The sequence below is a fragment of the Symphalangus syndactylus genome, chromosome 2 (genome assembly GCF_028878055.3).
Source record: "Symphalangus syndactylus isolate Jambi chromosome 2, NHGRI_mSymSyn1-v2.1_pri, whole genome shotgun sequence".
Classification (NCBI taxonomy): domain Eukaryota; kingdom Metazoa; phylum Chordata; class Mammalia; order Primates; family Hylobatidae; genus Symphalangus; species Symphalangus syndactylus.
This window is the reverse complement of record NC_072424.2, coordinates 35,235,104-35,306,469: the sequence shown is the minus strand read 5'-3', so window position 1 is coordinate 35,306,469 and position 71,366 is coordinate 35,235,104. Positions and strand designations below refer to the sequence as shown.

The following is a 71,366-nucleotide window of genomic DNA, read 5'->3' as shown; positions in this document are numbered from 1 at the left end:
TCACAATAACAAATAATTAGCCAGCCCAAAACATCAACATTGCCAAAGTTGTAAAACTCTGTTATAGAGGAAAGCAACAGAAAATAAACTAGTATAAACTAATAAATTGCCGGGGCCAGACACCGTGGCTCACGCCTGTAATCCTAGCACTTTGGGAGGCTGAGGCGGGTGGATCACAAGGTTAGGAGTTCAAGACCAGCCTGGCCAACATGGTGAAACCCCGTCTCTACTAAAAATATCCAGGCGTGTTGGTGCGCACCTGTAATCCCAGCTACTCAGGAGGCTGAGGCAGGAGAATTGCTTGAACTCAGGAGGTGGAGGTTGCAGTGAGCTGAGATTGCACCACTGTACTCCAGCCTGGGTAACAGAGCAAGACTCCATCTCGGGGAAAAAAAAAAAAAAAGAAGAAGATAATTTCATATAATGGTAACAGCTGAGAGCAGGGTGGCTGCATTCAATTGAGTGCTTTTTTTCTAATTTGTTCTCCCATTGGGTGTATCTTTTTCTAATTTGCTCAAGGTTCCTGCATGGGCCAGCAGCTGCTCTGGCTTAAGGTAGAATAAAGTGCTGGGTTGGTTGAGGGTGGATACTTAAATTGGATGCAAATGAAGACCTGTCTGAGGAGAGGACTTTATTTTATATTTTATTTTATTTTATTTTATTTTATTTTATTTTATTTTTTGAGATGGAATTTCATTCTTGTTGCCCAGGCTGGAGTGTAATGGCATGATCTCGGCTCACTGCAACCTCCGCCTCCCAGAGTCAAACAATTCTCCTGCCTCAGCCTCCCTAGTAGCTGAGATTATAGGCATGCACCACCACACCTGGCTAATTTTTGTATTTTTAGTAGAGACGGGGTTTCTCCATGTTGGTCTGGCTGGTCTCAAACTCCCAACCCAAGGTGATCCTCCCGCCTCAGCCTCCCAAAGTGCTGGGATTACAGGTATGAGCCATCGTGCCTGGCAGGAGAGGACATTTGAACTGAATCTTTTTTTTTTTTTTTTGAGACGGAGTTTCGTTCTTGTTGCCCAAACTGGAGTGCGGTGGTGCAATCTCGGCTCACTGCAACCTCTGCCTCCTGGATTCAAGTGATTCTCCGGCCTCAGCCTCCCAAGTAGCTGGGATTACAGGCGCTTGCCACTGCACACAGCTAATTTTTGTATTTTTAGTAGAGACGGGGTTTCTCCATGTTGGTCTAGCTGGTCTCAAACTCCCGACTCCAGGTGATCCTCCCACCTCAGCCTCCCAAAGTGCTGGGATTACAGGCATGAGCCATCATGCCTGGCAGGAGAGGACATTTGAACTGAATCTTTTTTTTTTTTTTTTTTTTTTTGAAACGGAGTTTCGCTCTTGTTGCCCAAGCTGGAATGCAGTGGCACGATCTCGTCTCACTGCAACCTCCCCCTCCTGGGTTCAAGCGATTCTTCTGCCTCAGCCTCCCAAGTAGCTGGGATTACAGGTGCCTGCCACTGTGCCCAGCTAATTTTTGTATTTTTAGTGAGACAGGGTTTTGCCATGTTAGCCAGGCTGGTCTTGAACTCCTGATCTCAGGTGATCCGCCTGCCTCAGCCTCCCAAAGTGCTAGGATTACAGATGTGAGCCACCGTGCCTGGGTGAACTGAATCTTCTATGACAAGGAGTCGGCCATGTAAAGACCGGCATTTTAGATAGAGGAAATAACAAGCCTAAAGGGCCTGGGACAGCAATGAACTTGGTATAGTTAAGGAGTGAAAGAAAAGACCCGGCTGGGCATGGTGGCTCCTACATGTAATCTAAGCACTTTAGGAGGTAAAGGCAGGAGTGTCTCTTGAGGCCAGGAGTTCGAGACCAGCCTGGACAACATAATGAGACCTCATCTCTACAAAACAAAAATTTTTTTTACTTAGCCAGGCATGGTAGTATACACCTGTTAGTCCCAACTGCTTGGGAGGCTGAGACAGGAAGAGCGCTTGAGCCCAGGAATTTTGAGGCCGCAGTGAGCTGTGATCACACCACTGTACTCCAGCCTAGGCAACAGAGCAAGACCTTGTCTCAAAAAAAAAAAAAAAAAAAAAAAAAAAAAATTCCTTCTGGCTGCTCAAGGACTATAAATATATAAATATAAAGCGATTTCTCTTCCATGCCTTGGTTTTTTAAAAATTCCGTGGAGTATTTCTGCTTTCTCCTTACCTATAATGTAAAATGCTCTCAGTAAAGTGACTGATGAGCAGGCTTCTAGGAAATCATCAAAATGAATGGAGGCAGAGAGGTCTTGCTGGAAAGCTGTCTGTGCTTTCAGAATTTTCGGAATTTTCTGAATTTTCTGAATCTAAGCTGCTAACCTGAGGCTTTGGGTTTTGGAAAGCACATGCTACAACAGAGTTATTTAGCAGCAACACAACAAGCAAGGGAGGGGTGGTAAGTGTAAAAAAAAAAAAAAAATCATCTCCATGTTCAGTTGAGAACTCTATGTCATGTGGCTATCATGAAAAGGGCAGGTGTTCACCTGCCCTCTGGGTAAAAGTTCCCAGTCCTCACCATAAGTCCAAATCTCTGGGGACCTTTATGGAAAAAAATGCAAATGCTGGGACCCCACCCCAGAACCAGTGAATCTGGATCTGGGCTCAGGGACAGGCCTGGATATAAGCAAGTTATAAGTTCATTAGGTGATTTTAACATGTAGTCAGGGTTGGGAATCCTTGCCTTCTGGAAATCTTGAGGAATTTCAACTGGTTTGGCCTAACTATTTTGGATATGTTACTTTTCAGGATAGCATTGGGCAGCTGGAGAATGATCTGAGGAACACCAAGAGTGAGATGGCACGCCACCTTCGGGAATACCAGGACTTGCTCAATGTCAAAATGGCTCTTGACATTGAGATAGCAGCTTACAGGTACTGCAAAGGGCCTGCTTACCCAAGTAAATCCAGTCACCTAGGGGCAATGCTGCCCAAATAAGTGGGTCTAGTCTCTCTGTCTTCTGACTGGTGAGGGAGGGAAGAAGGGCATCACTGGCCCCTTTCAGGTGAGCTGACTGCTCTGTGCCTCTACTTAGATAGAATCCAGCTCCATCTTACTAGTCCCAGAGTATTCTGTGTACCTCTGAAAGGATTTAAGGGGATAATGTGAGTACACAGAGGTTAAAATAAAAACCCATGAGACTCGTAACTTTAAAAATAGGGTTTGGGGCCAGGTGCAGTAGCTCACTCCTATAATCCCAGCACTTTGGGAGGCCGAGGTGGGTGGATCACTTGAGATCAGGAGTTCAAGACCAGCCTGGGCAACATGGTGAAACCCCATCTCTACTAAAAATACAAAAATTGGCCAGGCATGGTGGCACACACCTGTAGTCCCAGCTACTCTGGAGGCTGAGGCAAGAGAATCGCTTGAACCTGGGAGGCGGAGGTTGCAGTGAGCTGCGATCATGCCACTGCACTCCAGCCTGGGAGACAGTGAGACTCTGTCTCAAAAAAAAAAAGAAAAGGACGATTAAAAACTATTAAAGAGTTATGAGAAACATGGTTTGGGGCCACTCTTTTATAGGACTGTTTTGGTCACATTGATAAAAATCTGTTATCTGAAATAGTGTCATTCACTGGTTTTTGCTATTGCTGGTTCTATTCCCTTTGTACCTGTATACACTGAAAAAGTACAAATCTCAAATCCAGGTTGAATAAGGCAGTTTCTACCACCTTTGTGGACATCTCACCTCCTTATCCCTATTGCAGCTAAGGTGTTATTTAGAAAAATTACTTCTCCCTAGAGCTTTGTTGCTAATTGCCAAAAATGGGTGTGATGTGGCCAAGTGGAGTTGTAGGTTTTCCTCCTGGAATACATTTGTGAACAGGATAGATTTTCCTTTGATAATGCTTTTGTTTTTGTTTTTTGTTTTTTGTTTTTTTTGAGACAGAGTCTTGCTCTGTCGCCCAGGCTGGAGTGCTGGAGTGCAGTGGCATGATCTTGGCTCACTGCGACCTCCGCCTCCCAGGTTCACGCCATTCTCCCGCCTCAGCCTCCTGAGTAGCTGGGACTACAGGCGCCTGCCACCATGCCCGGCTAATTTTGTTTTGTATTTTTTAGTAGAGACGGGGTTTCACCATGTTAGCCAGGATGGTCTTGATCTCCTGACCTTGTGATCCGCCCGCCTCGGCCTCCCAAAGTGCCGGGATTACAGGCGTGAGCCACCGTGCCCGGCCGACAATGCTTTAAACATAGCTGGTGCTGAAGGTGTGTGTGTGTGTGCATGCGTATGCACGTGGTCCAACCCTTTGAGCTTTGAAATTAAATATTTATTGGTTTCAATCTCATGAAGAAACTCCAGAGTCCTTTGGAATCTCTCTCAAATGAATCAGGACTGGAGGGTTGAGTTCTGGGGGGAAAAAGTTACTGACTTCCTAAGAGTTTTTCTCTGTTGAATTTACAGGAAACTGCTGGAAGGCGAGGAGACACGTTTTAGCACCAGTGGGTTAAGCATTTCGGGGCTGAATCCACTTCCCAATCCAAGTTATCTGCTCCCACCTAGAATCCTTAGTTCTACAACCTCCAAAGTCTCATCCACTGGGCTATCACTTAAGAAAGAGGAGGAGGAGGAGGAGGCATCTAAGGTAGCCTCTAAGAAAACCTCCCAGATAGGGGAAAGTTTTGAAGAAATATTAGAGGAGACAGTAATATCTACTAAGAAAACCGAGAAATCAAATATAGAAGAAACCACCATTTCAAGCCAAAAAATATAATTCCATTGCTTCGAAAAAGTTAATGCTTAAGAGGGAATGATATGCATTTGACTTGTTAAACAGCCTATTCCTGAACCATAACACCTGCCACCACTATAAAATGTCTTCAAGGCTTCAGTCTCATATTTAGTATTGAATACTTACATTCTCTAATAAGAAAACCACCCCTTAGATTGAAGTAAACTGCAGTCCTGGAGCAATCACAGATGAGTTATCTAAGAATACAGCTTTCTGACCTTCAGCTCACGCTTCACAGTGATTGATGATTCAGGTGCAGAGGAAGTACAAACTAAGGTGCTAAATCTGTGATCATCGTCATTTGCTGTGAACTGAAATTAAAACTATTCACGCTACCCAGCCATTACCCAGCTGAATAATCTTACTCTAGATACCTAAAATATAAGATCACTGCCGGAGATAAACTAATGGTCCATACCCAATTCCACTCTGATAGAATTATTTCACTAATAATAGGTGTTTAATGGACACTTTTCACCTCCCTCAATTCCATATATCCTTTTCTTCCATGTAGGAAAAAAATAGTCTAGTGTAGTATTCTTGCCTTTTAAACACATTTTGGTTCTTCTCAAAAGAACTTACCCCCATTTGCTCTCTGCTCAGTGGGTAAAATTAGATGAATGTTGACCATGTCTATGATTCGTGTAATTACTTATCCCTGCCCATTTCATATTCTTTCAATTCTGTAAGTTAAAAAAATGGCAGTGATGAATTTTAAGGGTTTCCCCCAACATATAAAATAATGAAAAGAATCCCTAGACTTTAGGCTTTCAGCTTACACAAATCTATTTAATTAGGAGAAAAAACTATTAAGGATGTAGCTTTTCACCTTTACTTTAGAAGCACAGTAAATACCCCAAACTGTGATGAAGCTGACCTTAGATTTAGTAGTATAAGCTAGAAGAAGTGAGTGTTTCTATGAGTGGAAAAAGCCAAGTGTCATTTACGTGTCAGTTCATTTGTGGTGATATAGAATTAGCTTTTTCATCCCCTTACCCTTAGAATCCACGTATTCCCCTTCCCACTAGTCTAGGTCCTAAAGAGGCCTTGCTTTCACTCTCCTATGCCTTTTACAAGTGCTAAGTGTAGGATATTTTGTCACCAGAACACAATGCTACCGCCCCAAAGTAAAACCACTTGTGGTCAATCAACACTACCAGCGTATATATAAGAAGAAATCTTTCTCTTTTCTAAAAGACTTCCCCAACACTTACCCCATGGCTGCACAGTTGGTGGGGTCCTGCCAGAGAGGAAGAGACACTCAGACCAGAGAAGGGGTGTGCATGCGCCTACTCACTTGCTAGAAGTAGATTCTGGACAGTCAGCTCTTCATCTGCCCAGCTGTGTAGCATCTGCATTGCCCAGTCTTTCATGTGTGCCAAGGCTGATGCAGGATTTGTTCTCTGTCCAGCAGTCACTTCTGCCAGAGCTGAAGAGTTGCCCCATCTCTGTTCCATGTCTCCTTTAAGAGCTCTGGTGATAAGGACATGATGCTTTTACTGAACTTTCTTATCCTAGCACATGCTTCAATAGTTCAAGGAACTTGAAAAATACTTTTCTCTTCTTCCTTACCTTTACCCCATCCCTGTCTTTACTCCTCACACTTACTGTAAGACATTAGTAACATAAGAAATTAAAAGTCACACAAATCCCACCAACATAATTTGTGTTCTGTGGTTCCTGCCCTTTCACTGAGAGAAACACTGTTTGGGTTCTGAGTCAGTCTGGTTCTGACTGATTTGTATCTTCTCTTTTTAGTGAGCCACCTTAATTGCCATGAACTTATTTATAGAAGAAAGATATTGGCCAAGTGTGGTGGCTCATGCCTGGAATCCCAACACTTTGGGAGGCCAAGTGGACGGGGGCGGGGGCAGATGGCCTGAGCCCAGGAGTTCGAGATCAGCCTGGGCTACGTAGGGAGACCTCATCTCTCAAAAAACTATAAAAATTAGCCAACTGTGGTGGCTGCTGTAGTCCCAGCTACCGGGGAGCTGAGGTGGGAGGATCACTTCAGCCCGGAAGGTGCACGCTGCAGTGAGTTGAGATCATGCCACTGCACTCCAGCCTGGGCGACAGAGTGAGACCCTGTCTCAAAAAAAAGAGTAACTTACAGAGTTGAAAAATGATTAATTCATAATAATAGATAACATGGAAAATGTTCAGAATCAAAGCAGAGAGGTCAAGGGAAGGAAAGCAAGTGACATCAACTGTTACGTAAACAAGACAAAATGAATCCAAGAGATGAGGGGAAAGCCTTCCTGCAGCATGTGCTAATGATATCCCATATGACTTTCAGATTCATTAGACAATTATATCCCTTGCATCCTGAGACTTATTAATAATAGCTAAACTTTATTCAGTACCTATTTACTATGGGTCAGACACTATATGAGGTAGTAAACATAGAATTATATAAACCTCACAACCACTCGTTAGGTATAGTATTTGTATGTCCATTTTACAAATGAAGAAGTAGAACCTCAGAATAATAAGGTTAAGACTGGTCTGATATCACATAGGAAGTGGCAGAGCTGAGCTTTGGACCCTTGTCTTCTGTCTGACTCTACAATGCTTGCTTTTCTTCCCTATTTTTTTTTTTTTTTTTTTATGAGATGGAGTCTTGCACTGTTCAGGCTGGAGTGCAGTGGCGTGATTTCAGCTCACTGCAACCTCCACCTCCTGGGTTCAAGCGATTCTCCTTCCTCAGCCTCCCGTTAGCTGGGACTACAGGTGTGTGCCACCACACCCAGCTAATTTTTGTATTTTCAGTGGAGACAGGGTTTCATCATGTTGGCCAGGCTGGTCGCGAACTCCTGACCTCAAATGATCCACCTGCCTCGGCCTCCTAAAGTACTGGGATTACAGGTGGGAGCCACCACACCTGGCCCTTATGTTTCCTTTCTACATAAATCCTCTTGCTGAAGGGAGTAGAAATCTTTCTTTTTATCTTGTTCCACCTCTTTCTCACCATGTTTTACTTAAGGTTTCTCTGTCCCAGAAACCTTCTGCAACACCAAATCCTCCAGGCAAACTGCTGCACTTGAAGACTTCCTCAGCCACTGCCTTCCTGCATTGCCAGGAGGTGGTGGTATCTCAAAACTGGACTTTGGGCCCAGCCAACCACAAATCACCTCTGCTTCTGCCAAAAATTGCATGGACTTCGGTACTCGTTTTCTATTAAAAAAAAAAAAAAAAAAGGGAGGTGGGGTGGGCTTTCTTATAATTTAGCAAAGGAATTCTGTAGCTTCCCATCAAGGGGCCAGGAAATGAGGGCATATTACAGAAAGGACAATTCTACAAGAAGTGGTCAATCCAGGACACTTAGAATTCATTCCACTGCCTTGGCTATTGAGGCAAAATCTGAACAACTGTCTGGAAGCTGCAGCCCAAAGTTTAGCTCCAGAGTTAATGTAAGTCACAAATAATTGTGGGGATAAACTTCTAGAACTTACTTGTGAACTCAAACAGAGGACCAGTGCCACCATTAATGGCTCTAAGGACAAACATGAAATAGCTTTTAAAATGTATTTAAGGCCGGATGCAGTGGTTCACATCTGTAATCCTGGCACTTTCGGAGGCCGAGGCAGGTGGATCACCTGAGGTCAAGAGTTCAGGGCCAGCCTGGCCAACATAGTGAAACTCCATCTCTACTAAAAATACAAAAACTAGCCAGATGTGGTGGCATGCATCTGTAATCCCAGCTACTCGGGAGGCTGAAAGAGGAGAATTGCTTGAACCCAGGGTGTGGAGCTTCCAGTGAGCTGAGATCGCACCACTTCACTCCAGCCTGGGCGAAAGAGCGAAACTCTGTCTCAAAAAAAAAAAAAAAAAATTTAAAAATCAAATGGGGCCAAGTGTGGTGGCTCACACCTGTAATCCCAGCACTTTGGGAGTCTGAGGCGGGTGAACCACGTGACTCCAGGAGTTCAAGACCAGCCTGGGCAACATGGCAAAACCCTATCTCTACAAAAAATACAAGAATTACCTGGGCGTGGTGGTGCACACCTGTAGTTCCAGCTACTTGGGAGGTTGAGGTGGGAGGATTGCTTGAGCCCAGGAGGTCGAGGCTGCAGTGAGCCATGACAGTGCCACTGCACTCCAGCCTGGGTGACAGAGTGAGACCATGTCTCAAAAAACAAAAAACAAAATACAAATCTGCAACAAAAAGCAGACTGAAAGTTGCCAAGGCTTGGCTGGGTGCAGTGGCTCATGCCTGTAATCCGAGAATTTTGGGATTCTGAAGCGGGTGGATCACCTGAGGTCAGGAGTTCAAGAGCAGCCTGGCCAACATGGTGGAACCCCATCTCTACTAAAGATACAAAATTAGCCAGGTGTGGTGGCAGGCGGCTGTAATCCCAGCTACTCAAGAGGCTGAGGTGGGAAAATCACTTGAACCTGGGAGGCGGAGGTTGCAGTGAGCTGAGATGGTGCCGTTGCAGTCCAGCCTGGGCAACTAGAGCAAAACACAGTCTCAAAAAAAAAAAAAAAAGTTGGCAGGGCTGGAGAGAGGGGGCAATGGGGCATGACTATTCACTGGATGTGGGATTCTATTTTGGTGTGATGAAGATGTTTTGGAACTAGATAGAGGTGGTGGCGGCACAACATTGTGAATGTACTAAGTGCCACTGAATCATTCACTTTAAAATGATTGATTTTATGTTATATAAATTTCACCTCAATTTAAAAAACCTGCTGGTAGGAAATTTGGCTGGTCATGGTGGCTCACGCCTGTAATCCCAGCACTTTGGGAGGCCGAGGTAGGCAGATCATGAGGTCGAGATAGAGACCATCCTGGCCAACATGGTGAAACCCTGTCTCTGCTAAAAATACAAAAATTAGCTGGGTGTGGTGGCACACACCTTCAGTCACAGCTACTTGGGAGGCTGAGACAGGAGAATCGCTTGAACCCAGGAGGCGGAGGTTGCAGTGAGCCAAGATCGGGCCACTGCACTCCAGCCTGGTGACAGAGCAAGACTCCATCTCAAAAAAACAAAACAAAACAAAAAACAAACCCACTGGTAGGAAATTTATGGAACTACCAGAAAAATATAATCATGAATGTCTCATACACTTTCCGCTCCAGCTGAGACCACTGTGTATAGCCACCGTGGGTCAATCCCAGTTAGAAGGAATCCCATTAGGAAAACATAAACCAGATCTAATAAGAGTATTGATTTCGGCCAGGCATGGTGGCTCATGCCTGTAATCCCAGCGCTTTTGGAGGCCAAAGTGGGTGGATCACCTGAGGTCAGGAGTTCAAGATCAGCCTGGCCAACATCGTGAAACCCCATGTCTACTAAAAATATCAAAATATTAGCCAGGCATGGTGGCGGGCACCTGTAATCCCACCTACTTGGGAGGCTGAGGCAGGAGAATCACTTGAACCCAGAAGGCGGAAGTTGCAGTGAGCCAAGATCGTGCCATTGCACTCCAGCCTGGGTAACAAGAGCAAAACTCCATCTCAAAAAATAAAAAATAAAAAAAAGCATATTGATTTCAAAACAGAGCCCAAAGAAAAAGCCAGAAATCTCTCTGGATGTAAATGGGTTTAAACACACACACACACACACACACACACACACACACACACACACACACACACAGAGAGAGAGAGAGCTGGAAATGTTGCTTACTTATAAGTACCATCACTAAATTTCAACTAATATTATTTTTATTATTATATCATCAGATGTCTCTAAGTTCCTGAAAAACACCTAAATTGTAGGAATACTTTTATTTTTTTGGCCGGGCGCGGTGGCTTACGCCTGTAATCCCAACACTTTGGGTGTCTGAGGCAGGCGGATCACAAGGTGAGGAGGTCGAGACCATCCTGTCTAACACGGTGAAAAACCATCTCTACTAAAAATACAAAAAATAAGCCGAGTGTGGTAGCAGGCGCCTGTAGTCCCAGCTACTCGGGAGGCTGAGGCAGGAGAATGGCATGAACCCAGGAGGCGGAGCTTGTAGTGAGCAGAAATAGAGCCACTGCACTCCAGCCTGGGCAACAGAGGGAGACTCCATCTCAAAAAAAAAAAAAAAGAATACTTTTATTTTTCTTACAACAAAATAAGTTTATGTACCTGCAAGATTTTTTGGTGTGTGTTTTTGTGTTTGTTTTTGTTGTTGTTGTTGTTGAGACAGAGTCTTGCTCTGTTGCCCAGGCTAGAGTGCAATGGCATGATCTTGGCTCACTGCAACCTCTGCCTCTTGGTTTGAAGTGATTCTCATGCCTCAGCCTCCTGAGCAGCTGGGATTACAAGTATGTGCCACCACACCCAGCTAATTTTTGTATTTTTAGTAAAGACGAGGTTTTGCCATGTTGGCCAGGCTGATCTCAAACTCCTGGTCTCAAGTGATCCGCCTGGCTTGGCCTCCCAAAATGCTGGGATTACAGGTGTGAGCCACCACACCCGGCCTGTACCTGAAAATTAGCACAGTAATTTAAAATGGAAATAACAGAGAGTGGGCTTCATGGGCGTTTAAAGCAGAACTCATATGTGACATTTTATTTTTCTTTATAGAACACACAATACTGGCTTTGCAACATTTTCAAGCTTAAGGTACGGATTACATTGAAGTCATCATGCATTTTGCGATTTTCAAATATCTCACGTGCCATTTTCAAAAGGGTGGGTGCTCCTGGCCGGGCGCGGTGGCTCACGCTTGTAATCCCAGCACTTTGGGAGGCCGAGGCGGGCGGATCACGAAGTCAGGAGATCGAGACCACGGTGAAACCCCGTCTCTACTAAAAATACAAAAAAATTAGCCGGGCGTGGTGGCGGGCGCCTGTAGTCCCAGCTACTCAGAGAGGCTGAAGCAGGAGAATGGCGTGAACCCGGGAGGCGGAGCTTGCAGTGAGCCGAGATTGCGCCACTGCACTCCAGCCTGGGCGACAGAGCGAGACTCCGTCTCAAAAAAAAAAAAAAAAAAAAAAAAAAAGGGTGGGTGCTCCTGAATCTAGCCAAATAAAGGACTGTTTTTATTACATTACCATGCCCTGCTGCATACTCTTAAAGGACGAAGAGAGTGATTTCTACATAGATCAAAGGGCTTCTCTCCTTCTTTATTGATCTCCCATAAGATGGTTTGATTTCCCCCATGTTTTATGCTGATATTTCACAGGTTTACTAGCTGGCGGCAGAGACCAGCTAAGATTTATAAACCCCTTTTTACATTCCCTTTAAAACACACACACACACACACACACACACACACATACACACAGCAGAATTATGATAAAATGGAGTGAGTCACACTGCAGATATTTCAGGACTTATTTTTTTGCAGTGTCTCAGGGATTCTGAATGAAACAAAACAGAGGAAGCTCAAGCTACAAAGAAAGCTGAAGACTGATGTTAGAGGAGTCTCTAGGCTTGCTTCCTCACTGATTAATCACTGTGGATCACCCCATGGCTATTATCTCCCATAATGAGGCAAATGGTCTCTGTTCTGAGTCTGAGACATTTCATTCTAGTTCTATCACACACTCCTAAGGGTTATAGAATGCTCAGTAGAGTGTAACCAAGATCATTTGTATAAGGACTAGAGTTTTGGAATATTAATGAGTGGCAGCTTTTAGTCAATTGCTGATTATTGCACACGGCAAAAATAGCATATTTTCTTAGAAGTGCTTATTAAAACAAATTTAACTCACAGGTTCATTTGCTATGCTACATGTATGAATAAGTGAGAGGTGTAATTTCAATCTTCCATGGTTTCCTGGGATAAGAATTCATACACGACATTTAAAATTCCTGATATTCTTTAGGGCTAAACAATACTTTATCTTAAACTAAGACTTTAGCTCAACAACAGGAACTCTTTCTGATAGCTGAAACTGTCTGTCCATGGAATAATCTAGTCATAAAGCAGAAGCAGAAGAGCTAAGATTGGAATTAGGGTGAAGGCAGAATGCAGGTCCAACTTCTGCTCCTGAGATGTTAATCGCCAAGCTGTATCCCCATCCTTTTCCTGGTTATTGATAGAAGCAGGTAAGGTGATAAATATGTAAGAAAGAAGAAAGGAAAAAATAGATGGCTCAACAGCAATCTTGTAATATTAATGGACCCTCTTATTCATCAGAAAGGAACTAACTCAGCAAAGTAATCTGAGAAGTGACTATGTAAGGACCATATTTGAACTTGATAACAGATTGTGCCAGGTACTGTTCCCAGTGCTTTATATATTCACTTGATTCTCATGACAACCCCTTGAGTTAGGTACCATTGTTCCCTTTTACAGAGAAGGAAAACTAAAGTTTACAAAAGTTAAATAATATGTCCAAGATCACAGAGTTTGCAAGCAGCAAAGCTGGGATTTTATGTTTTTTTGTTTTTGTTGTTTGTTTTTTTGTTTTTGTTTGTTTTTTGTTTTTTTTGAGACAGAGTCAGACTGGAGTGCAGTGGCACGATCATGGCTCACCGCAACCTCTGCTTCCTGGGTTCAAGCTATTCTCCTGCTTCAGCCTCCCAAGTAGCTGAGACTACAGGTGCTTGCCACCATGCCCGGCTAATTTTTATATTTTTAGTAGAGATGGGGTTTCGCTATGTTGGTCAGGCTGGTCTCAAACTCCTGACCTCAGGTGATCTGCCTGCTTTGGCCTCCCAAAGTGCTGGGATTACAGGCGTGAGCCACCACACCTGGCCTAAAGCAGGGATTTTAAGCTCTGTAGTCTGGCTCCATGATTTATGTCCTTAACGACTATGCAATACTGCCTTTATGCCTTATTTTATTTTATATTATTTTATTTATTTATTTTTTAAGAGACAGGGTCTCATTCTGCTGCCCAGGCTGGAGTGCAGTGTTGTAATTATAGCTCACTGCAGTCTTGAACTCCTGGGGTCAAGTGATCCTCCCGAGTAGCTGGGATTACAGGCACAAAGAACCATGCCCAGCTCCCTGCCTTTATTTCTATTTGGGGAAAAAAAAATGTTCCTGGCAGCCTTGGTCTTCATCTTCCAATTTAAAATATTATTCAACTAGCTTTTCTCTCAGGGAAAATGTTTCCTGAGAAACCTTAGAAGAAAAAAATTGTTTCTCATTTCAATGAAAATGGTGTCATAATAAGAAGCCCTATAAAACCACAGACACCATCAGCACCAAATCAAAATGCAGTATCGATCAAGCCATAATACCCATTCTGTGTAAGTAACTACTTGGCAGGCTTTGGGGAGATCAATATGTCATTTCATTTGTGAGAGGACTATTAATCTCTACAGGTAATAAAATTTAGATTTCACTAGTCCAGTTTTGAAGAGAAGCCAATAATCAAACTCATATACACAACAACATAATGAAAAAGGATAAAAAATGAGGACTTCCTCTTAAGACATGGTCTAGTAAAGAAAACAAAGATGAACATTCAGAATCAGCATGTGCTTGAATCTTCTCTATTATCAGAGGTTTCCAGGATAACAAAATACAGCATAGTGGTTGCAATCATTAGAGGTTTTTTTTTTTGAGACAGAGTCTCACTCTGTCACCCAGGCTGGAGTGCAGTGGTGCAATCTCAGCTCACTGAAACCTCCGCCTCCCGGGTTCAAGCAATTCTCCTGCCTCAGCCTCCTAAGTAGCTGGGATACAGGCACACGCCACCATGCCTGGCTAACTTTTGTATTTTTAGTAGAGATGAGGTTTTGTCATATTGGCCAGGCTGGTCTCAAACTCCTGACCTTGTGATCTGCCCACCTCAGCCACCCAAAGTGCTGGGATTACAGGCATGAGCCACTGCACCCAGCTGAGAGTTTTAAAGAAAAGAAAAACAGAATAAAAATTTTAACAGTGAGTTACATATACATCTGATGAGTAAATATCCCCTGGTGAAATTATAAGAACACTTATCTAAGAGTGGATAATAGGGTAAACACTTTGGACAAGCTGAATTGGACAAATACATGGGTCAAAGGTGTTACTTTCAGGAATCCTAAACCAAGTCTCTGTAGGAGAGAGGAAAGAGTATGTCCAGGTCAGTATTAGCTTGGAGTCCAAAGGAAGAACTGTTGGAAACTAGGTAAGAATGCATCTGACTCAAGCAGGAGAGAAAGGCAGTGCAGAGGAAGGAGAGTGACACCCAAGGTCAGCGGAAATGGCTGAGATCTATATTACAGAGAAAACGGGATGGCATTAAAGGAGGAACGAGAAAATTGCTAAGCACTCATTCTGCCAAAGTAAAACTACCAAGAATGGCCAGGCACAGTGGCTCATGCCTGTAATCCCAGCATTTTGGGAGGCCAAGGAGGGCAGATCACCTGAGGTCATGAGTTTCAGAGCAGCCTGGCCAACACAGTGAAACCCCGTTTCTACTAAGAATACAAAAATTAGCCCGGTGTGGTGGTGAGCGCCTGTAGTCCCAGCTACTAGGGAGGCTGAGGCAGGAGAATTGCTTGAACCCGGGAGGCAGAGGCTGCAGCCAGCTGAGATTGTGCCACTGCACTTTAGCCTGGGTGACAGAATGAGACTCTGTCTCAAAAAATAAAAATAATAAATAAATAAATAAATAAAACTACCATGAACTATTTCTCTGGGCATCTTTGCTTAATATTACCTTAGATAGGGATTAGGCAAAAACAAAAGGACCTGCAAATTGTCCCAATCAAACAAATCTTTCTTTAGCCATTGAAGTTAGGCTCTAGAATCTGTACTTCATATGCTCTATTGTACACTTTTGTGCAGATTTGGGTATCTAGTTTTGTTTCTGTTTCTGTTCCTAGTAAAAACTCCTTTTGAAAAAACTTTCAACCAGGCGCAGTGGCTTATGCCTGTAATCTCAGCACTTTAGGAGGCTGAGGCAGGAGAATCACTTCAACCCAGGAGGCAGAAGTTGCAGTGAGCTGAGATCGAGCCCCTGCACTCCAGCTTGGGAGACAGAGTGAGATTCTGTGTAAAAAAAAAAAATTAATAAAATAAAAACCCTTCATCTCAGCTAAACTAAATGCATGCTGCTGGTGGTGACAATAAGACTAAAACATGTATCCGGGCCTTGTGCTCCTTCAGCAGAGATAAAGTGAGAACAGGTAAGTGGGGGAATCAGAGTGAATCAAGACTGGGCATTTGAGCCTGACATGGTGGCTCATGACTGTAACCCCAGCACTTTGGGAGGCTGAGGTGGACAGAAACCCCAACTCCACTAAAAATACAAAAATTAGCCAGGCATGGTGGCATACACCTGTAGTCCCAGTTACTCAGGAGGCTGAGGTGGGAGGATTTCTTGAGGTGAGAAGACGGATCCTGCAGTGAGCTGAGATCATGCCACGGCACTCTAGACTAGGAAACAGAGGGAGACCTTATCTCAAAAAAAAAAAAAAAAAAAAAAAAAAAGGCTGGGTGCGGTGGCTCATGCCTTTAATCTCAGCACTTTGGGAGGCCGAGGCAGGCGGATCATGAGGGTCACGAGTTAGAGACCAACAACAACAACAAAAGACTAGGCATTTTTTTGCAAATCAAAACCACAATGAGATACCATCTCACACCAGTTAGAATGGCGATCATTAAAAAGACAGGAAAAAACAGGTGCTGGAGAGGATGTGGAGAAATAGGAACACTTTTACACTGTTGGTGGGACTGTAAACTAGTTCAACCATTGTGGAAGTCAGTGTGGCGATTCCTCAGGGATCTACAACTAGAAATACCATTTGACCCAGCCATCCCATTACTGGGTACATACCCAAAGGATTATAAATCATGCTGCTATAAAGACACATGCACACATATGTTTATTGCGGCACTATTCACAATAGCAAAGACTTGGAACCAACCCAAATGTCCAACAACGATAGACTGGATTAAGGAAATGTGGCACATATATACCATGGAATACTATGCAGCCATAAAAAATGATGAGTTCATGTCCTTTGTAGGGACATGGATGAAACTGGAAACCATCATTCTCAGCAAACTATCACAAGGACAAAAAACCAAACACCGCATGTTCTCACTCATAGGTGGGAATTGAACAATGAGAACACATGGACACAGGAAGGGGAACATCACACACCGGGGACTTTTGTGGGGTGGAGGGAAGGGGGAGGGAGAGCATTAGGAGATATACCTAATGCTAAATGACGAGTTAATGGGTGCAGCACACCAACATGGCACATGTATACATATGTAACAAACCTGTACATTGTGCACATGTACCCTAAAACTTAAAGCATAATAATAATAAAATTTAAAAAAAAAAAGACTGGGCATTTTTTTTATTTTTTTAAAGAGACAGAGTCTCACTTTGTCACCCAGGGTGGAGTGTGCAGTGCAGTGGCATGATTGTAGCTCATTGCAGCCTTGACCTCCTGGGCTCAAGCAATCTCCTTGCTTCAGCCTCCCAAGTAGCTGGGATCAGAGGAGCACACAACCATGACTAGCTAATTTTTTTTTTTTTTTTTTGAAACGGAGTCTCGCTCTGTCGCCCAGGCTGGAGTGCAGTGGCGTGATCTCTGCTCACTGCAAGCTCCACCTCCCTGGTTCACACCATTCTTCTGCCTCAGCCTCCTGAGTAGCTGGGACTATAGGCGCCCGCCACTACGCCCGGCTAATTTTTTGTATTTTTAGTAGAGATGGGGTTTCACCGTGTTAGCCAGGATGGTCTCCATCTCCTGACCTCGTGATCCACCCACGCTGGCCTCCCAAAGTGCTGGGATTACAGGCGTGAGCCACCGTGCCCGGCACGACTAGCTAATTTTTAATTTTTTTTTTTTTTTTTTTTGAGACAGGATCTGCCTCTGTAACCCGGGATATGTGCAGTGATGCAATCTCAGCTGACTGCAACCTCCGCCTCCTGGGCTCAAGTGATAGTCCCACCTCAGCCTCTTGAGTAGCTGGGACTACAGGCTCACCCCACCATACCTGGCTAATTTTTGTATTTTTTGTAGAGTCGGGGTTTCACCATGTTGCCCAGGCTGGTCTCAAACTCCTGGGCTCAGGCGATCCTCCCACATTTGCCTCCCGAAGTGCTGGAATCACAGGTGTGAGCCATGGTGCCCAGCATCTGGCTAATTTTTGCTTGTGCTTTTTCCCTCATTTAAGTTTTTGAATTTTTTAATAGAGATGGAGATTCACCATGTCGGCCAGGCTGGTCTTAAACTCTTGCTGATGCAGGACAATCGGTTGAATCTGGGAGGTGGAGGTTGTAGTGAGCCAAGATCGCACCACAGCACTCCAGCATGGGCGACAGAGCAAGACTCTGTCTCAAAAACAACAACAAAAAAAACTTTTAATTCCCTTGATGTGAAATTGTATTTCTGTTAATGTAGCCAATGAACACATTGGTTTTGGGAGTAGCTACAGATTTGTAGAGCAATCAATTGGCATTCTTAGTTACTTAATTTATAGGCCAAGTAGATCTAACCAGGCATCTACTTAGTTCTCTGCAATTCTTGGAGGTCAAGTCTAGGAAGGTGGAACAAAGAAAAGGTAGGCTGGGAGTGGTGGCTCACGCTTGTAATCCCAGTTCTTTTGGGAGGCTGAGGTGGTCGGATCACTTGAGGTCAGGAGTTTGAGATCAGCCTGGCCAACATGGTAAAATCCCGTCTCTAATAAAAATACAAAAATTAGCTGGGCATGGTAGTGCATGCCTGTAATCCCAGCTACTCGGGAGGCTGAGGCAGGAGAATCACTTGAACCCAGGAGGCGGAGGTTGCAGTGAGCCGAGATTGCGCCACTGCACTCCAACCTGGACGACAGTGAGACTCCATCTCACACACAAAAAAGGGGGGGGCCAGTAACAACAAGGTGAAACCCCGTCTCTACTAAAAATACAAAAATTAGCTAGGTGTGGTGGCGCATGCCTGTAGTCCCAGGTACTCGGGAGGCTGGGGCAGGAGAATCACTTGAACCCACGAGGTAGAGGTTGCAGTGAGCCGAGATCTTGCCAATGCACTCCAGCCTGGTGACAGAGCAAGACTGTTTTAAAAAAAAAAAAAAAAGAAAGAAAAGATAGAATTTTTTTACTCACAGTACTTACCAATAACTGCTTTTTATTAGATTCTTAGAGGTGTTGTAACCCATAGGCTGTGAGTTCCTTGAAGAAAGATCACTCCTCTTTGAATCTTCTTGTCCACATGTCTAACAAGTGACACTCTTAACTTCCTCATTACAGAAGTGTTTATCAAATAATTACATTTGATATTCTACTTTTAAGGAGATAAGTATTTTGCCATGTTACAGTAATGAATGGGATGGTTATTGAGGAAAATAGGGGGAAAGTGAACGCTTACCCCAAGTCTACAGTTGAGTCTCTGTGGGGATAATCTCTTCCCTGAAATGGTAAAATTTGTAATGTGGCCGGGCACGTTGGCTCACACCTGTAATCCCAGCACTTTGGGAGGCCAAGGTGGGCAGATCACTTGAGGCCAGGAGTTTGAGACCAGCCTGGCCAACATGGCAAAACCTGTCTCTACTAAAAAATACAAAAATTAGCAGGGCATGGTGGCGGATGGCCTGTAATCCTCGCACTTTGGGAGGCTGAGGTGGGTGGATCACGAGGTCCATGAGGTCAGGAGTTCGAGACCAGCCTGACCAACATGGTGAAACCCCATCTCTACTAAAAATACAAAAATTCGCTGGGCATGGTGGCGGGTGGCCTGTAATCCCAGCTTTTCAGGAGGCTGAGGCAGGAGAATCGCTTAAACCTGGGAGGTGGAGGTTGCAGTGAGCCGAGATTGTACCACTGCACTCCAGCCTGGGCAACAGAGCAAGACTCTGTCTCAAAAAAAAAAAAAAAAAAAATTAGCCGTGTGTGGTGGCACAGGCCTGTAATCCCAGCTACTCGGGAGGCTGAGGCACAAGAATCGCTTGAATTTGGGAGGCAGAAGTAGCAGTGGGGTGAGATCACGCCACTGCACTCCAGCCTGGGTGACAGCCTTAAGACTCTGTCTCAAAAAAAAAAAAAAATCTGTAATGTTGAAAACAACCAAATCTGGGTTCTAAAGACAATAATCTTTAAACATTAACATCTCTTCAACTCTCGGTCAACTCACTTGTTACAAGTGGCACATTCTAAGTAGCTACTAAAGATCAGGCTTTTTTTGAGACAGTGTCTTGCTCTGTCGCCTAGGCTGGAGTGCAGCGGCAGGATCATAGCTCACTGTAGCCTTGACCACCCAGCCTATTGATCCTCCTGAGTAGTTGGGACTACAGCCATTCACCACCATGCCCAGGTAATTTTTTTTTTTTTGGAGAGATGGGATCTTGCTATGTTGCCTAGGCTGGTCTCGAATTCCTGAGCTCAAGTGATCTGCCCACCTTGGCCTCCCAAAGTGCTGGGATTACAGGCACGAGCCACCACGCCTGGCTTATTTTTTATTTTTTTTTGAGATGGAGTCTCACTCACTCTGTCACCCAGGCTGGAGAGCAGTGGCACAATCTCGGCTCACTGCAACCTCCATCTCCTGGACTCAAGTGATTCTCCTGCCTCAGCCTCCCAAGCAGCTGGGAATACAGGCACACACCACCATGCCCAGCTAATTTTTGTATTTTTAGTAGAGACGTTGGCCAGGCTGGTTTCGAACTCCTGACCTCAAATGATCTGCCCGTCTGGCCTCCCAAAGTGCTGGGATTACAGGCATGAGCCACAGTGCCTGACCTGGTTTTTTTTGTTTGTTTTTTGAGACGGAGTCTCGCTGAGTCCCCCAGGTTGGAGTGCAGTGGCGCGATCTCAACTCACTGCAAGCTCCGCCTCCTGGGTTCACGCCATTCTCCTGCCTCAGCCTCCCGAGTAGCTGGGACTACAGGTGCCCGCCAACACGCCTGGCTAATTTTTTGTATTTTTAGTAGAAGTGGGGTTTCACCGTGTTAGCCAAGATGGTCTCGATCTCCTCACCTCGTGATCTGCCCGTCTCGGCCTTCCAAAGTGCTGGGATTACAGGCGTGAGCCACCGCGCCTGGCTTTTTTTTTTTTTTTTGAGATGGAGTCTCGCTCTGTCTCCCAGGCTGGAGTGCAATGGTGCAATCTCGGCTCACTGCCTCCCAGATTCAAGCAATTCTCCTTCCTCAGCCTTCTGAGTAGCTGGGATTACAGGTACCTGCCACCATGCCCAGCTAATTTTTATATTTTTAGTAGAGACAGGGCTTAACCATATTGGCCAGGCTGGTCTCGAACATCTGACCTGAGGTGATTCACCTGCCTTGGTCTTCCAAAGTGCTGGGATTACAGGCGTGAACCACTGCACCTGGCCCTGGCCTGGTTATTTTTTAAAAACCCACAGTAAACACTAACATTTCCAAATAGGTTAAAATACATTTTTATTAAATGTTAGAATAAATTTATACACAATTCACAAATTCTTTACAAAGAATTGCCAATCTTTGTCCAATTTTGTAGTGGTCTCTAAACAGATTCAGAAATTCTGCTGTGAAACAGGGTTTATAAAATATTTCTTTTAGAAAGCATCACAATGCTAATTTTAGGCAAAATAATGTTTTAAAACTGAAGTCTTTGCATGGAGGTGAGCTCAAACTCCCTTATTCTTTATTCCAGTGACGAAATAATGAGAAAAATAAACATTAAACTGACTTACTAAGAAAACAATGAATAAGTAATTCTGTAAACTTCTCAAATTCTCCTAAAATTTTTATTACTTTCAGAAGCAATACTATTGCAAGGTATCAACAACCACACTATGTACCCAAATACAATGAATGTCAGAAATAAAAATACTGTCACAAAGAAGCACCCCTTATTGGAAGATGTATTGAAGATGTCTTATTACACTGAAAGTTTATAGCACAGACCATAAACTTAGAGTCTTTTCACACATAATAACAATTCATCCATTTTGAAATGAGTAGCTTCTCCTTTGTAGTGTTGCTAGTATAAAAAAAGATACAAGTTCAAAATATGCTGGCAACATACAAAAGTGGCCAATAGTTTTGGTCTTTGAGAGTATACCCTGCAGTTTAACAAAGACTGCTTTGAATCTTCCATTCAAAAGCACACTTCTCTTCCAAAAAGATGACTGCCCAACTGATGCCATCCCAGAGAGCAGATATCCCAACCACCAACTTGAAATGGCTGAACAAAGAAAACTAACCAATTACTTCAAAGATGGGAAGCAAAATCAATGTCAAGGTATTTAAAATCATAAGAAATTTTAAAATTCAATTTTTGAAAAATTTCCCCTGAGCTTTGGCTGCTTATTATATACAGTCTCTAGTAACAGATGCATTCCATCGTTCCAAGTTGTACTTATAAACGCTATAATTCTTGGTGCTAAAAATAGGTAAGTTATGTTTTCAATAGCAAAGTGGTAGCAATTACATTTCATGGAAATCTTTGGTGAGATGCAGTCCTGCAGAAGCCTCCTTTGTTTCCCTCCTCATAATGTGCCTAGAATCTTCAAGTTATCTTCAGAGGAGAAACCACAAGACCATAATGAAGGACAAGCAGACCATCCTCAAAAGGGGAGAAAAAAAGACATTTTGCAGTTCTTTCAAACCAGTAATGCAAATGATCAAGTCAAAGCTGGCTTATTTTTTTTTTTTTTTTATAATCTAACACTAAGGTGAAATTCTTTAATTTAAAGAAAATAAGTGGACCATATAGTTTCTTATTCACCAAACACTCCTTGTGAATGTGCTTTTTTTCTGAGACGGAGTCTCACTCTGTTGCCCAGGCTGGATGGAGTGCAGTGGTGAAATCTTGGCTCACTGCAACCTCTGCCTCCCAGATTCAAGCAATTCTCCTGCCTCAGCCTCCCGAGTAGCTGGGATTACAGGCACCCGCCATCACGCCCAGCTGATTTTTGTATGTATGTATTATATGTATGTATGTATATATTTATTTATTTTTCAAGTCGGAATCTTGCTCTGTTGCCCAGGCTGGAGTGCAGTGGTGCGATCTCCGCTCACTGCAACCTATGCCTCCCAGGTTCAAGCAATTCTCCTGCCTCAGCCTACCAAGTAGCTGCAATTACAGGCGCGTGCCACCAGGCCCGGCTAATTTTTGTATTTTTAGTAGAGATAGGGTTTCGCCATGTTGGCCAGGCTGGTCTCAAACTCCTAATCTCAGATGATCCTCCTGCCTCAGCCTCCCAAAGTGCTGGGATTACAGGCGTGAGCCAGAACACCCGGCCCGACACCTAGCCCCACTTTTTTTTTTTTTTTTTTGAAGACAGGGTCTTGCTGTGTTGCTCAGGCTGGAGTTCAATGGCCAAATCTGGACTCACTGCAGCCTTGACCACCTGGGCTCAAGCGATCCTCCCACCTCAGCCTCATGAATAGCTGGGACAATAGACACACACCACCACCAGGCTCATTTTCATATTTTTTGTAGGAGACAGAGTTTCACCATATTGCATAGGCTGGGCTCAAACAATCTGCCCGTCTCAGACTCCCAAAGTGCTGGGATTACAAGCATGAGCCATCTAGACCAGCCTGTCAATGTGTCTTTTTAATGACTCTCAGGAGCCAATTCTGAAACTATCACGTAGCCATAAACACAAACTGGAGTGCAGTGGCACGATCGTAGCTCACTGCAGCCTCAATCTCCCAGGCTCAAGTGATCCTCGAACCTCAGCTTCGCAACTAGCTGGGACCACATGCATGTGCCACCATGCCTGGCTACTTAAAAAAAAATTTTTTTTCCCAGTATAAACGAGGTCTTGCTATGTCACCCAGGCTGGTCTCAAACTCTTGAGCATCAAGCAATCCCCCCATCTTGGCTTCCCAAAGTGTGGGATTACAGGTGTGAGGCACGCATCCAGCCCAGACTTTTTTTTTTTTTGACACGGAGTCTGGCTCTGTCACCAGGCTGGAGTGCAATGGCACAATCTCGGCTGACTGCAACCTCCGCCTCCCAGGTTCAAGCAATTCTCCTGCCTCAGCCTCTTGACCAGCTGGGACGACAGAGGCCCGCCATCACACCTGGCTAATTTTTGTAATTTTAGTAGAGACAGGGTTTCACCATGTTGGCCAGGCTGGTCTTGAACTCCTGACCTCAGGTAATCTGCCCACCTCAGCCTTCCAAAGTGCTGGGATTACAGGTGTGACCCGCTACGCCTGGCCCTAGACTTCTTAATAGATTACTTAAGCATTAGATTCTCCTAAAAAAGACTCAACTACTACAACGCATCACAGATCTGTTCATTTCCACATAAATGCAGCTCACCACTATAATAATTGCTAAAGCTTTGAAACACTTACTTATTTAATGAAAGCCTAAAATATATATGTTTTACTTCTTCCTTAAAGAATGCCCTCAGCTGGATGCAGTGGCTCATGCCTGTAATCCCAACCCTTTGAGAGTCCGAGGTGGGCGGATCACTTGAGACCGGGAGTTTGAGACCAGCCTGGGCAACATAGTGAAACTCCCCTCTTTTTTTATAAAAAAAAAAAAGGAAAAAGAATTTTTTAAAAGAGTAAAGAATGCCCTCGGGGCAGTTGGGCAACTTAACCCCCATACTATATGATTCCAGATGCTATGTGTCCAAGTCTTTTCATTTACTTTTTGTGGGGTTCTATCTCCTTTCTTGATACCAGGTCTTAATTCTTTGGCTCTCACCAAGGCTGCATCCAGCAAGCAATCCACTTTTTTTTTTTGAGACGGAGTTTCGCTCTCTTGCCCAGGTTGGAGTGCAATGGTGCGATCTTGGCTCACTGCAATCTCCGCCGTCCGGGTTCAAGTGATTATCCTGCCTCAGCCTCCTGAGTAGCTGGGTGGGATTACAGGCAGGTGTCAACACCCCCTGCTAATTTTTGTATTTTGAGTAGAGATGGGGTTTCTCCATGTTTGTCAGGCTGGTCTCGAACTCGCGACCTCAGGTGATCCGCCCGCCTTGGCCTCCCAAAGTGCTGGAATTACAGGCGTGAGCCACAACGCCTGGCCGCAATCCACCTTTTTAAGGGACTATTTCTAATTTCCTGCAGACTGGATAACTAGCTAAAAGGAAAGGTCATTGGGAAACGTGCCACAGACCTGAACTGAGCAACACAGAGAAGGGGTTGCAGCTCATATATCCTGTATTTCCTGTGCTACTCTGGCTATTAATCTCTTTTGCTTCTTTGCTAAGCTTTTCCATGGCTCCGCTTCCTCACTTCTCAACTCACTGCAATCTAGTTTGTGTTCCTGGCAATTACAGTAAAAACTCACCAGAGTTCTAGAAAAAGGTTCACAAATTCAAGTGCCCACAAGGGCCAGGCCAGTAACATAAATGAATACATAAGTTAGGTATGTGAAGTCAATAAGGAATGTTAAAGACCAGTGGTAAACCAGAGAGAGCAGATGTCTATCTAAAGAAATTTAAACTCAAGGCCAGGTGCAGGAGCTCATGCCTATAATCCTAGCACTTTGAGAGGCCAAGGCAGGTGGATCACCTGAGCCCAGGAGTTCAAGACCACACTGGGCAACATAGTGAGACCATGTCTCTACAAAAAATACAAAAATTATCTAGGTGTGGTGGCACATGTCTATTATTTCCAGCTACTCAAGAGGCTGAGGTGGGAGGATCACTTGAGCCTGGGAGGCAGAGGTTGCAGTGAGCCAAGATCATGCCACTGCACTCCAGCCTGGGTGACAGAGCCAGACCTTGTTTCAAAAAAAAAAAAAAAGAAAAAAAAATTAAACTCAAGGCCAGGTGTGGTGGCTCATGGCTCATGCCTGTAATCCCAGCACTTTGGGAGGCTGAGGCTGGAGTATCACTTGAGCTCAGGAGTTCAAGACCAGCCTGGGCAACAAAGTGAGACCCCCATTTCTACAAAAAATAAAAAAATTAGCCAGTGGCACACCTCTGGTAACCAGCTACACGGGAGGCTGAGGCAGGAGGATTGCTTGAGCCCAGGAGGTTGAGGCTACAGTGAACCATGTTCCTGCCACTGCACTCCAACTTAGGCAACACAGCAAGACCACACAGCAAGACCCTGTCTCAAAAAAAAGAAAGAAAGATTGTTTATTTCATTCATTTATTCATTCATTTATTATTTTGAGACAGGGTCTTGCTCTGTCGCGCAGGCTGGCATGAATGATCAGAGCTCACCACAGCCCTGAACTCCCAGGCTTAAGTCATCTTCCCACCTTAGCCTCCCAAGTAGCTGGGACTACAGGTGCATGCCACCATGCCCTGCCAGTTTTTGTATTTTTTGTAGAGACAGGGTTTCAGCATGTTGCCCAGGCTGGTCTCAAACTCCTGGGCTCAAGTGACCCTCCTGCCCACCTCAGCCTCCCAGAATACTGGGATTACAGGTGTGAGACACCATGCCTAACCTGAGTACATTTTATGATGTTTGCACAATCATTAAATTGCCTAACAATGCATTTCTCAGAACATATCCCTATTGTTAAGTGACACATAACTGCACATATATTTGCAGACTTAATGACTGTGGTTTATTGTGGAAATCTTTATTGAATTTTTAAAAATAAAATTAATTAAAAATGTTCTTTTTGGCCGAGCATGCTGGCTCACGCCTGGAATCCCAGCAGTTTGGGAGGCTGAGGCAAGCAGATCACTTGAGGTCAGAAGTTCAAGACTGGCCTGGATGTCTAGGCAGAAGCCTGCTGCAGTGGCAAAGCCCTCAGAGAACCTCTACTAGGGCAGTGCGGAGGGGAAACGTGGGGTTGGAGCCCCCACATAGGGTCTCCACTGGGGAACTGCCCAATGGTGCTGTGAGAAGAGGGCCACTGTCCTCTAGATCCCAGAATGGTAGATCCACTGACAGCTTTCACTCTGTGTTTGAAAATGCCATAGGCACTCAACACCAGCTCGTGGGAGAAGCCATGGGGGCCAAACCCTGCAAAGTCACAGAGGTGGAGCTGCTCAAGGCCTTGGGAACCCACCCTTGCACCAGTGTACCATGGATGTAGGGCAGGGAGACAAAGGAGATTTTAGAGCTTTTTTTTTTTCTGAGACAGAGTCTTGCTGTTGCCCAGGCTGGAGTGCAGTGGTGTGATCTCTGCTCACTGCAACCTCTGCCTCCCGGGTTCAAGCAATTCTCCTACCTCAGCCTCCCAAATAGCTGGGATTACAGTAGTGCACCACCATGCCTGGCTAATTTTGAGCTTTAAGATTTAATAAGGGCCAGGCATGGTGGATCACGCCTGTAATCCCAGCACTTTGGAAAGCTGAGGCAGACAGATTGCCTGAGCTCAGGAGTTTGAGACCAGCCTGGGCAACATGGTAAAACCCCATCTCTACAAAAAAATACAAAAAGTAGCCAGGTTTGGTGGTGTGCACCTTTAGTCCCAGCAAGTTGGGAGGCTGAGGTGGGAGAATCACTTGAGCCCGGGAGGCAGAGGTTGCAGTGAGCCTATCACGCTACTGCACTCCAACCTGAGTGACAGAGAGAAAGACTCCATCTCAAAAAAAATAAATAAAAATAAAAAAATTAATGGCTGCTGTTCTGTGTTTCAGACTTACATGGGGGCATATAGCCTCATTCTTTTGGCCAATTTCTCCCTTTTGGAATGAGAGTTATTCGCCCAATGTTTATACCCCCCATTGTATTTTGGAAGTAACTAACTTGTTTTTGATTTGACAGGCTCATAGGCAGAAGGGACTAGCCTTGTCTCAGATGAGACTTTGGAATTTTGAGTTAATGCTGAAAGTGTGTTAAGATTTTGGGGGACTATTGGGAAATCATGATTGTCTTTTGAAATGTGAGGACATGAGATTTGGTGGGGGCGGGGCATGATTTGGGTGGAATGATACAGTTTGGATCTGTGTCCCCACCAAATCTCATGTTGAATTGTAATCCCCAATGTTGGAGGTGGGGCCTGGTGGGAGGTGATTGGATCACAGGGTTGGATTTCTCATGAATGGTTTAGCACAATTTCCCCCTGGTACTGTCCTCACAAAAGTGAATAAGGTCTCATGTTATATGGTTGTTTAAAAGTGTGTAGCACTTCCCTCCTTATTCTCTCTCTTGTTCCTGGTTCCTATCATGTTTTTGCCTTCAGCCATGATTGGAAGCTAAGCTGCTATGATTCTTAGACAGCCTGCAGAACTGTGAGACAATTAAACCTGTTTTATTTATAAATCACCCAGTCTCAGGTATTTCTTTATAACAATGTGAGAATGGACTAATACAGTATGTGAATTACATCTTAACAAAACTGTTATTTTAAAAAACAGTTCAGGCATGGTGGCTCACATATGCTATAATCCCAGCAATTTGGGAGGCTGAGATGGCTGATTGCTTGATCTCAGGAGTTCAAAACCAGCCTGGGCAACATGACAAAACCCCATCTCTACAAAAAATTTATAACATAGCCAGATGTGGTGGTGCACGTCTGTAACGTCTGTTGTCCCAGCTACTTGGGAGGCTGAGGTGGGAAGAGATCAATTGAGCCCCCTAGGTTGAGGCTACACTAAGCCATGATTGTGCCACTGCATTCCATGCATTCCAGGCTGGGCAACAGAGTGAGACCTTGTCTTTTTTTTTTTTTTTTTTTTTTTTTTTGAGACAGAGTTTTGCTGTTGTTGCCTAGGCTGGAGTGCAATGGTGTGATTTCAGCTCATTGAAACCTCTGCCTCCCAGGTTCAAGCAATTCCCTGCCTCAGCCTCCCGAGTAGCTGGGATTACAGGCGCCCACCACCATGCCCGGCTAATTTTTTGTATTTTTAGTAGAGATGGGGTTTCACCATGTTAGCCAGGCTGGTCTTGAACTCCTGACCTCAGGTGATCCCCCCACCTTGGCCTCCCAAAGTGCTGGGATTACAGGCGTGAGCCACCAAACCTGGCCTGAACTTGTCTGAAAAAAAAAAAAAAGAAAGAAAAGAAAAAACTAATCTCTAGTGACAAAATCAGAACAATGGTTGCCTTAGTGCTAGGGAGAAGAATTAACTGGGAAGGAGCATGAGAGAACTCTCTGGGGGTGACAGAAAAGTTCTGTATGTGAAGGAGGGGTTTGAGTTAAACAGACAGGTATTTATTGAAACTCATGCATTTCATTATACGTCAATTAAAATATATCATATGTACATTATGCACATATAACTATGCATGTGTGTATATTTTCTGCTTCTTCCAAGGAATTGTATAATTTGCATTAAGAAAATAATTCTTGGAAACAGATTGTGAGGACAAGAAAAAAAAATAATTCTTATAATATTCACATCTTCTTTTGAGCAGTTGTTCCACTGAGACAAATGAACACAGGCAATTATACCAAAAAAAAAAAAAAGAATTATATTTCTTTTCTTTCTCTTTTTTTGAAAAAGGGTCTTACTCTGTCACCCAGGCTGGAGTGCAGTGGTGTGATCATGGATCACTGCAACCTCAACCTCTCGGGTCAATCAATCTTCTCCCCCCTCAGCCTTCTAAGTAGTTGGGACTATAGGCATGTGCCACCACACCTGGTTAATTTTTGTATTTTGTAGAGATGGGGTTTCATCACGTTGTCTAAGCTGGTCTTGAACTGTTGGACTCAAACAATCCTCCTGCCTCAGCCTCCCAGGTAACGGACCACAGGTGTGCACAACCATGTCTGCTAATTTTTCTATCTTTGTAAAGACGGGACTCGCTATATTGCCCAGGCGAGTCTTGGAACTCCTGGGGTCAAATGATCCTCCCATCTCGGCCCCACAAAGTGTTGGGATTATAGGAGCAAGCCACTATGCCTGGCCAAGAATTACTTTTCTTTTCTTTTTGAAACGGAGTCTTGCTCTGCCGTCCAGGCTGGAGTGCAGTAGTGCGATCTTGGCTCACCGCAAACTCTGCCTCCCGGGTTCAAGCGATTCTCCTGCCTCAGCCTCTTGAGTAGCTGGGATTACAGGCACCTGCCACCACGCCCAGCTAATTTTTCTATTTTTATTAGAGATGGGGTTTCAGGATGTTGGCCAGGCTGGTCTCGAACTCCTGACCTCAAATGATCTGCCCGCCTCTGCCTCCCAAAGTGCTAGGATTACAGGTGTGAGCCACTGTGCCTGGCCTCTTTTTTTTTTTTTTGAGACATGGTCCTGCTCCATTGCCCAGGCTGGAGTACAGAGCCACTCATGGGTCACTGCAGCTGCGACCTCCCAGGCTTGAAGTGATTCTCCCACCCCGCCTCCCAAAGTGCTGGGATTACAGGCATGAGCCACCACCGCGCCTAGCCGCATTTCTTGTCTTTATAATAGAGATATTTACCATATGTTTTCTATACTTAGATACACAAAATGTTTGTCCTTGTGTTATAATCACCCACAACATTTAATACAACAAACCAATCACATAACCTAGAAACAGTGCATCACAACACACAGCCCAAAGAGGGAGCAGAAACCTGGATTTACCCAACAGGCCATGACTGTCAGCCAGGTGTGGTGGCTCATGCCTGTAATCCCAGCACCTTGGGAGGTTGAGGTGGGCAGATCGCTTGAGGCCAGGAGTTTGAGATTAGCCTCGCCAACATGGTGAAACCTCATCTGTATTAAAAATACAAAAATTAGCTGGTGTGGTGGGACACCTATAGTCCCAGCTACTTGGGAGGCTGAGGTACTAGAATCACTTGACCCCAGGAGGAGGAGGTGCAGTGAGCCGAGATCACGCCACTGCACTCCAGACTGGTGACAGAGCAAGACTCTGTCTCCAAAAAAAAAAAAAAAAAAAAGTCACGGTTGGGCACGGTGGCTCACACCTGTAATCCCAGCACTTTGGGAGGCTGACACGGGCGGATCAGGAGGTCAGGAGATCAAGACCATCCTGGCTAACACAGTGAAACCCCGTCTCTATTAAAAATACAAAAAATTAGCCAAGCGTGGTGGCGGGCGCCTATAGTCCCAGCTACCCGGGAGGCTGAGGCAAGAGAATCCCTTGAACCCAGGAGGCAGAGGTTGTAGTGAGCTGAGATCACACCACTGCACTCCAGCCTGTTGACAGAGCAAGACTCTGTCTCAAAAAAAAAAAAAAAAGTCACAACTAATTTACACAACAAGTAAGGGCTCCAGGACCAATGATCACCAGCTATCCAAGTACCAAAAAACTATGCTTCTGAAATCTCTTGATGCTGATTCTGGCGCCAAGAGCAAACGATGCCCTATGTGTGCCACTCACAGCAGAAGCCCTTTTTTTCCCAAGAATTATATTTCTAGCAAACAAAAATTTGTTTGAGAGTCCATCGAATCTTCATTAGTACTTCATAAGCTTCTCAGAGTCATATAGCTCTTAAAACAATTTTCACAGCCGGGTGCGGTGGCTCACACCTGTAATCCCAGCACTTTGGGAGGCCGACGCAGGTGGATCACTTGAGGTCGGAAGTTTGAGACCAGCCTGACCAACACAGAGAAACCCCGTCTCTACTAAAAACACAAAATTAGTTGGGCATGGTGGCGCATGCCTGTAAACTCAGCTACTCGGGAGGCTAAGGCAGGAGAATTATTTGAATCCGGGAGGCAGGTGTTGCGGTGAGCCAAGATCACACCATTGCACTCCAGGCTGGGTGACAAGAGTGAAACTCTGTCTCAAAACAAACAAACAAACAAAAAAACCAAAAACAATTCTCCACTATAGGTTCAGAAATACATTAGAATATGTGGTCCTATTTTCTCTTCATTAAACTTGTAGATCCTGTCTTGGTTTTTATTATTTTGACTAGGAGACTTCACATTATATTCCCACTCACATTATAGGTTAATTAAAACATCAAAATAGTAACCTTGAGTTCTTATCTACTGAACAAGAAAAGCTATGCGAATCTCTAAAGCAGGGGTGTCCAGTCTTTTGGCTTCCCTGGGCCACATTGGAAGAATTGTCTTTGGCCAACATAAAATATGCTAACACAGGCTGGGCGGAGTGGCTCACCCCTGTAATCCCAGCCCGTCGGGAGGCCAAGGTGGGCGGATCACTTGAGGTCATGAGTTTGAGACAAGTCTGGCTAACATGGTAAAATCCTGTTTCAACTAAAAATACAAAAATCAGCCGGGTGTGGTGGTGCATGCCTATAATCCCAGCTAATAGGGAGGCTGAGGCAGGAGAACTGCTTGAACCTGGGAGGCAGAGGCTGCAGTGAGCTGAGATAGTGCCATTGCACTCCAGCCTGGGCAACAGATCAAGACCTTGTCTCAAAAAAATGAATAAATAAAAATACAATATACCAGTAAGAACAGTAGCTGATAGAAAAAAAAGATCTCATCATGTTTTAAGAAAGTTTATGAATTTGTGTTGGGCCCCATTCGCAGCTATCCTGGGCCACATGTGGCCTGAGGGCCACGGGTTGGACAAACTTGGCTCTAAAGCCTGATAAGTACTTGCAAGTTTTTCTTGAAATGTCCTTCTGGATGTATTGGCCTAGAAGCCTTCAAAATTGTATTATAGCACTGGACAGGGGGAAAAAAACAAGGCTTTTAGAATCAAACGGCCTAGAGTCTGAGCCCTGTCTCACCCAGTGACTGTAGGAAGTTATATGTCCTTACTGTATCTCAGTTTCCTTTATCTTTAAAATGGGAAATAAAAAACTGCCTGCTTTCTTAGAATAATTATGAAGAATAAATAAGCTAATCTACATAAATTACATAGAACACTACCTGACACACAGCAAGAATTTGATAAATATTAAATATAATTATTATTTATAGTGTAGGTAATTTTAAGAGTATTGTAGAATTATTTATGGAAACTTACTGATAACATGGAACTTCGTTCTTTCACTAAGTAACTTATCTGTTAGACATGGGTATGTCTAGAACCTACCTGCATTGCTGCATCACCTATTGCACGTCGGATTTCCCTTAGAGTTTGATACTGCTCCAACAGGTGATCACCACAGATGATATCTACCTATGGACATGAAGAGTGTATTAGATTGATTTCTTGCTTCAAAATATCATCTGAAGAAATGAGGAAAAAAAATCAACATAAATTGTTTCCAAACTAGATTTTGTAATTTTATTTTAGACTGATTAAACACTCTTGATAAGAGAGTTTTAGAAACTTTTTACAAAAGTAAATAAGGTAACATGGGAAGAGCATTAGAGGATACAGCAGGACAACAGCACAGTATAATTGATATTCAAAATGATCTCCCTGAATCTCAAAGAAATTAAGTCATGTTAGATGTATTCAACATCAGGTAGCAGAGGAAAGTATATCTTTTTAAATATCTGTGATAAAAATCATTAAGGCCGGGTGCAGTGGCTCACGCCTGTAATCCCAGCACTTTGGGAGGCAGAGGCGGGCAGATCACCTGAGGTCAGGAGTTCCAGACCAGCCTGGCCAACATGGTGAAACCCTGTCTCTACTAAAAATGCAAAAATTAACCAGGCATGGTGGTAATCATGGTGCCTGTAATCCCAGCTACTTAGGAGGCTGAGGCAGGAGAATCACTTGACCCCAGGAGGTGGAGGTTGCAATGAGCCAAGATCACGCCATTGCATTCCAGCCTGGGCCACAGAGCGAGGAGACTCTGTCTTAAAAAAAAAAAAAAATCATTAAAAGGTATTAATGCTTAAAAAGGCAATCATCCATTACTTGAAAAAATTCTCTTATGAGGAATATCTCATTTTCCAACAATGCCATATAAATCATAGTACAACACTGACTTAAAGTTCACACTAAGGAAACTGTTTTGTAGACGGAACAATTTCAACAAGGTCTTTTCAGCCCTTTGGTAATTGCAAAGCTCCAAGATATATCTTTTTTTTTTTTTTTTCCCAAGATAGGGTGTCACTCTGTCACTCAGGCTGGAGTGCAGTGGCCCAGTCATAGCTCATTGCAGCCTCAAACTCCTAGGCTGAGGCAATCCTCCCACCTTAGCAACCCAAGTAGCTGGGACTAGAGGTGTGCACCACCACATCTGGCAAATTGTGTGTTTTTTTGTTTGATTTTTGTTTTTGAGATGGAGTCTCGCTCTGTCGCCCAGGCTGGAGTGCAGTGGCACAATCTCGGCTCACTGCAAGCTTCGCCTCCTGGGTTCACGCCATTCCCCTGCCTCAGCCTCTTGAGAAGCTGGAACTACAGGCGCCTGCCACCATGCCCGGCTAATTTTTTGTATTTTTAGTAGAGACAGAGTTTCAGCATGTTAGCCAGGATGGTCTAGATCTCCTGACCTCATGATCCGCCCGCCTTGGCCTCCCAAAGTGCTGGGATTACAGGTGTGAGCCACCATGCTCAGCCAATTGTGTGGTTTTCTTTTTTCAATTTTTGTACAGACAGGGTCTCGGTATATTGCCCAGGCTGGTCTCAAACTCCTAGTCTTAAGTGATCCTCCTGCCTTGGCCTCCCAAAACACAGGTGTGAGCCAGTGTGCTCCGGCCAATATATTGACTTTTATATAGAATTCTCTAGAGAGAATATTGTTGTATATATACATTTTACTAAGACTCTACTATACTTACTTGCTAAGATAGAAATGCAAATCTTTAATCTTTCACTGAGTACTACTCCCTTCCTATTACCTTAAAATGGGGTTAGATCCTCAACAGCATATATATATATATATATATATATATATATTAGTGAGAGATATATATATCTCACTTAACTGGCTCCATCTCCTAACATTACTATTTAGATTATGGTATGAAATTTCTCCTTGTCTTCCATACCAGAATGTCAATTCTGCTTCCTCTTTCTCCTTTTCCTTTCTTCTTACATGCAATCAATTACAAAGTCCTATTGCTTCTTTCTTCCTATCTCTTGAATTCATATCGTATCTTTCAACTACTGCCTGTAGGCTTAAACCACTAAAACCATCTCCTAGCCACACTTCTTATCTTCAAATACTGTTTACTCCAATAAATTCTATACACTGTCAACATGTTAAACTCTAAAAACAACAGTAATAGCAGCTGCATTTAAATGAGCAGCTACTATGTACAATAAGTTACATATGTATTTGATATGTGTTATCTAATCCTCATATTCCTATGAACTAGGTAACTACAATTCCGATTTTACAGATAGGGAAACTAAGAAGTGAAGACATTAAACTTTCCTGAGGTCACAAAGCTAGTAAATAGCAAAGTCCAGATATAAACCCAGGTCTGTCCAAGATCTAACTTTCTCCAAAGCCTAAATGCCATCTCAGGGGTCGGCAAACCGTTTCTGCAAAGGGCCAAATAATAAATGCTTTAGGCTTTGTGGGCCATAGCATCTCTGTTATAGCTCTTCAATTCAGCTGTTATAGCACAAAAGCAGCCACGGTGTGGCTGTGCTTTCAATTCATTTTGCAAATACCACTCTGTCAATTTAAAAGCTAATGTCTAAAATGCAAAAGTTGTTACTAATCTGAGATTATATAGAATTATGAGATAGAACCCGGGCTGGCATACTCAAGGGCCAAATCTAGCCTGTCACCTGTTTTTAGAGTGGTGTTTCCAAAATGACTTGAAAGTAATGATACCAGATCTTGCACACAGAACTTAGATCCATAAAAAATTAAAGAATTTGGTACCATTGTTTTATTAATTTTTTTTTTTTTTTTAGACAAGAGTCTCACTCTGTCGCCCAGGCTCGGAGTGCAGTGGCACAATCTCAGCACACTGTAATTCCTGCCTCTCAGGTTGAAGCAATTCTCGTGCCTCAGCCTCCCGAGTAGCTGGGATTACAAGGGCGCGCCACCACGCTCGGCTAATTTTTGTATTTTTAGTAGAGATGGGATTTCCCCATGTTGGCCAGCCTGGTCTCAAACTCCTAACCTTAGGTGATCCTCCTACCTCAGGCTCCAGAGTAGCTGGGATTACAGGTATGAGCCTTTATATAATTTTACTTCAAAATGCTAAAAGCCTTAAATTCTATGATGTAAGCAAAAAAGAAACCCACATTTTTAGGTAACAAAATCAACTTAGAAGAAATATACTGTACAAGATGGTGACTATACTTAATAATATATTGTAGGCTGGGTGCGGTGGCTCACGCCTGTAATCCCAGTACTTTGGGAGGCCAAGGCGGGCGGATCACGAGGTCAGGAGATGGAGACCATCCTGGCTAAACGGTGAAACCCTGTCTCCACTAAAAATACAAAAAATTAGCCAGGCACGGTAGTGGGTGCCTGTAGTCCCAGCTACTCAGGAAGCTGAGGCAGGAGAATGGCATGAACCCAGGAGGCAGAGCTTGCAGTGAGCCGAGATCGCGCCACTGCACTCCAGCCTGGGTGACAGAGACTCCGTCTCAAAAACAAACAAACAAACAATAATAATAATAATAATAATAATATATTGTAACTGCTGAATAGAAATTTCAAGTGTTTTCACCACAAAAAATGTGAGGTAATGGTATGTTAATTAGCTCAATTTTGCCATCCCACAATGTATACATATTTCAGAACATCATGTTGTATACAATAAATAGATATGATTTCTTTATTTCATTTCTTTTTTTTTTTTTTTGAGTCAGAGTCTCACTCTGTCACCCAGGCTGGAGTGCAGTGGCGTGGTCTCAGCGCATTGCAACCTCTGCTTCCTGGGTTCAAGGGATCCTCCCACCTCAGCCTCCCAAGTAGCTGGGACTATAGGCATGCGCCACCACGCCCGGCTAATGTTTGTATTTTTACTAGGGACAGGATTTCACCATGTTGGCCAGGCTAGTCTTGAACTCCTGACCTCAGGTGATCCACCCACCTTGGCCTCTGAAAGTGCTGGGATTACAGGGTGAGCCACCTTGCCTGGCCTTCACTTCACTTATTATTTTTTTTTTTTTGAGACAGTGTATTGCTGTCGCTCAGGCTCAGTACAGTGGCACAATCATGGATCACTGTAGCCTCGATCTCCCAGCCTCAAATGATCCTCCCAACCCAGACTCCCTAGGAGCTAGGACTACTAGGATTACAGGTGTGCGCCACCACACCCGGCTAATTTTGGTATTTTTTGTAGAGCTGGGGTTTCGCTATGTTGCCCAGGCTGGTCTCGAACTCCTGGGATCAAGCTATCCACCCACTTTGGCCTCCCAAAGTGCTGGGATTACAGGCGCAAGCCACCACGCCCAACCTAAAATATTTTGTTTCTGTCAATTAAAAAAACAGGCTGGGCACAGTGGCTCATGCCTGTAATCCCAGTACTTTTGGAGGCTGAGGCAGGAGGATCACTTGAGGCCAGGAGTTTGAGACCAGCCTGGGCAAAATGATGAAACCCCATCTCTACTAAAAAATACAAACAGTTTAGCCGGGCATGGTGGTGTGCACCTCTAATCCCAACCACCTGGGAGGCTGAGGCAGGAGAATTGCTGGAACCCAGGAGGTAGAGACCTCAGTGAGTCAAGACTGTGCCACTGCACTCCAGCACGGGTGACAGAGCAAGACTCTGTATCACACACACAAAAAAAGTCCAGCCTGGGCAACACAGTATGTTATCCTTGCCACCAAAAAAAAAAAAAACCCACAAAACACAAAACATACACGCACACACAGACACATAAATAGCCATAGAATAATCTACATTCTAGAGAGGGTCCTCCTGGGTATCACTTCTTATTCTATAATAAGGGCAAGTCTTCTGACTTCTGCTTTTAGAAATAATAGGCTGTTACGGGATCACTCATAATTCTTAATCCAGGAGTCACTAACCAGCTTTGTCTCTAACAAAAACCTAAGAATAACCTCAAGTGTGCTGTGGCTACAAGGTAAAAATAAGTCATTTCTAGTTTTCAGCTGCCATGAGATATAACCAGGATATGTCAAGCTCAGTTAGAGAAGTCATTTCATTGGATTTAGTATATATTTACTACCAGAAAATATTGGTACTAAAAACACTAGCAAACTTTCAGTCCCTTTTTTTTTTGAGTTGGAGTTTCGCTGTTGTTGCCCAGGCTGGAGGGCAGTGGTGCCATCTCGGCTCACCACAACCTCCGCCTCCCAGGTTCAAGCGATTCTCCTGCCTCAGCCTCTCGAGTAGCTGGGATTACAGGCATGCGCCATCACGCCCGGCCAATTTTATATTTTTACTAGAGATGGGATTTACCATGTTGGTCAGACTGGTCTTGAACTCCTGACATCAGGTGATCCACCTGCCTTGGCCTCCCAAAGTGTTGGGATTACAGGCGTGAGCCACCGTGTCCGGCCCCTTTTCTTTTTTTTTTTTTTTTGATATAGAGTCTCCTCTTGTCGCCCAGGTTGGAGTGCAGTGGCATGATCTTGACTCACTGCGACCTCCACCTCCCAGATAAAAGAGATTCTCTTGCCTCAGCCTCCTGAGTAGCCGGGACCACAGGTGTGTGCCACCATACCTGGCTAATTTTTGGTAGAGACGGGGTTTCGCCACGTTGGCCAGGCTGGTCTTGAACTTCTGACCTCAGGTGATCCACCTGCCCTGACCTCCCAAAGTGCTGGGATTACAGGCATGAGCCACTGCACATGGCCAGTCACTGTTTTAACATATCTATTAATTTAACTAACAATACAGTATTTTATTATTTTATTTTACTTTTTTTTGAGACAGGTTATCACTCTGTCACCCAGGCTGGAGTGCAACGGCATGATGTAGGCTGACTGCAACCTCTGTCTCCCAGGTTCATGCAATTCTCCAGCTTCAGCCTCCTGAGTAGCTGGGATTACAGGAGTGTGCCACCATGTCAAGCTATTTTTCATTTTTTAGTAGAGACAGGGTTTCACCATGTTGGCCAGGCTGGTCTCAAACTCCTGACCTCAAATGATCCACCTGCCTTGGCCTCCCAAAGTACTGGGATTATATAGGTGAGTCACTGTGCCCAGCCACAATACACAGTATTTCAGATAAAAATTATTCTATAAAACTTTACACATGATGGAGAATAACAAAAATGCTTTTTAAATTTGACTAATGAAAAAGCAAAGCTATATAAATGTTCATTTTTACTAACTGGACCACATAACTAGAACTATGAGTATATTTTACTTTTATGTTCAATGATACATGAAGTTTGAGGTTTCCATCATGCAACAACAAGAAAATATTATGGCCGGGCGTGGTGGCTCACGCCTGTAATCCCAGCACTTTGGGAGGCCAAGGCGGGCAGATCACAAGGTCAGGAGATGGAGACTAGCCTGAACAACAACATGGTGAAACCCCGTCTCTACTAAAAATACAAAAATTAGCCAGGTGTGGTGGCACAGGCCTGTAATCCCAGCTACTCAGGAAAGTGAGGCAGGAGAATCACTTGAACCCAGGAGGCGAGGTTGCAGTGAGCTGGGACCACCCCACTGCACTCCAGCCTGGGCAACGGTGTGAGACTCCGCCTCAAAAAAAAAAAAAAAAAAAGGAAAGAAAAGAAAAGAAAACATTACATAGCTAGAACAGGAGATCTCTTTTAATCCATAAAAAAAACTAATAGGGTCAGCTGGGCATGGTGGCTCACACCTGTAATCCCAGCACTTTGGGAGGCCGAGGCGGGCGGATCACGAGGTCAGGAGATCGAGACCACGGTGAAACCCCGTCTCTACTAAAAATACAAAAAATTAGCCGGGCGTGGTGGCGGGCGCCTGTAGTCCCAGCTACTCGGAGAGGCTGAGGCAGGAGAATGGTGTGAACTCGGGAGGCGGAGCTTGCAGTGAGCGGAGATCGCGCCACTGCACTCCAGCCTGGGTGACAGAGCGAGACTCCGTCTCAAAAAAAAAAAAAAAAAAAAAAACTAATAGGGTCAGCTGGGCATGGTGGCTCACACCTGTAATCCCAGCACATTGGGAGGCCGAAGTAGGTGGATCACCTGAGGTCAGGAGTTTGAGACCAGCCAGACCAACATGGAGAAACCCCGTCTCTACTAAAAATACAAAATTAGCCAGGCATGGTGGCACCTGCCTGTAATCCCAGCTACTCACTACTCAGGAAGGCTGAGGCAGGAGAATCGCTTGAACCCGGGGGGCAGAGGTTGCAGTGAGCTGAGATCACGCCACTACACTCCAGCCTGGGCGACACAGTGGGACTCAGTCTCAAAAAAAAAAAAAAACTAATTAATAAGGTCCCTATTAGATAAATGTATTTCACTTCTCTAGGTGTCCTGAGCTTTGCTTGTTTTTTTGTTTGTTTTGTTTTGAGACAGAGTCTCGCTCTGTCGTCCAGGCTGGAGTGCAGTAGCGCAATCTCAGCTCACTGCAACCTCTGCCTGCCAGGTTCAAGCAATTCTCCTGCCTCAGCCTCCTGAGTAGCTGGGATTACAGGTGCATGCCAACAGGTCCGGCTAATTTTTGTATTTTTTAGTAGAGATAGGGTTTCACCATGTTGGTCAGGCTGGAACTCCTGACCTCGTGATCCACCCACCTCAGCCTCCCAAAGTGCTGGGATTACAGGTGTAAGCCACTGCGCCCGGCTGAGCTGCTTGTTATACTTGAACAACTAATAAATGCAAGGATGTCCTATACAGAAAAGTGGATGATAAGCAATATTTTTCTCTACTACCAAACTGGAAAGAGCTGGAACTGAGGCCTCTTTAATATTTCTCCTATCTTCAGCTTTTCTCTAACACTAATAGATTGCCATCGGTGGCAGTAGGAAATGGATACTAGCCTCGCACGGTGGCTAACTCCTATAATCCTAGTGCTTTGGGAAGCTGAGGCAAGAGGATTACTTGAGGCCAGGAGTTTGAGACCAGCCTGGACAACATAGCAAGACCGCATCTCTTAAAAAAAATTAGCTGGGCATGGTGGCATGTGCCTCTAGTCCTAACTACTCAGGAGGCTGAGACAGGAGGGAGGACCACCCAAGCCCAGGAAAACCTCAACGTTGTCGTGAGCCACGATCATGTCAATGTACTTCAGCCTGGGCAACAGAAACAGACCCTGTCTCAAAAAAAGAAAAAAAAAAGAAATGGAAAGTAATCAAATGTGATTAAAGCTGGAGGTGTGAATCACTATGCATCAATATTAAATTAGCATTAACAATGTCTGGGCACGGTGGCTCACACCTGTAATCCCAGCACTTTGGGAGGCTGAGGCGGGAGGATCACGAGGTCAGGAGATTGAGACCATGGTGAAACTCCGTCTCTACTAAAAATACAAAAAAAAAAAAATTAGCCAGGTGCAGTGGCAGGCGCGTGGCATGAACCTGGGAGGCGGAGCTTGCAGTGAGCTGAGATCGTGCCACTGCACTCCAGCCTGGGTGAAAGAGCGAGACTCCTTCTCAAAAAAAAAAAAAAAAAAAAAAAAAAAGGTCGGGCGCGGTGGCTCACGCCTGTAATCCCAGCACTTTGGGAGGCCGAGGCAGGCGGATCACGAGGTCAGGAGATCGAGACCATCCTGGTTAACACGGTGAAACCCCGTCTCTACTAAAAATACAAAAAAAAAATTAGCCGGGCGCAGTGGCGGGCGCCTGTAGTCCCAGCTACTTGGGGGGCTGAGGCAGGAGAATGGCGTGAACCCAGGAGGCGGAGCTTGCAGTGAGCCGAGATTGCGCCACTGCACTCCGGGCTGGGCGAAAGAGTGAGACCCCGTCTCAAAAAAAAAAATAAAATAAATAAAAAAAAAAATGTCTACAACATCATAAAACAGAAATAATTGCATGAAATCCTACAGAGTTCTTTCTTCAGTGTGCTAAAGGTAAGCTCATAACTTTACCTATTCTTTTACATATATGTACTGTACCTGACAAGCTGGATCAAGACCCATTTTTCTTCTGAGGAATTTTTCTACATGTCCAATAGTTGCTTCTCCTGAAACTCGAACAAACTTCTTTTCCAATGGCTACAAAAATAGACAGATAAAACTATTTTTAGGTTAAATATACCTGTACATGCATGAGGTATGTGTATATATATGTAATGTGTAAACATTAAAGAAAGTTTTATAGCAAAGATGATTCAATACACTCTTGAAAAAACTTACTATGAAACAAGTTAATACACGTATCAGAGAAGAAAAATGGAAATTCTGCTTAGCTTTCCCTTTCTGAAAAGTATGTCAAAAATTTTTCTAAATAGGCTTGCTGGTTTATTTTATGTTTCATTGAAAAAACAAAACTCAGAGTAAAATTTATTCATTCATTTCAAGTACTGAACTTACACTTTAAAGACACAGAGAAAACACCCATCAAATGTCTAAAGCAACTGTGAGGCCGCGCATGATGGCTCACACCTGCAATCCCAGCACTTTGGGAGGCAGAGGCAGGCAGATCGTTTGAGGTCAGGAGTTCGAGACCAGCCTGACCAACATGGAGAAACCCCATCTCTACTAAAAATACAAATTAGCTGGGCATGGTGGTGCATGCCTATAATCCCAGCTACTCAGGAGGCTGAGGCAGGAGAATCGCTTGAACCCGGGAGGCAGAGGTTGCGGAGAGCCAAGATCGTGCCATTGTACTGCAGTCTGGGCAACAAGAGCAAAACTCCGTCTAAAAAAACAAACAAACAGACAAAAAACCCAAAAAACTGCAAGGAAGAAAAAACAAGATGGAAGACGAATGGCGAGACTAAAAAACATTAACGGGTGTAAATGACAAATACATTAACCAATTACAATGTATGGACCTTACTGAACCCTGATTGAAAAACTATCAACAATTTTCAGGGGACAATCTAGGAAATTTAAATAGTACATGAATATCTGATCAAGGGATTATCATTAATTTAAAAAACTGTAGTATCATTACTATGTTGCCATAAAAGGACACTTAACATGAATTTATAATTATTGGAGTGGTGTGTACATGGGAGTTTATTATACTATTCTGCCTACTTTTGTATAAGTTTAAAAATTTTCATAATAAAGAGATTTTTTTTTCTTTTTCTTTTTTTTTTTTTTTTTTTTTTTTTTTTTTTTTTGAGACGGAGTCTGGCTCTGTCACCCAGGCTGGAGTGCAGTGGCACAATCTCGGCTCACTGCAAGCTCCACCTCCCGGGTTCACGCCATTCTCCTGCCTCAGCCTCCCGAGTAGCTGGGACTACAGGCGCCCGCCAACACGCCCTGCTAATTTTTTTTTGTATTTTTAGTAGAGACGGGGTTTCACCGTGTTAGCCAGGATGGTCTCGATCTCCTGACCTCGTGATCCGCCCACCTCGGCCTCCCAAAGTGCTGGGATTACAGGCTTGAGCCACCGCGCCCGGCTTCTTTTTCTTTTTTGAGACGGAGTCTCTCACTCTGTCACCCAGGCTGGAGTGCAATGGTGCAATCTCAGCTCACTGCAAGCTCCGCCTCCCAGGTTCACGCTATTCTCCTGCCTCAGTCTCCCAAGTAGCTGGGACTACAGGCGTGTACCACTACGCCCAGCTAATTTTTTTTTTTTTTTTTTCAGTAGAGACAGGGTTTCACTGTTAGCCAGCATGGTCTCAATCTCCTGACCTCGTGATCCACCCGCCTCAGCCTCCCAAAGTGCTGGGATTACAGGTATGAGCCACTGCGCCCGGCCAGGGATTTCTTTTTTAAGTGAAAAATAAAAAGATCACTATCTAGACACATGTGGCTGGAATGTGGGACCCAACAGTTTGAGGCGTAGGAGGTGATAAGTAGATGACAGAGTTTGAAAGTAAAAACTAATGCTTACCCAGCTCCCATCTCTCTGAGACAACTAATGATGCTACGACCTCACGCAAATGAAAAGCTGAAGTAATCAGAACTAAACAGTCCCTTACAGGAAAAGCACAAAGTGTTTTTTTAGGACTTACAGACTGGGAGCCTAGAATGGCTACCTATGGAACCGAGGCACACATTTGTTCCATCTTACAGCACTCAGCTTTCCTATCTGTACAGTAGTTTGTTCTTAAGAACTTTCCCAACTAAAACTCATAGAGTCTATATTAGATAGGTATTTTATTTTTCTAGGTGTCTTGGGCTTGCTTGTTATACTTGAGCAACTGATAAATGGTCTGCCCGTTATTACCACAGTACAGCATATAGAATAGGTGTTGAGTGTAGGCACTCCAGGCAGACTACCTGGGCTCAAACCCTGGTTCTGCCATTTTCTAATAGTGAGTCTTTGGGCAAGTTCCTGAACTTGTCTGTGTCTCTATTTGGAAAACAGATAAAAATAGCACCTGCTTCATACAATTATCATGAAAATAAGTTAATGTATGTAAATAACTAATAAAAATACCTGTCACATAGTAAGCACTGAAGAGTTGTTAGTGTTGTGAGCCATTTGTCTCTAAGATTATTTGCATCATTTTCCTCTTTATGTAAAGGATTTTAACTTTTTTTGTTTGTTTTTTGTTTTTGAGATGGAGTCTTGCTCTGTCGCCCAGGCTGGAGTGCAGTGGAGCGATCGTGGCTCACTGCAACCTCTGCCTTCCGGATTCAAGAGATTCTCTTGCCTCAGCCTCCCAAGTAGCTGGGAATACAGGCATGTGCCACCACGCTAATTTTTGTATTTTTAGTAGAGACGAGGTTTCACTGTGTTAGCCAGGATGGTCTCGATCTCCTGACCTCGTGATCCACCAGCCTCGGCCTCCCAAAGTGCTGGGATTACAGGTGTGAGCCACTGCACCCGGCGGATTTTAACTTTTGAGATGGAGTCTCACTCTGCCACCCAAGCTGGAGTGCAGTGGCGCAATCTCGGCTCACTGCAACCTCTGCCTCTTGGGTTCAAGTGATTCTCCTATCTCAACCTCCCAAGTAGCTGGGACTACAGGTACCCGCCACCAACGTCTGGCTAATTTTGTATTTTTAGTAGAGATGGGGTTTCATCATACTGGTCAGGCTGGTCTCGAACTCCTGACCTCAGGTGATCCACCCGCCTTGGCCTCCCAAAGTGCTGGGATTACAGGCGTGAGCCACTGCACCCGGCCCCAATTTCTTAAACTTAGTAGAAAATGATTTTATTGTTCTATAGGGCTGTCATTACTAAAGAGAAAACTAAAAGATTTCATGAAAAAAATATAACCAGTAAGGTGCTCAAACAAAAATTCTAACATAAGCATATACATATATATGTTTTTCAGATGGAGTTTCACTCGTTGCCCAGGCTGGAGTGGAATGGCGTGGTCTTGGCTCACTGCTACCTCTACCTCCCGGGTTCAAGCGATTCTCCTGCCTCAGCCTCCCAAGTAGCTGGGATTACAGGCGTGAGCTACCACACTAATTTCTGTATTTTTAGTAGAGACAGGGTTTCACCATGTTGGCCAGGCTGGTTTCAAACTCCTGACCTCAGGTGATCCGCCCACCTCGGCCTCCCAAAGTGCTGGGATTATAGGCGTGAGCCACCGTGCCCGGCCAGTTTTTTGGTTGTTTGTTTGTTTTTGAGAGAGTCTCGCTCTGTCACCTGGGCTGGAGTGGAGTCGCACGAACTTGGCTCACTGCAAACTCTGCCTCCTGAGTTCACGCCATTCTCCTGCCTCAGCCTCCCGAGTAGCTGGGACTACAGGCGTCTGCCACCATGCCCGGCTAATTTTTTGTATTTTTAGTAGAGACGGGGTTTCACCGTGTTAGCCAGGACGGTCTCGATCTCCTGACTCGTGATCCGCCTGCCTCAGCCTCCCAAAGTGCTGAGATTACAGGTGTGAGCTACCGTGCCCGGCCTGTTTTTTGTTTTTTTTTTTTTTGAGATGAAGTCTTGCTCTAGCCCAGGCTGGAGTGCAGTGGCGCAATCTTGGCTCACTGCAGCCTCTGCCTCCTGGGTTCAAGCAATTCTCCTGCCACAGCCCTCCTGAGTACCTGGAATTACAGGCATGCATCACCATACCGGGCTAATTTTTGTATTTTCAGTGGAGACAAGGTTTCCCCATGTTGCCCAGGCTGGTCTCAACTCCTAACTTCAAGTGATCCTTCCGTCGTGGTCTCCTAGAGTGCTGGGATTACAGGCGACAGCCACCACACCTAGCCAAGCATATATTGTTTCAACCAGATACATTTTTATATCCCCAAAATGTTTACACCAAGCAAATTACAAACAATGTTTCTATTCAAAGTTTCTATTGAATCTTGGCTTAGGTATTAAAAAAAAAATCAACAGCTTTATTGAGATGTAATTCACATACTATTAAATTCACTCTTTAAAAGTGTACAATTAAATGGATTTTAGTATATCTACAAAGTTTTGCAACCATCACTGCTATGTAATTTCAGAATATTTTCATTACCCTAAAAAAAAGCCTGGCTGGGCAAGGTGGCTCATGCCTGTAATCTCAGCACTTTGGGAGGCCAAGGCAGGTGGATCACCTGAGGTCAGGAGTTCAAGACCAGCCTGGCTAACATGGTGAAACTCTGTTTCTACTAAAAATACAAAAAATTAGCTGGGCGTGGTGGGGTGCGCCTGTAATACCAGCTACTTGGGAGGCTGAGGCAGGAGAATTGCTTGACCCCGGGAGGCAGAGGTTGCAGTGAGCCGAGATTGCGCCACTGCACTCCAGCCTGGGTGACAGAGTGAGACTCCATCCCCAAAAAGAAAAAAAGAAACCTGTACCTCTTGGTAGTCACTCCCCATTCAGCCTCTTCCCTAAGCCTCTGCCAACCACAAATCTGCTTTCTGCTCTTGTGGATTTTCTTGTTCTGCACATTTCAGATAAATGAAATCATATAATATATGGATGGCCTTTTGTGACTGGCTTCTTTTCCTTAGCATCATGTTTTCAATGTTTACCCATGTCAGACCATGTATCAGTATCATGTTTTCAATGTTTACCCATGTCAGACCATGTATCAGTACTTCATTCCTTTTTACTGTCAAATAATACTCTATTATATGAAGATACATTTTGTTTATCCATTCATCAGCTAATAGGTTATATACATTGTTTCCAATTTGGGGTTATTATGTTTTTTGAGACAGAGGTCCGCTCTTTCGCCTAAGCCGGAGTGAAGTGGCACAATCTCAGCTCACTTCGCTGAGTTCTCCGCCCTCCGGGTTCAAGTGATTCTCTTGCCTCAGCCTCCCAAGTAGCTGGGATTATAGGTGCCCACCACCATGCCTGGCTAATTTTTGTATTTTTAATAGAGATAGGGTTTTGGCATGTTGGCCAGGCTAGTCTCGAACTCCTGAACTCAGGAGATCCACCTGCCTTGGGCTCCCAGCGTGCTAGGATTACAGGCATGACCCAATGTCCCCAGCCCAATTTGGGGTTATTATTAAAAATATATATATTTTTCAAATCAAATCCAAATAATGTGCATACAATGTAATTAATTTATATGTCCCTTAAGTTACTTTTATCAATAGGTTTCACCTGTAGGTTTATTCTTCATCTCTTTCCTTTTTAATTTATTTGCTGAAGAAACAGAATTGGTTGCTAAGCAGTTTTCCACTATCTTGCTCTGGCTTATTACGTTCCTACAGTGTCATTTAATACATCTCTCTCTTTTTTTTTTTGAGACGGAGTCTCGCTGTGTCACCCAGGCTGGAGTGCAGTGGTGAGATCTTGGCTCACTACAAGCTCCGCCTCCCAGGTTCATGCTATTCTCCTGCCTCAGCCTCCAGAGTAGCTGGGACTACAGGCACCTGCCACCACGCCCGGCTAATTTTTTTTGGATTTTTAGTAGAGACGGGGTTTCACTGTTAGCCAGGATGGTCTCGATCTCCTGACCTCGTAATCTGCCCACCTCGGCCTCTCAAAGTGCAGGGATTACAGGCGTGAGCCACCGCACCCGGCCTAATACATCTGTTTGTCCCCTGTATTTCTTGTAAATTAGTAATTAAATCTAGAAGCATAATCACTTTCCTATATGTTTTGGCAAGAACACTTCAAGGTGATATTGCTATCATGTTTTCTGACGTGTAAGAACCACAACTATATATTCTGGGTTGCACATGTGTTTTTGAGGAAGCAGTAGACTAATACATTATCTTTTCTGTTTTTAAGACAGAGTCTTACTCTGTCATCTAGGCTACAGTATAGTGATGCAATCATAGCTCACTGCAGCCTCAATCTCCTAGGCTCACGTGATCCTGCCACCTTAGCTTCCTGAGTAGCTGGAACTACAGGCCCATGCCACCACGCAGAGCTAACATTTTTATTTTTGAGAGACAGGGTATTCCTATGTTGCCCAGATTGGTCTTGAACTCCTGGCTCCAACCAATCCACCTACATTGGCCTCCCAAAGTACTGGGATTACAGATGTGAGCCAACGAACCCGGCCTAATATTTCAATTCATTCTCTAATTCTTTCTTCGTGAGGTTTTAAAACTCTGTTGGACTGACTACTGCAGGTTATTAGACAGACATCTTCAGGGAACACTGGTAGCATATATCCCTGTGCTTAAACCATACAAAAATGTATCTGCCACTATCCCACCCACTACATGGCTATGAGAATTTCCTAAAGCTGAACACGAGTGGTTTGATGTTTTACAACTTATAAGAGGTTCAACGCTATCAAAAATCATGGGGATTTATGGTCGGGCACAGTGGCTCACACCTGTAATCCCAGCACTTTGGGAGGCCCAGGTGGGTGGGTCACCAGAGGTCAGGAGTTTGAGAATAGCCTGGCTAACATGGTGAAACACCCTCTCTACTAAAAATGCAAAACTAGCCGGGCGTGGTGGTGCATGCCTGTAATCCCAGCTACTCAGGAGGCTAAGGCTGGGTTCAAGAATCGCTTGAACCCAGATGGCGGAAGTTGCAGGGAGCAAAGATTGCGCCACTGCGCTCCAGCCTGGGCCACAGAAGAAGACTCCATAAAAAAAAATCGCAAGGACTTAAAACTGCATTCCCTCTATCACATCAATCTCTGAGACATATGTATAATATGCTTCATCCAGAGAATTACCTATCTCTTCCTATGCTTTAATTCATGTCTCTGAGCTAGTGTGTTCATAAAACAGTACAGTATATCCAACTAGGTATAATTCACCTAACTTTCAGTACAGACTCTTGACAAAGTCACTGAAAATCTAAACAGATCAAAGTCACCTATTCCTTGTATATTTACCTCCCAAGTAACTATAAGGTCTGATTTACCCCTTTTGAAAAAATTACCTTTTCCTGATGACTCACATTATAGTAGTAACACTGTATACAGTGGTACCTGTGATTTTGGAATCTTTAAATCAACTCTGAACTTAAATATGTTACAAAGGAGTTCATTCTTACCTCTAAAACTTCAGTGAATAATTGAAGTAACAAGTAGGGCAAAATAACTTGAGCAAAAAATGTTACATGCAAATAAAATTTTAAGCTCATATTTAACTCTAAATGTCAACTACGCAAAAAATGCTTTGAGACATTTTTTATCATCAAATTAACATAGCATTTGGTTTTAGTTTTAAAAAGTATTCACTTAATTTTCCTTAGACTACTGTTCTGAATGAACCAATCCCTACTTAACTTTTATTCATACATCTATAAAAATATTATTAAATGTACTTCATATTTAAATAACTTATTTATACAATCTCCATTTGGTTGCTAATCTGACTCGAATTTGTGTGCTACAGAGTCCTCTTGTGAAATGAATGAAAAAAAAAGTAAAATACCTTAAAATGTCCCGTGCCTTCATTAGCACTGAAAAATGAGAGCAAAATTAATCAATATTTAATACTTTAAGCTATATGTTAATCATAAAACAACATATATAAATATTTGAGAAACATCAATTCATTGTAATTCTAGAACACAGTCACCTGAAGTTTTATGAAATAAACAAATGTAATTGTCATTTCTGCCACCTAGTGGTTAAGGTAAAGGCAGTTTTATCCAGTATTTTACACTACTTTCTATACTTAATTTTAGAAGTTAAAAGTATATTTTTTTGATGGAAAATATGAGAATTTACTTACTTCTTCCAGCTTTATTAGGGGATAATAGACAAATTAAAATTGTGTATATCTATAGGTTTTAAGATACATATATACTGTAAACTAATAAAATCAAGCAAATCAACATATCTATCAGCTCACATACTTATTTTACTGTAGTGAGAACATTTAGGATCTACTCTTAGCAATTTTCAAGTATATAATACATTATTAACTGTAGTCATCATGATGTACAATAGATCTCCAGGAAAAAGTACATTCTTAAATATTAGATTCCCCCTCACCCCACATTTAGCATCCTAACATTTTACAGCTTAAAGTCTAATTTCATGTTTTTCTTTTAATCATCATTAATGTGATTTTTCTCTCTATAGTAACATTTACAATATAAAATTTCTTACAAGAAGGCTGCTACGCTTCCTATTGCTTGTCTCGCAGAATAATTACCTGGACATAATTTTACTCAGTTTCCTTTTCACCTAGAAGCCTACAGATTTCTTGGTTAAATCAATTACTTTTAAGCCATGAGGGAAGACAAGGGGATCTAACTTTTTGTTGAGAAAGTACTATGGGCATTGAATTAGGTATTCATACGCATATGCATGTTTTTCATTTAGTCCTCACAATAGCCCCGCAAATGAGGTATTAGACCCCTTTCTATAGATGAAAAAAAATTAAGCTCACAGAGGTCATAACTTGCTTTGGGTCACACAGATATGGTAGGTAATAAAACTGAAATTCACACTCAGGTGTGCCTAACATCAAAGCCAATGTTCTTTCTTCCTTATGTTGTGAAGATTAGACAAGTTCACAATTGCATCACCTCTATTCTTTTTTTTCTTTCATTTTTTTCTTTAAGAGATAGGGTCTTGCTCTATCACCCAGGCAGGAGTGTAGCGGCTCACTGCAGCTTCAACCTTCTGGGCTTAAGTGAACTTCTTGCCTTAGCCTACCTGAGCAGCTGGGAGTACAGATATGTGCCACCATGCATGGCTAATTAAAAAAAAAAAAAAAAAAAAATTTAAGAGATACGGTCTCACTATGTTGGCCAGGCTGGTCTCAAACTCCTGGCCTCAAGTCATCCTCCTGCCTTAGCCTCCCCAAGTGCTGGAATTACAGGTGTGAGCCACCACACCCAGACTCCAAAACACTCATTTTTTTTTTTTTTTTTTTTTTGAGACGGAGTCTCACTGTCACCCAGGCAGGAGTGCAGTGGCGTGATCTCAGCTCATTGCAACCTCTGCCTCCCGGGTTCAAGCGATTCTCTTGCCTCAGCCTCCCGAGTAGCTGGGACTACAGGCACCCACCACCACACCTGGCTAATTTTTGTATTTTTAGTATAGACGGGGTTTCACCATGTTGTTCAGGATGGCCTTGATCTCTTGACCTCGTGATCTGCCCACCTTGGCCTCCCAAACTGCTAGGATTACAGGCGTGAGCCACCATGCCTGGCAAAGTACTCTTTATAAGAAAAAAATAGGGTGGGCATGGTGGCTGATGCCTGTAATCCCAGCACTTTGGGAGGCCAAGGTGGGCAGATAATGAGGTCAGGAGTTCAAGACCAGCCTGGCCAACATAATGAAACCCCATCTCTACTAAAAATACAAAAAATTAGCTGGGCATGGTGGTGCATGCCTGTAATCCCAGGTACTTGGGAGGCTGAGGCAGGAGAACTGCTTGAACCCGGGAGGCGGAGGATGCAGTGAGCCGAGATTGTGTCACTGTACTCCAGCCCGGTGACAGTGCGAGACTCCATCTCAAAAAAATAAAAAAAAAGAGGCCAGGCGCGGTGGCTCATGCCTGTAATCCTAGCACTTTGGGAGGCCAAGACGGGTGGATTGCCTAAGCTCAGGAGTTCGAGACCAGCCTGGGCAACAAATTAGCCAGGCGTGGTGGTGTGCATCTGTAGTCCCAGCTACTCAGGAGGCTGAAGCAGGAGAATTGCTTGAAATCAGGAGGTGAAGGTTGCAGGGAGTCAACCTGGGCACTCCAGCCTGGGCAACAGAGCCAGACTCCGTCTCAAAAAAAAAAAAATAAAATAAATTAAAAATAAATAAATAAAAAGAAAAAAGTAATAGAGATACAGAAATATATATTTATATATTATAAATAAACCTATAAATGATATATTATTTTATATGAAATTATATCAATATATAAACTGTAAATCCGTAAATGTACATATAAATATAAAATATACACATAAGTAGAATGTTAAATTATCATATTATCTTAGAGTTATAAAATAAAACATCCCATTCATTATAAGAATTATCTCTGTAGAATACCTGGTACATGGGCATCGGCTTCTGCCTGAATATCTAAAGACAGCTTAACTGACAAGTCAGCAATTTCATTCGTGGGTGACTTTGTTAGAAATTGCTTGCTTGCGGTGCAGGAAATCAACATGGCACATGGATACATATGTAACAAACCTGCACATTGTGCACATGTACCCTAAAACCCTAAAGTATAAAAAAAAAAAAAAAAAAATCCTAAACAAAAAAAAAAAAGAAATTGCTTGCTTGCGGCCAGGTGCGGTGTGTCATGCCTGTAATTTCAGCACTCTGGGAGGCCGAGGTAGGTGGATCACTTGAGGTCAGGAGTTTGAGACATGCCTGGCCAACATGGTAAACCTCTGTTTCCACTAAAAATACAAAAATTAGCCAGGCTTGTTGGCATATGCCTGTAATCCTAGCTACTCAAGAGGCTGAGGCAGGAGAATCACCTGAACCCGGGAGGCGGAGCTTGCAGTGAGCCGAGGTTGTACCACTGCACTCCAGCCTGGGTGATAGAGCCAGACTCCATCTCAAAAAAGCAAAAAAAAATTACTTGCTTCCACTTAATCAAACACGCTTCACCCTGTAACATATACCTAGAAGTCATAGTTTTGTCTTCTGGTATTGTGAATCAGACCAATTTTTCTTTTATTTGGTAACCCTTTAAAGATTTTAAACTAATTTGAGGGACTTACCATTGCTTTATTTCCAAACGAAATATTTTTGTTCCTTCCGCTACCACATATGACATATTTTCAAACTTTTACCATTCTGGTTATACCTGTTTACGAACATCTCTCTTAAAATATGGTACCCAGAGCTGAACACAATACTCTTGTTGGACTAAGGCAGCATAGAGTGGGATACTCTAGGGTTTACTAAACACCACTGAGCTTAAAATGGCATTAAATATTTGCTGTATCACACATCTCGTAAGATTCCATTTTGTTTGGTATGCAGGTGTATGTACTATAGCACCACGGACCACTTTAACCTTTATTTTTGAACGACCCTGCATTATTTCAATACTCATATTGATAATAATTCAGACTTAAGAATATCATATGCTGATTCTTACAACAGTCCTTTGAGTTGCTATTGTAACCTCCAGTTTAGAAATACAGAAACTGATTATCAGTTCAGAGAAGTTACATCCCAAGGGTTACCTACTCTGAGTTAGTCTTCAAAACCTATACTCTTTCAACATACTATACTGTCTGTCTTGGGTTATTTCTTTTTATAATCTATTTTACACATAGAAACTATAGAACAAGGCCGGGCGCGGTGGCTCATGCCTGTAATCCCAGCACTTTGGGAGGCCGAGGCGGGCGGATCACGAGGTCAGGAGATCGAGACCATCCTGGCTAACATGGTGAAACCCCGTCTCTACTAAAAATACAAAAAATTAGCCGGGTGTGGTGATGGGCGCCTGTAGTCCCAGCTACTCGGGAGGCTGAGGCAGGAGAATGGCGTGAACCTGGGAGGCGGAGCTTGCAGTGAGCCAAGATTGCGCCACTGCACTCCAGCCTGGGCGACACAGCGAGACGACACGGCGAGACTCCATCTCAAAAAAAAAAAAAAAAAAAAAAAACTATAGAACAAAAAGGATAAGAGTCTATATTAAGATCATAAAGCCAGGCACGGTGGCTCACGCCTGTAATCCCAGCACTTTGGGAGGTTGAGGTGGGTGGATAACCTGAGGTCAGGAGTTCGAGACCAGCCTGACCAACAAGGAGAAACCCCGTCTCTACTAAAAATACAAAATTAGTTGAGCGTGGTGGTGCATGCCTGTAATCCCAGTTACCCAGGAGGCTGATGCAGGAGAATTGCTTGAACTCAGGAGGCAGAGGTTGCAGTGAGTCGAGATCATGCCACTGCACTCCAGCCTTGACAACAAGAGCAAAATCCTGTCTCAAACAAAACAAAACAAAAACAAACAAACAAACAAACAAATCGGTCAGCTGCAGTGGCTCATGCCTGTAATCCCAGCACTTTAGGAGGCCAAGGCAGGGAGATCACGAGGTCAGGAGATCGAGACCATCCTGGCTAACATGGTGAAACTCTGTCTCTACTAAAAATAAAAAAAAATTAGCCGGGTGTGGTGGCAGGCGCCTGTAGTCCCAGCTACTAGGGAGGCTGAGGCAGGAGAATGGCATGAACCCAGGAGGTGGAGCTTGCAGTGAGCTGAGATCGCGCCACTGCACTCCAGCCTGGGCAACAGAGCAAGACTCCATCTCAAAAAAAAAAAAAAAAAAAAAAAAAGACCATAAAACACGCATACCCTGTTGCACGCAGTGGCTCACGCCTGTAATCCCAATACTTTGGGAGGCCAAGGTGGGTGAATCACCTGAGGTCAGGAGTTCAAGACCAGCCTGGCCAACATGATGAAACCCCATCTCTACTAAAAATATAAAAACTTAACCGGGCATGGTGGCACGCACCTGTAATCCCAGCTACTGGGGAGGCTAAGGCAGGAGAATCGCTTGAACCCTAGAGGCAGAGGTTGCAGTGAGCCGAGATCGTACCACTACACTCCAGCCTGGGCAAGAAGAGTGAAACTCTGTCTCAAAAAAAAAAAAAAAAAAAAAAAATGCATACCCAATTTAGGAGAGAAATCTAATTTCATATTCCAGTAACAGAGAAATTAGTGAAGAGGCTGAACCCACCTCAGTGTTTTTCCTCCTCCAAGTCAAATAGAGTCAAGCACTGAACCAAATTTGCCCTTGTGCTTCCATCAGACTAAAACTCCCCTTGTCCTGCCATGAAAACAGGGGTTACCCCCAATAGCCTAACTTTTGTGGTAACATAAATGCTTTTCTATGTAATAAAAAGGGTGAGGTGCAGTGGCTCACGCCTGTAATCCCACCAATTTGGGAGGCCAAGGGGGTAGACTGCTGAGCCAGGAGCTCAAGACCAGCTTGGGCAACATGGTAAAAAACTAGCTGGGCATGATGGTGTGTGCCTATAGTCCCAGCTGCTCAGGAGGCTGAGGCAAGAGGATTGCTTGAGTCTAGGAGGCAGAGGCTGCAGTAACCCGAGATCGCGCCACTGCAGTCCAGCCTGGGCAGCAGAGCAAGACTCCGTCTCAAGGAAGAAAAAACAGATAAAGGACTATCTTATGAGGTACACTGAATACCCATCATAATCAACAATTTCTAAGGTTCAATTTTTATTTACACAGCAGGACCTTAATATATACCTTATGAGGCCGGGTGCAGTGGCTCACGCCTGTAATCCCAGCACTTTGGGAGGCCGAGGCAGGCGGATCACGAGGGTCAGGAGTTCGAGACCAGCCTGGCCAACCTGGTGAAATTCCATCTCTACTAACAATACAAAAATTAGCTGGGCGTGGAGGAGGGCACCTGTAATGCCACCTACTCCGGAGGCTGAGGTGGCAGAATAGATGGAAACAGGAAGACTGAGGTTGCAGTGAGCCAAGATTGCGCCACTGCCCTCCAGCCTGGGCAACAAAAGCGAAATTCTGTCTCAAAAAAAAAAAAAAACCCATATATATACGTATATATATACATATATACGTATATATACATATATATGTATATATATATACACACATACATACACACGTATAAATACATCTTATGAGGCTGGGTGCAGTGGCTCATGCCTGTAATCCGAGCACTTTGGCAGGCTTAGGCAGGCAGATCATGAGGTCAAGAGTTCGAGACTAGCCTGCTTAACAGGGTAAAACCCCACCTCTAATAAAAATACAAAAAAAAAAAAAAAAAAAATCAGGCATGGTGGTATGCGCCTGTAATCCCGGCTACTTGGGAGGCTGAGGCAGGAAAACTGCTTGAACCCAGGAGGCAGAGGCTGCAGTGAGCCGAGATTGTGCTGCTGCATTCCAGCCTAGGTGACAAAGCAAGACTCTGTCTAGGGAAAAAAAAAAAAAAATATATATATATATATATATATATAAAATATACATACCTTATGAATAAACAAAAGCAATTTATTCAAGGTTACAAAGCTAGAAAACAGAGCTACAACTTAAATCCAAATCTCCTATTCCAAGGTAGGGCTTTTTCCTCTACAGCAGGGAATGCGTTAATAATGCAACAACTTTAGTAATGGTAATGACTGCCTTGAGCATTGTGGTCAAGTCTCACTCAGGAAAACCTGCTATGATTAATTATTGATTTCTACTACAAGTAAAGAAAGAAGAAATGGTGGCACACCCATCACATGTTTACCATCGTTGTATTACAATATCTGACTTTTCAAAAAAGGTATAAAAAGTGGATCCAAGTTCCTGCTGTGATTAGTGGAAAGTGTTACATTTCCCCAAAATAATTTTTTTTTTTTTGAGACAGGGTCTTGCTCTGTCACCCAGGCTGGAGTGCAGTGGTGCAATCAAGGCTCACTGCAGCCTCAAACTCCCGGGCTCAGTCGATCCTCCCCCATCAGCCTCCCTAGTAGATGGGACTACAAGTGCATGCCACCATGGCCAGTTAATTTTCTTTTTGTGCCAGGCATGGTGGCTCAAGCCTGTAATCCCAGCACTTTGGGAGGCCGAGGCGGGTGGATCACGAGGTCAGGAGATCGAGACCATCCTGGCTAACACGGTGAAACCCCGTCTCTACTAAAAATACAAAAAATTAGCCGGGCGTGTTGGCGGGCACCTGTAGTCCCAGCTACTCAGGAGGCTGAGGCAGGAGAATGGCGTGAACCCGGGAGGCGGAGCTTGCAGTGAGCCGAGATCGCACCACTGCACTCCAGCCTGGGGGACAGAGAAAGACTCCGTCTCAAAAAAAAAAAAAAAAAAAAAAAAAAATTTTCTTTTTGTATTTTTTTATAGGGACAGGGTTTTACCATGTTGCCCAGGCTGGTGTCCAGCTCCTGGACTCAAGCAGTCCTCCACCCTCTGCTTCCCAAAGTGCTAGGATTACAGGCATGAGCCACCATGCCTGACTCTCAAAATAATTTTTTAAAAATATAATTCCTTAAGTCGGGCACGGTGGCTCCTGCCTGTAATCCTAGCACTTTGGGAGGCCAAGGTGGGCGGATCAGCTGAGGTCGAGAGATGGAGACCAGCCTCACTGACATGGCAAAACCCTGTCTCTACTAAAAATAGAAGATTAGCCGGGCATGGTGGCTGGCACCTGTAACCCCAGCTATTCGGGAGGCCGAGGCAGGAGAATCGCTTGAACCCGGGAGGTGGAGGTTGCGGTGAGCCGAGATTGCGCTATTGCACTCCAGCATGGGCGACAAGAGTGAAACTCCGTCTCAAAAAAAAAAAAAAAAAAAAATTCCTTTTAATTTTATTTTTTATTTTTTTTTGAGACGGAGTTTCGCTCCTGTCACCCAGGCTGGAGTGCAATGGCACTATCTCGGCTCACCACAATCTCCGCCTCCTGGGTTCAAGTGATTCTCCTGCCTTGGCCTCCCAAGTAGCTGGGACTAAAGGCACGCACCACCATGCCTGGCTAATTTTTGTATTTTTTGTTTGTTTTTGTTTTTTTCGAGACAGAGTTTGGCCCTTGTTGCCCGGCCGGAGTGCAGTGGCGTGATCTCGGCTCACTGCAACCTCCGCCTCTCGGGTTCAAGTGATTCTCCTCCCTCAGCCTCCTGAATAGCTGGGATTACAGGTGCAAGCCACCACATCCAGCTTTTTTTTTTTTTTTTTTTTTTTTTGTATTTTTAGTAAAGACGAGTTTCACCATGTTGACCAGGCTGGTCTCGAACTCTTGATGTCAAGTAATCTGCCCACCGCAGCCTCCCAGAGTGCTGGGATTACAGGTGAGAGCCACTGCGCCTGGCCAACTCTTTTTAATTTTCAAATTTTAATTAGCTAGTCATTAAAAGATATTACTCCAGCCTTCTTTTGATTAGTATGAAAACAAAACAAAAGTCACATTGTCACATGTGTAAAAATTCAAACACAATGGCAAGTAAGACTTTTTCCCATCCTAGACTCAACAGACTCCACTGCCACTTCCTAGGGGCACTGCCATTAATATGTTCTTTTTTTTTTTTTTTTCCCAGCAGTCTTTCTCTGTCACCCAGGCTGGAGTGCAGTGGCACAATCTCAGCTCACTGCAATCTCCACCTCCCAATTCAAGCGATTCCTGCCTCAGCCTCTCAAGTAGCTGGAATCACAGGCGTGTGCCACCACACCTGGCTAATTTTTTATACTTTTGGTAGAGACAGTGTTTCACCATGTTGGCCAGGCTGGTCTCAAACTCCTAATCTCAAGTGATCCGCCCACCTCGGCCTCCTCAAGTGCTGGGATTAAGAGTGAGCCACTGCATCCGGACTTTTTTTTTTTTTTTTCCAGACAGAGTTTCACTCTCATTGCCCAGGCTGGAGTGCAACAGCATGATCTTGGGTTACTGCAACCTCCACCTCCCAGGTTCAAGTGATTCTCCCACCTCAGCCTCCCGAGTAGCTGGGACTACAGGCACCCACCACAACACCTGGCTCATTTTTATATTTTTAGTAGAGACAGGGTTTCATCATGTTGGTCAGGGTGATCTTGAACTCCTGACCTCGGGTAATCTGCCCGCCTCAGCCTCCCAAAGTGCTGGGATTACAGGCGTGAGCCACCATGCCCGGCCAAGATGTTCTTATATGGCCTTTCAGGAATGGTCTGTGCACATAAAAAGTATACGTGTACGTGCGTATTTTCCACCATCCTCTTTTTAAAAAACTTAAGTGAGCACGTGGTACATGTGCTTGCCTTTCTGCACCTTGCTTTTCCCACTTAATACATCTTGGAGATTATTCCACATCGTCACACACATTATTATATTAGCGCATACTCATGTATGGGTATACCATTATTTAACCTACTCCCTTATAGAGATATAAATTGCAACACTCTTTAATAATAGAAATTGCTGGATTAAAATTTGGAATTACATGATTTCTTCTAATTTTTCCAAAGGGATCTTTATGTCATTATCATCAACCACTACTATGGGCTTCTTGGGAACATAAGAAATGTCTCTTGCCTTTTAGGGGTAGGGGTTCTTTTTTTTTTTTTTTTTTTTTTTTTTTTTTTTTGAGACGGAGTCTGGCTCTGTCGCCCAGGCTGGAGTGCAGTGGCGCCATCTCGGCTCACTGCAAGCTCTGCCTCCTGGGTTCACACCATTCTCCTGCTCAGCCTCCTGAGTAGCTGGGACTACAGGCACCCGCCATCACGACCGGCTAATTTTTTGTATTTTTAGTAGAGACGGGGTTTCACAGTGTTAGCCAGGATAGTCTCGATCTCCTGATCTCATGATCCACCCGCCTCGGCCTGCCAAAGTGCTGGGATTACAGGCGTGAGCCACTGTGCCCTGCCTTAGGGGTTCTTAATAACAGTTGAGAGCACGAAGTGAATATACAAGGAGATAAATACAACAAAGCACACGCTAAATAATAAATGATACAAGTAGCCTAGAGCTATAAAGAGATGACTGAGAAGTAAAATAGTCGTCAGTGACACAACATGAGAAATCTAGATTTTTTCCAAGAAAGGCATTTTAGTTTACTGGGCCAGCCAGTTAAGCATTTGAAAACTACAGTTTGATACATGCCAACTCTGGGACCATGACAGTCTGTTTAACATTGCTGCACTAAAATGGAGTACACCATATGCTACAGTGTATGAAAGAAGTAATTTATAAGTATCTAGCCGGGCATAGTGGCTCACGTCTGTAATCCCAGCACTTTGGGAGGCTGAGGTGGGTGGATCACCTGAGGTCAGGAGACCAGCTTGGCCAACATGGCAAAACCCTGTTTCTACTAAAACTACAAAAATTAGCCAGGCGTGGTGGCATGTGCCTGCAGTCTCAGCTACTCGGGAGGCTGAGGCAGGGGAATCCCTTGAACCTGGGAGGCAGCAGTTGCAATAAGCTGAGATTGCACCACTGCACTCCAGCCTGGGCGACAGAGTAAAACTCTGTCTCAAAAAAAAAAAAAAAAAAAAAAAAGAAAGTTATCTAACTAATTTGGCAAAATCAGGTAAAGTTGAAGAGGAACATACTCTAAGACTCAGTAAATCTACACTCTTGGAGAACTACCTATCTCACATATACACAGGAGATACATATGAATTTGTTTACAGCAACATTGTTTAAAATAGCAACAAGTAAATAAACCAACAAACCTGGAAACAAACCTAAATATTCAACAGAACAGGAAAAGATAAGAAACAATATATTCATTTTAATGGAATGCCAGATAATGGTGAAAATGAATGAACTAGAGCTATATATTTCAACAGGGATGAATCACACAATACTGAGTGAAAAGTATACCATTTCAAGTTTGGCAAAAACAATGCTACATATTGCTTAGGAATAGATATACACGTGGCAACTATATAAAAAAAAGGCATGGGAACGACAAACACTTTATTTTTTTTTTTTTTTGAGATAGTGCCTCACTCTGTCACCCAGACTGGAGTGCAGTGGCACGACCTCAGTTCACTTCAACCTCCACTGCCCGGTTTCAAGTGATTCTCCTGCCTCAGCCCCCCGAGTAGCTGGGATTACAGGCGCCCGCAACCACGCCCAGCTAATTTTTTTTTTTTTTTTTTGTATTTTTAGTAGAGACGGGGTTTCGCCATGTTGGCCAGGTTGGTCTCGAACTTCTGACCTCAGGTGATCCACTCGCCTCAGCCTCCCGAAGTGTTGGGATTACAGGCGTGAGCCACTGCACCCAGCCCTTTATACCTTTTTCTAATTATTTCTAACATTCAATTATTTCATAATTTTCAAAGGGGATGTCAGAAAACTTGATTTTACCTGAGTTCAGAATGATTTCCTATTAGGACTTTTAACATTCTTTATTTTAAGTTAAAAGGTAAATTTTGCTTTCCTTCCTTCCTTCCTTTCTTTCTTTCTTTCCCTCTCTGGCCCAGGCTACAATCTACTCGGCTTGCTGCTGCCCGCGCCGCAAACTGCCTGGGACTTCCGGCGCGCGCCACCGCTGCCTGCCTTTTCTCCTTTGGATGCAGGCACGCGTTCGCCATCTTGGCCACGCTGGTCGCCAGCTCCTGACGCCGAGTGCTCTGCCCGCCTCAGCCTCCCGAGGTACTGCGACTACAGACGGAGTCTCGCTCACCCAGTGCTCGGTGTTGCCCGGGCTGGAGTGCGGTGGCGTGGTCTGGCCTCGCGGCAGCCTCTACCCCCTGGCCGCCTGCCTTGGCCTGCCAGGATGCTGGGATTGCAGCCCCTGCCCGGCCGCCGCCCCATCTGGAAGGTGGGGAGCGCCTCTGCCCGGCCGCCCCGTCTGGGAGGTGAGGAGCACCTCTGCCCGGCCGCCCCGTCTGGGAAGTGAGGAGCGCCTCTGCCCGGCTGCCCCGTCTGGGAAGTGAGGAGCGCCTCTGCCCGGCCACCCACCGTCTGGGAAGTGAGGAGCGCCTCTGCCCGGCCACCCACCGTCTGGGAAGTGAGGAGCGCCTCTGCCCGGCCACCCACCGTCTGGGAAGTGAGGAGCGCCTCTGCCCGGCCGCCCCGTCTGGGAAGTGAGGAGCACCTCTGCCCGGCCACCCACCGTCTGGGAAGTGAGGAGCGCCTCTGCCCGGCCACCCACCGTCTGGGAAGTGAGGAGCGCCTCTGCCCGGCCACCCACCGTCTGGGAAGTGAGGAGCGCCTCTGCCCGGCCGCCCCGTCTGGGAAGTGAGGAGCACCTCTGCCCGGCCACCCACCGTCTGGGAAGTGAGGAGCGCCTCTGCCCGGCCGCCCCGTCTGGGAAGTGAGGAGCACCTCTGCCCGACCACCCATCGTCTGGGAAGTGAGGAGCGCCTCTACCCGGCCACCTATCGTCTGGGAAGAAGTGAGGAGCGTCTCTGCCTGGCCGCCCCGTCTGGGAAGTGAGGAGCCCCTCTGCCCGGCCGCCCCGTGTCTGGGTAGAAGTGAGGAGCTCCTCTGCCTGGCCGCTCCGTCAGGGAGGTCTACCACGGAGGCCAGAAGCAATGTGGGGGCTGGACGTGGTGGCTCACGCCTGTGGTCCCGGCACTCTGGGGGGCGAGGCGGGTTGATCACTTCGGGCTAGGAGTTCGAGACCAGTCTGGCCAACTTGGCGAAACATGAAGAATACAACAGACAAACCAACCAACCAACTCAATGACAACAAAACAGGTCTACCCTGGAGTCATACTCTAATTTTTTCTATTTTCCTCCCTTTCTGATCCTTTATCCCACTTTCTTTTTCTTCCTCTTCCTTCTCCCTCTTCTTTGTCAAATAGAGGATGGAGTTATTATCACTGATCCATATAAAGTCCCTCTCTCATTTATTTTAACTCCCACCCCCATTTCTATTCCCCGACTTCCCATGTGCAACCTTCCTAATATGTTTGATACGCATCTTTTTGTTTGTATGTATTTTTAGAAAATGTTTATTGTTTTTGTATGCAAAAAAAATTAATAAAAAAAAAAAAAAAAAGGTAAATTTTTAGGGTACTCACCCAATGAATTCTAGTAATAAAGACATATCAAGTTCAGGTGGAATACGAAACACGGATTCTAGGACTTTTTTAGATCTTCCTTTGCTTGAAGGGACTGGCTGTGGAACAGCTATTTAATAGTCAAACAAAAATGTTAATTAAGAATAAAAATGTCATAAATTGAGATATTTGGAAAAATACACAAGTATTATAACTTTGTTGAGTATTTAAAAGATCATAAACCACTCAATCTCCCTGTCTTTAATGACATCAGCTAATCTGTCAAAGCCAGTGAAATGAGAGGCAAGCCTGGGGACCACTCCACAATGGAAGGCAGACATGTGGCTGGCTTATTAGGGCCGCAGAGAGAGCTCATTAGAACAGCAACATGTGTAGACAACCCTGCATAAGCACTACTATGTGCTAGGGCTCATACTTAGCACTTCACATGCATCATCTCATTCGTCCTTACTAAAGTACCAGTGCTACTTTTTTTTTTCTCTTAACTAATAAAGAAACTGAGACCGCCAGTCGCCATGACTAATGCCTGTAATCTCAACCCTTTGGGAGGTCAAGGTGGGTGAATCACCTAAGGTCAGGAGTTCGAGACCAGCCTGGCCAACATCGTGAAACCCTGTCCCTACTAAAAATACAAAAATTAGCCAGGCATGGTGGCATGTGCCTGTAATCCCAGCTATTTGGGAGGCTGAGACAGGAAGATCGCTTGAGACTGGAAGACGGAGGTTGCAATGAGCCGAGATCATGCCACTGCACTCCAGCCTAGGCGACAAGAGCAAAACTCTGTCTCAAAAAAAAAAAAAAACCTGAGGCTTAGAGAGAGTAAGCAATTTGTGTAAAGTCACCCAGCTAAGTCAAAGAACCAGGATTTAGGCCAAGCAAGGTGGCTCATGTCAGTAATCCCAGCACTTTGGGAGACCGAGGTGGGTGGATCACTTGAGGTCAGGGGTTCGGGACCAGCCTGGCCAACATGGTGAAACCCCATCTCTACTAAAAATACAAAAAAAATTAGCCGGGTGTGGTGGCACATGCCTGTAATCCTAGCTACTCGGGAGGCCAAGGCAGGAGAATTGCTTGAACCTGGAGGCAGAGGTTGCAGTGAGCCAAGATCATGCCACTGCACTCCAGCCTGTGCGACAGAGTGAGAGTCCATCTCATTTAAAAAAAAAAAAAAAAAAAAAGCCAGGCACGGTGGCTCACGCCTGTAACCCTAGCACTTTGGGAGGCCAAGGTGGGCAGATCACCTGAGGTCAGGAGTTCAAGACCAGCCTGACAAACATGGAGAAACCCTGTCTCTATTAAAAATACAAAATTGGCCAGGCACGGTGGCTCAAGCCTGTAATCCCAGCACTTTGGGAGGCCGAGGAGGGCAGATCACGAGGTCAAGAGATTGAGACCATCCTGGCCAACATGGTGAAACCCCATCTCTACTAAAAATACAGAAATTAGCTGGGCATAGTGGCGGGCGCCTGTAGCCCCAACTACTCGGGAGGCTGAGGCAGGAGAATCGCTTGAGCCCAGAAGGCAGAGGTTGCAGTGAGCCAAGATCATATCACTGCACTCCAGCCTGGTGACATCTCAAAAAATAATCATAATAAATAAATAAAAATACAAAATTATCCAGGTGTGGTGGCGCATGCCTGTAATCTCAGCTACCTGGGAGGCTGAGGCAGGAGAATTGCTTGAACCCAGAAGGTGGAGATTGCGGTGAGCTGAGATCACGGCATTGCACTCCAGCCTGGCAACAAGAGCAAAACTCCGTCTCAAAAAGAACCAGGATTTAAATCCAAATCTATTTCACGTCCATTCCATGACATTACATCATCATAAAAACTAACGTTTGAACAGTTACTGTGTGCCAGGCACTGTTTTAAGTGCTTATATTACTCTATATTTTTTTAAATGAAGTGGTATGATTATCATTATTTTGTAGATGAGAAAACAAGACATTTACGTATGTAACTGGCTTGGCTTAAGTTATACACCTCATAAAGTGGCAGGGCTAGGAACAAACTCAGAGAATCTAGCTCCACAATCTGCAATCTCTAATTTTTATAAATAAATTGGATTACACACAGCATTACCTTCAAAATCTCTCTGATCACATAATAAGCTACCCCCAAAAGGAACTTCAAAGGGCATATATTTTATCATTAGTATTCTTTAATCTGTAAGTACATTATGGTATACACCCAAACTTACCAGGTTTAGGTACTTCTAGACCTCTTTCTTTATAGAAATCATGCATTTGCTTTTTTTCTCCTAAAAAATGATAAAACACAGACTAAATTACACTTAAAATGTAACTAGTAGAGTCAGAGATTCTGGGATTCACAACCATGTAATAAAAGAAACTTACTTTCCTCTAGATTGATCACTAATTTGTACACTATGTCTTGTAACTGTCGGTCCAACCTAATAAAAGGAAAGGATGGAGAAGACCTCAGAATTCAGAAAAATGCATTTTGGTACAGAGTGAGTTAATTGTGTTTTCTCTTGAGAGTGGATATCTTCTTTCTGAGAGGTGAGTTACTTTCAAGTAGCATTTAGAGTTCCTAAAATATAACTCACTCAAGAAAACCTTAAGTAAATATATGTAATCATTAAGTATTCACAGATTCTTGAATGGGTCACTAAACTGTTTCATGTGCGTTGTTTTTTTTGTGAGTGTGTGACAAGGTCTCACTTTTGTCACCCAGGCTGGAGTGCAGTGGCTCAATAATGGCTCACTGCAGCCTCTACTTTCTAGGCTTAGGTGGATTTTTCCCACCTCAGCCTCCTGAATAGCTGGGACTAAAGGCGCGTGACACCACGCCTGGTTAATTTGATTTTATTCCCTTCATAAGAATACGAGTTGAGGGCAGAGACTGTATTTTGAACTTCTGTCTATCATCTGCAAAGCACTCCTGTGTGAAGGTAGTAAAAATCAATAGTATTTGTTGAATAAATAACAGTAATCTACTGTTAGTATTTTTCCTCTCTTAAGAAACTGAGTATGAACTGGAAATTTGAATAATAAGCCACAATGAGCTAATGACAAATGGGCTTTACTAAAGAGGCCAGTTGTTTCAGATATTACTTCTAAAAAAACAGAATTTGGAATACCTATATACTGGAAATGAAAAGCCTAAACTAGTCTCATTAACTTGAGTGAGTGATGAGATTAAAATTCTCAGGAAAGAGGCCTGTGCCTCTTTTAAGTCCTCAGCAGATATTACAGTGCCTAGTACATATAGTAAGTGCTCTATACATATTTCTTAAAAGAATATGTAGTTCCCTTTTAATTTTGAAAGAGGTCAAGAGTTTTTTTTTTTTTTTTTTTGAGACATTCTCATCACTCTGTCGCCCAGGCTGGAGTACAGTGGCACGATCTTGGCTCCTGCAACCTCTGCCTCCCAGGTTCAAGCGATTCTCCTGCCTCAACCTCCCAAGTAGCTGGGATTACAGGCATGTGCCGCCACTCCTGGCTAATAGTGGAGATGGGGTTTCACTATGTTGGCCAGGTTGGTCTTGAACTCCTGACCTCAAGTGATCCACTCACCTCGGCCTCCTAAAGTGCTGGGATTATAGCATTAGCCGCTGAGCCCATCCTGAGAGGTCAAGAATTTATTCCAACTATATAACTTCAAGCTTTCAGAAAAAGTGTATTTAAAATACAACTGTAAATTATATATTCTTCTTACCTTATGTTATAAAGAGGTTGTGTCTGATGTACCACTATATTGCATTTTGGACATCTGTTGCTGTAGTAAAAATGTCTTACGATGCAGCTTTTACAAACTGTTGAAAAAGAAAATGTTGAAGTCAGGATGCTTTCAAGACATTTCAAAAACTGAAAAATTATTCAGAAATGTGACCGGTATGCTTACAGGTATGAAGACATTCTGTGATGGTAGTTGCATCTATTAAGTAACCTTTGCAAATGGAACACAAGATGTATGGGGTCAGCTCAGAGAGATTAATCAGGCGCTGCAAATAAATGGAAACAGTTTTAAAATACAAGTCCTTGCCTTTTTCAAATTCTTTTTTTTTTTTTTTTTGAGACAGAGTCTCACTCTGTAGCCCAAGCTGAGTGCAGTGATGTGATCTCCGCACACTGCAACCTCCGCCTCCTGGATTAAAGCGATTCTCCTGTCTCAGCCTCCCGAGTAGCTGGGATTACAGGCGCGCACAACCACACCTGGCTAATTTTTGTATTTTTAGTAGAGATGGGGTTTCACCATGTTGGCCAGGCTGGTCTCGAACTCCTGACCTCAGGTGATCCACCCGCTAAAGCCTCCCAAAGTGCTAGGATTACAAGCGTGAGCCACCGCGCTCAGTCCACCTTCTTCAAAACCTTAAACCATAATTTCAAAATGTCATTGCAACATGGAAACATATACCTCCAACCCATTAAAATACTGCTGAAAGTTACAATAACAACACAATATAAATTATTGTTTCTTTCTTTTTTTTTGAAAGGGAGTCTGGCTCTGTCGCCCAGGCTGGAGTGCAGCGGCAGGATCTCGGCTCACTGCAACCTCCGCCTCCCAGATTCAAGTGATTCTCCTACCTCAGCCTCCTGAGTAGCTGGGATTACAGGCGCGTGACACCACGCCCGGCTACTTTTTGTATTTTTAGTAGAGACGGGGTTTCACCGCTTTGGTCAGGCTGTACTCCTGACCTCGTGTTCTGCCTGCCTCGGCCTTCTAAAGTGCTGGGATTATAGGCGTGAGCCACACCGCGCCCGGCCAAATTATCGTTTCAAAAGGATCTTTAAGCCGGGCGCGGTGGCTCACGCCAGTAATCCCAGCACTTTGGGAGGCCGAGGAGGGCGGATCACGAGGTGAGGAGATCGAGATCATCCTGGCTAACACGGTGAAACCCCGTCTCTACTAAAAATACAAAAAATTAGCCAGGCGTGGTGGCGGGCGCCTTGTAGTCCCAGCTACTCGAGAGGCTGAGACAGGAGAATCGCTTTAATCCAGGAGGATTAGTCCCAGCTACTCGAAAGGCTGAGGCAGGAGAATCGGTTTTTTTTTTTTTTTTTTTTTTTGAGACGGAGTCTTTCTCTGTCCCCCAGGCTGGAGTGCAGTGGCGCGATCTCGGTTCACTGCAAGCTCCGCTAGGAGAATCGCTTGAACCTGGGAGGCGGAGGTTGCAGTGAGCTGAGATCGCGCCACTGCACTCCAGCCTGGGCGACAGAGCAAGACTCCGTCTCAAAAACAAAACAAAACAAAACGAAAAAAGGATCTTTACTGCCTAGTAAGCAGTAGCTTCAATAATTATACAGGACAGGCTACGTGGCTCACGCCTGTAATCCTTTGGAAGGCCAGAGAGGGAGAATCGCTTGAACCCAGGAGTTCGAGAACAGCCTGGGAACATAGGGAGCCCTCCTCGCTACAAAAAAAAAAAAAAAAAAGTTTAATTAGCCCGGCGTGGTGGCGCGTGCCTGTAGTCCCAGCTACTCCGGAGGCTGAGGCGGGAGGATCGCCTGAGACCAGGAGTTGGAGGCTGCAGTAAGCCATGGTCGCGCCACTGCACTCCAGCCTGAGCGACCCTGTCTTAAAATAATTATAATTATTAACAGAACGAATGAGTCGGACTCGCAGAGCCTAAGTGACCTGCAGGAACTTCACAAAATAAGCGGGTAAAGACCCGGGCCGGGCCGGAGGCCTGTCGGCGCCACATGCCTAGACAACCGGGGCAGAGGTCGGGGGAGGTGGGCTCCAGTGCTCCGCGCGGCGGCGGCGCACTAGGATCCGGCCCGCGCCCGGCCGACAAGGGCCAGCTACATCCCTGACACGCTTGGGCCCAGCGGGGTCGCGCGGGGGCTCTAAATACCTCCTCCTCGTCCTCCGAGTCCTGCCGGCCTCCGTCCAGCCTCAACGAGAAGTGACTCATGTCCTCCTCTTCCTCCTCTTCTTCCTCCTCCAGCTCCTCTTCTTCTTCCAACTCCTCGTCCTCGTCCTCGAAGCGGCCTCTGAAGCGGCCCAGGCTGCGCTCCGGCTCCAGCTCAGGGGGCCGGGAGCCGGAGCAGCCGGGAGCCCCAGTCTCAGACAGAGGCGCGGGTCCCTCCTCACCCGCTGCGGGTGCGGGGGTGAGGGCGGGCGGGGACACAGGAGGCGGCGGCGGCAAGGCTGCAGCTCCCTCGGCTTTGGCAGCGCCTACGCTGCCCGCCGTCACCACCGCGACCCCCTCCATGGTCGGGAGAGACACCAGGCGAGGCGAGGCAAAGCTGCGGGAGAGCGCGGGAGTTCAGCCGGCCTCGGACGCCACCACTGCGCAGGCGCGGCAGCCTGACGGGCCCGCCGGGAAATGTGGTTTAGCGGCCCTCACCTCCGCCGGGCGCAAACCCCGCAGCTCCCGGGCAGGCTGCGGGGCGCGCGGGGCGCGCGGGCCGCACTTTAAAGGAATCTCACCAAATTTTCCCTTTGGAAGGGGACGCTCTCTTCGCCGCCTTTTAAAAACAACAAAATTGCTACTGTTCCAAGCAACAAAATTCTGTTTGCATCACCTAATTCACAGAGCACTGAACTAGGTAGCATGTGACGTTGCATTACAAATAATAATCATTTCCACTCGAGTACCAATTATGCATTTCTTCTGTGGCAAATCACCTCCATCCAAGATTATTTCCCTTAGGAAGTATGAAGTTCCTGTTCTGAAGTATGTACGTTTATTTATTTTAAGGAATTACATAGTGTATTGATACAAGATGAAAATCTAATCACTACTCAAAGATCATCCATGTCACCCCATCCCATAAAGCCCATTATATTGAATTCAAAAAACTTTTTTTTTTTTTTTGAGACGTGGTTTCGCTCTTGTCGCTCAGGCAGGAGTGCAGTGGCGCTCACTGCAACCTCCGCCTCCCGGGTCCAAGCGATTCTCCTGCCTCAGGCTCCCAAGCAGCTGGGAATACTGGTGCCTGCCACCACGCTCAGCTAACTTTTGTATTTTTAGTAGAGACAGAATTTCACCATGTTGACCAGGCTAGTTTCAAACTTCTGATCTCAAGTGATCCACCAGCCTCAGCCTCCCAAAGTTTTGGGGTTACAGGCCTGAGCCAGGGCGCCAGGCCCAGCAAACATTTATTGAGGGCCTATTGTAGCAGAAACTCAGACCCACCAAGGTACACCCCCCCCATTGCCCAATTTTATTAAGAGAGGTTTGGAGCTGGCTTAACATTATCCTTGCTAGTCCGGGCGCGGTGGCTCACGCCTGTAATCCCAGCACTTTGGGAGGCCAAGGCGGGCGGATCATGAGGTCAGGAGTTCAAGACCAGCGTGGCCAACATGGTGAAACCCCGTCTCTACTAAAAATACAAAAATTAGCTGGGCATGGTGGCGTGTGCCTGTAATCCCACCTACTTAGGAGGCTAAGGCAGAAGAATCACTTGAGCCCGGGAGGCGGAGGTAGCAGTGAGCCAAGATCACCCCATTGCACTCCAGCCTGGGCTACAGAGTGAGACTCCGTCTCAAACAAAACAAAACAACAAAACAAAAAAACAAAAAAAACAAAAAACAACAAAAAACCATTATCCTTGCTAAGATAATGCCAGCTAATGTCACGATGCCTGCAAGCCAGATTCGGGAAGTCAAATGCTCCTCCTAATCAAATAATGCCTGGCAAAGTCACATTTAAGAGCTGAATGAAGGCCGGGCGCGGTGGCTCACGCTTGTAATCCCAGCACTTTGGGAGGCCGAGGCGGGCGGATCACGAGGTCAGGAGATCGAGACCACGGTGAAACCCCGTCTCTACTAAAAAATACAAAAAATTAGCCGGGCGTGGTGGCGGGCGCCTGTAGTCCCAGCTACTCGGAGAGGCTGAGGCAGGTGAATGGCGTGAACCCGGGAGGCGGAGCTTGCAGTGAGCCGAGATCGCGCCACTGCACTCCAGCCTGGGTGACAGAGCAAGACTCCGTCTCAAAAAAAAAAAAAAAAAAGAGCTGAATGTGACCAGGCACAGTGGCTCCCGCCTGTAATCCCAGCACTTTGGGAGGCCGAGGCAAGTGGATTACCTGAGGTCAGGAGTTAGAGACCAGCCTGACCAACATAGAGAAACCCCATCTCTACTAAAAATACAAAATTAGCCAGGCATGGTGGCGCATGCCTGTAATCCCAGCTACTCGGGAGGCTGAGGCAGGAGAATCACTTGAACACAGGAGGTGGAGGTTGCGGTGAGCCGAGATCGCACCACTGCCCTCCAGCCTGGGCAACAAGAGCGAGACTCCATCTCAAAAAAACAAATAAATTTTAAAAATATGGCCAGACGAGGTGGCTCACGCCTGTAATCCCAATACTTTGGGAGGGTGAGTCGGGTGGATAACGAGGTCAGGAGTTTGAGACCAGCCTGACCAACATGGTGAAACTCCATCTCTACTAAAAATATGAAAATTAGCCAAGCGTGGTGGTGCACACTTGTAATCCCAGCTACTCAGGAGGCTGAGGGAGGAGAATCACTTGAACCCGAGAGGCGAAGGTTGCAGTGAGCCGAGATTGCACCACTGCACTCCAGCCTGGGCGACAGAGTGAGACTTCGTCTCAAAAAATTAAAACAAAATAAAATAAAATAGCTGAATGTGTGCCAGGGGTGGTGGCTCATTGCCAGCCTGGGCGCCAGAGCAAGACCCGGTCTAACAACAACAACAAAAAGAAAATGCTGAACGTGTTGTCTAGGGAATTGATGAGGAAATCAAGTCATGGTGTTTCCTTGGGGAACAGTGAAGCAAGTTAAGTATTCCCATTGCTTCTGGACCAGACCCCACCTCTCCTTCTCCAGTCCCAACGTCTGGTCAAGCTTGAGATACTGAAGTCTGCAAGACCCAAGAAGGAAGGGACGGAAGAAAATGTCTCCTAAAACATGGAGGAGGTGTAGATTCCAGAGGGTTGGAAATAAAAATGACTATAGTATTGAAAAAGAGTGCCTCAAGTGGATGTTGGTGGAGCTCTACAGTAATTCCACATAGTCAGAAGTTCAAGAACAGCCTGGGCAACACAGTGACAGCTCATCTCAAAAACAAAAACAAAACATGCAATCCAATTTCGAAATGGACAAAGAATCTGAATAAACATTTTTCCAAAGAGACTATATCAATAAGCATATAAAAAGGTGGTCAACATCATAAGTCTTCAGGGAAATGCAAATCAAAATTACAATAATATGCTAGTTTACCCTATTAGGTGTTTTTTTTTTTTTTTTTTTGAGACAGAGCCTTGCTCTGTTGCCCAGGCCGGAGTGCAGTGGCATGATCTTGTCTCACTGCCACCACTGCCTCCTGGCTTCAAGCAATTCTCGTGACTTGGCCTCTCAGTAGCTAGGACTACAGAAGTATGCCACCACACCCAGCTATTTTTTGTAGAGATGTGGTTTTGCCATGTTGGTCAAGCTGGTCTCGAGCTCCTGACCTCAAGTGATCCATCTGCCTCTATCTCCCAAAGTGGTGGGATTACAGGTGTGAGCCACTGTGCCCGGCCTACTTCACCCATTAGGATGGCTATAATAATAAACAGATAATAAAAAGTTTTGTGGAGGATGTAGAGAAA

General features: G+C 44.6%; 2 protein-coding genes and 1 non-coding gene across 7 annotated transcripts in view; 1 reads left to right on the top strand and 2 right to left on the bottom strand.

Moving 5' to 3' along the window:
* Window positions 1-6,392, top strand: part of INA (internexin neuronal intermediate filament protein alpha) — a 13,600-nt gene extending 7,208 nt beyond the window's left edge. Inside the window, exons 2-3 of the mRNA XM_055250564.2 lie at window positions 2,748-2,872; window positions 4,402-6,392. Of these exons, the coding sequence (XP_055106539.1) occupies window positions 2,748-2,872; window positions 4,402-4,711 (435 nt within the window). The 3' untranslated portion in view covers window positions 4,712-6,392. The remainder of the gene's footprint in view (window positions 1-2,747; window positions 2,873-4,401) is intronic.
* A 14,556-nt stretch (window positions 6,393-20,948) lies between these two features.
* Window positions 20,949-68,200, bottom strand: PCGF6 (polycomb group ring finger 6). Of its 5 annotated transcripts, none has more exons than XM_055250360.2 (10): window positions 67,663-68,200; window positions 65,709-65,808; window positions 65,523-65,619; window positions 64,199-64,254; window positions 64,042-64,101; window positions 61,843-61,951; window positions 48,868-48,895; window positions 41,115-41,213; window positions 32,324-32,410; window positions 20,949-22,115 (listed from the first exon to the last, which is right to left on the bottom strand). In XM_055250360.2, exons 1-10 carry the CDS (start codon window positions 68,020-68,022, stop codon window positions 22,059-22,061), a joined length of 1,053 nt encoding a protein of 350 aa, XP_055106335.1. In that variant the 5' UTR covers window positions 68,023-68,200; the 3' UTR covers window positions 20,949-22,058. The 5 variants fall into 5 exon arrangements, with proteins under 5 accessions (XP_055106335.1, XP_055106342.1, XP_055106351.1 ...); XM_055250367.2 differs by having other exon boundaries at window positions 20,949-22,067; window positions 67,663-68,145; XM_055250376.2 differs by having other exon boundaries at window positions 32,324-32,406; window positions 67,663-68,114.
* On the bottom strand, window positions 30,572-30,704 carry LOC129478172 (U11 spliceosomal RNA). The gene has a single exon (XR_008656326.1). It is a non-coding gene; the product is annotated as a U11 spliceosomal RNA (small nuclear RNA).
* Window positions 68,201-71,366: the final 3,166 nt, after the last annotated feature.

What these genes read in the sequence shown, in the direction of transcription:
- PCGF6 (XM_055250360.2), bottom strand. Translation starts at nt 68,022, where the DNA reads ATGGAGGGGGTCGCGGTGGTGACGGCGGGCAGCGTAGGCGCTGCCAAA. An exon ending in AGTGATCAATCTAGAGGAAA is followed by an intron (nt 64,102 to 64,198) that starts GTAAGTTTCTTT and finishes ATCATTTTTTAG; the next exon opens with GAGAAAAAAAGCAAATGCAT. An exon ending in AAGGCACGGGACATTTTAAG is followed by an intron (nt 41,214 to 48,867) that starts GTATTTTACTTT and finishes CTATTTTTGTAG; the next exon opens with CCATTGGAAAAGAAGTTTGT.